Genomic DNA, 64,258 nt, shown 5'->3' with positions numbered 1-64,258 from the left:
GTTCCCAGTCTTCTGTGCACTGTGAATGTCCATGTCCACCCTGTACAGATGTATGTCCTAACTCCCTTCTCTCCAGGATAGCGCTGGTCAGGGCTACGGTGCTCAGCTTTCTGGGTGAAGTCCTCTAGAAGGAGATGCTGCTCCAGTCCTGCCTCTGTGTGCACCCAAGAGTTTAAAGGCTGTTTGGATGATGGTCTTCTTGGGCTGGTAGGCAGGAGGTGGAGTGGGGACTTACGCTGGTGTCCTTGGGAAGCCTTTCAACACGAAGAGCATCGATGCACGCGGCAGTGGAGCATCCTTCCACACAGAAGGGTCTGGCTGTGTTGGATGTGAGTTGGTGAGCAGCCCGTGAGATTGAACTCTGGGTCCTTTCCCCTTTGGGAAGGATAACTCCTTTCTAGCTACACAGGTCACAGCCCATCCTCCTGGCAGGGCAAGATGGTGGTGGATTGACCGTGGGCAGCACTTGGAGCAATGGCTGCCAAATATTACACCCATCTCCTGGATCTGGCTGCTGCAGGAGGGGACACCTCTGAAGGTGGCCGTGCTCAGCAAGGAGAGGCAGCCTTTGGAACAGCCTCTGGCCATGCTCCTCCCTGGCTGCACAGCTGGTCCCATCCCTTCATCTCCAGGGAGTGGTGCTAGAGGACTGCAGAGCCCTCCAGGTCTCCCCAGGGACAATGCAGAGAGGGTTTTTCAGCCTAGGAGGCTTTCCAATTCCAGCTCCTTCAGAGACTTGAGGCACTTCTTTAGAGCCCCAACATCCACCATGAGACTTTAAGAGCTGCCATTGGCATGTCCTACCTCCAGCTAGAAGAGCTGAACGATTCCTTCCTGCATGATGAGATTAGGGCAGGAGTAGCTGTATGCTCAAGGGCGCCCTGGCAGTCTGTCACCCAAATCTTTGAGGATGATGCTTTTCTGTAGCCTCTTGTAGCTTAGATCCAAACATCATCATCTCCGCTTCCAAAGCCCGTCTCTCCCTTTGCTCCTGAGCAGAGCCTGGAGATGCAGATCAGGGGGCAGCTGCTGCTGGAGCTCCCAGATCGGGGCAAGAAAGGCACATACGCCTCACACAGAGGGGTCTGCAGGCTGCAGCGAGGCAGGAATTCAGTGTGTGTGGCATGGCACAGCCATTGGACCCTGTCGCATGTCCTGCTGCATTCCCTCTGTGCCACGTTCTACTCTGCTTGTGGGGCTGGAGGACGGAGAGATCTGGGAGAAAGGCGTGAGTGCATGCAAGCCACGCTGGTTTGCATGAACCAGGCCCTGTGGTCACCAGCCCAGGGCAGCACTATGCAGTGGGGCAGGATGGGGGCTATGGCTTCACCTAGGTCCAGCTCAATGTCCTGCTTGAGGTGGAAGAACTAGAAGTTGAACTGCTCTGGTCTGCTTTCAGTCTCCCATGGCTCCCTTCCTTTTCTCAGTCTCAGGTAAGACTTCTTTTTTTACTTTTATACTCTCTCCCATTCCCCATGGAAGTCGGTCAGCCAGGCAGGAAGCCTGCTATGAATTGGCAAGCAGAGTGGCGCGTGGAAGGATGTTAGCCGTCCCCAGCCTGCCTATCCTACTCTGTGCAACTGCACCCGGAGTCTTGGGAGAGCACCTCACCCACGGGAGAGCGATGAACTTGATGCTGATCATAACATTGCCCGTTTTTGAAGAAGGTAATCTCAACTCCAGACCGTCCTGTAACACCTGCACCAGGACACTCTGGCCAGGGAAGGATGCTTTGTGCTGGAGGATGCTGATTTGGGTAGTGGCCCTCCTGGGGAGGGCGAATGGGAACCCAACAAGATGTTGGGTGGCTCCATGGCTTGCTGGAGGCAGGGGTATGGAGGACCTGCTCTGCAGGGGCAGCTTTGCTTGACTTGTTCAAGGGAAGTAAAAGGAACTGGATCTCTTCATCCACCATGTCTGTCGGGGGAAGGACAGACACAGGGCTAGATGTAGGACACCTGCTTTCTGATTCTGTTGGTCCTGGATCTGCACTGGTTGCAACTTCCCTCCCTGGAGTACCGGGCTACTCTATGTGCAGGGATGATGCTCCCGAGGAGGGAAGCTCTACTTCTACCGGGTTCCGAGTCCTTACCTGTTGTCCTGGCAGGTTTGGGCTGCCATGGGTGCGTGGGTGCCTTCAGCAGGTCTCCTTGGCCCTGGAGGTCCCTTTCATGCTCTGTCAGTGTTTTTTAAGCTGTAATCTCTTTTCTGCATTAGCACAGGCAGTCTGTTGGTGAGTTAGAGGGGTGCAGGCACTGAAAGCTAATATTGTCTGGGTTAGTCACCCTCAAATGCTCTGCAATGCCTGGCTGAAACTCTGCTGCAATGGGCAATGCAAAGAAGTAAAACTGGACAAGTCTGAAGTATTTCTAAACCCTCTGCAGCATGTCTCAGCCGTGATTCAGCATCTGACGGGAGTCCGGCAGTTGCCCATCTCAGCAGAACCTCTCATGTGATTTAGGCAGTCGGTGCCAAGCTGCAGCTCGCAGGGCAGTTCCCAGCCCCGCTGCCCGATGGTCGTCCAAGGCAGGTTTCCTACAGGGCAGCACACCAAAGTGCACGAGCTTCTCGAGCTTCTCAACCCAAACGGACCTGTCAGTAACGCTGGCAGTGCAAAGCTGGATGGAGGTGTTGACTGGACCGTAATTCCCTGCCTAATCTTACTTCTGGCCACGGTAACATGAAAGACAAACCAAAACTACTGCAGCAAGGATGTCGTTAACTCTTCACTGCTGAAGTCAGGGGAGGTGAATACTGTGTGGACTGGCTCTCCATCTGTCCTACCACTGACCATGGTCTGTGGGCCATAGGTGTGTGATTAAACTAAGCCCTGCTGCGTCTGGTGGAGCTCACTGTTATCAGAAGGAGTTTTATTTTAAGCCAGGACGCAGCAGGCAACACCAGTTCAGTACCAGGTGATGCCGTGTGCGCTTGGTTACCCTCACGGCAGCCTCGGGAGGCACCTCGATTCGCAGAAAGGATTCTGTTAAGCCACAAGGAGCTGGGGCGTTCGCACAAAGATAGGAAAATTATTGGAACATCTGTGCAGCTCATTCTTGCTGTAAAAAGGGACTTTTGAGGCCTTCAGCTTCACTCCTTTCTCTCTGCCCAGCCCTGGCACCACCAGAAGGACTGAGGGTCCCACAGGCTGTGGTCCTCCAAGGGGTCAGAGCCATCTGAGAACTCAACCAAAAAATATCATGCTGAAATGAAACCCAATTAGAATCACCCAGAGCAGCAAACCATGATGTGCTCGTACTGGCTGATGCCTGTTTCCCTTAGCCTCGCCGGTGCCACTGGCTCCTCCTCGCCCTCGGCAGGTGCAGTCTTCTCCAGCGGATGCAGATTTGCATGACAGACCCAGAGGCACTGACCTATGAAGTTCTGTTACTCTGCAAATGACATTTCCTCCGTGCGAGCAAAGCCACTCTGTGACCTGTCCCAAACCGCTGGTCTGGGCAACGCTATTCCCTCTAGGGTGGCCTTGGAGTCGGTGGATTTCGAGAGGTGTTGGCTTGTGCAGTGCCATTTGCTGTGCCCAGAGCTCTGCCTTTCTCCCCTGCCTTGCCTGTGCACAGCTGCCTGTGTCCCACATGGCCCCTTTAACAGAATCCCAGACTGGTCAGGGTTGGAAAGGACCTCTGGAGCTCCCCCAGTGCCACCCCCCGCCAGAGCAGGGGCACCTCCAGCATTGGCACAGGACACATCCAGGTGGGTTTGGAATAGCTCCAGAGTGGGAGACTCCCCCCCCTCTCTGGGCAGCTGTGCCAGTGCTCTGCCACCTGCACAGGAGAGAAGTCCCTCCTCAGGTTGACATGGAACTTCCTATGCTCAAGTTTGTGCCCATTCCCTCCTGTCCTGTCACTGGGCACCACTGAAAAAAGACCATTCCCACCCCCTGGCACCCGCCCTTGAAGGATTGATAAGTGTTGATAAGATCCCCCCTCAGTCTTCTCTTCTCCAGACTGAAAGGCCCCACGTCCCTCAGCCTTTCCTCGTAAGAAAGATGCTCCAGTCCCCTCATCATCTCTGTAGCCTTTTGCTGGACCCTCTCCAGCAGTTCCCTGTCCGTCTTGACCCGGGGAGTCCCGAACTGGACACAGAGCTCCAGATGTGGCCCCGGGGCAGAGCAGAGCAGGGGGATGACCTCCCTCCACCTGCTGGCCACACTCTTCTTGATGCCCCCCAGGATGCCATTGGCCTTCTTGGCCACCAGGGCACACTGCTGGCTCATGGTCCTCCTGTTGGCCACCAGGACTCCCAGGTCCCTTTCCACAGAGCTGCTCTCCAGCAGGTCAGCCCCCAACCTGTACTGGTGCAGGGGGTTATTGCTCTCCAGGTGCAGTACCCTACACTTGCCCGTGTTGAACTTCATTATGTTTGCTGGTGCGATGGTTGCGCCCCGCATTGTTTGCTGCTGCTTTTGCTGCTGTGACTGCTCGGGGCCGTGCAGGCAAAACCAGATTTCTCTGCCTTCTCCCCCCTCCTCTCCCTCACCCCAGCTCCTTTGCTGGCAGCAGCAGCCACCCCGGCTTTCCACATCTCTGATGTAACGCTGGCAGCGGGCTGAGGTTGTTTTGCTTCCTCCAGCAGACTGCCGCCTGCCTTGCCTGTGCCTACACCCGGCTCTTGGCTCTTCTGCCTTGGTGTGGCACGTAGTGGCCTTTGTTCTCGCCCGTTGCATGGCGAGCAGATGAAAGCCGACCGTGAAGCATAATTTATAGCTAGCTTGAAACACAGCTTTGGCAGAGCAAAGCACGCCAAAAGATGTAGCAATGCCTGAGGAGCTGCGTTCATACTGCTTATCAAATGATGCTTGAAAGGCTCGGTAATGCAAGAGGAGGGCTGAGTTGCTCAATTCCAGCAGAGGATAAACTGCCTCTATTACAGGGACACGTGTTTGGGAGCAAGGAGCTGATAGCTGGCTTTTGAAAACTTGTCCGGCAAGGCAAATCACAGCTTCGGGAGCCCTGGTCCAAAGGGCAGCCAGGCTGCAGGAGAGTGCCCGTACACATGCCTAAACAGGGCTAAACCACCTCTCCTTTCCACCCTCCTAGAAAACTGGCCCAGAAAGGAGCTCGTTGCCTTTAGTACAGCCAAACACGTGAGTAAGCTTCACGCCAATGAGCTTGAAATCTCTGGGCAGCAGGAATTTGGCACGGGCACACCCCGCAGGGATGTGGGCTGGCTGCGCAGTTACCTCCGGCCACCAGGTAAGCCTGGCCGTGAGTCAGGTGCGTGGCAGCCTTCCCTCCATGGGGCAGACAGCAGTGACCTGCCGCCTTCTGCTGAGCAAGCAATGCACTGCTCCAGAGCACAAGGACTGCGTGCCAGTGTGGACCACACACCCTGGGAGTGTGGCTTGCCTCTTCCAAGCTGGTTGTGTGGCAGATGCCCAGAGCATCCCTGTCACTGCTGGTCTCTGCTGTGAGATGCCACTGTCCTGGCTGCTGTCCCTCTGCGGTGGAGGGAGTCTCGTGGTGCTCAAGGAATGGCAGGACTGTAATGTTGCAGGGTGCGAAGAAAGCTCAAAAAGTCACCTGGTCCTTCCCCGGCTCCAGTGCAGGACCCAGAGCAACCAACCCTTGCTCAAGAGGCATCTGCCTTCTTAAAGACTTCCAGTGCTGTAGGGCCCATGTGTTACTGGGGTACAAGGAACTTGCCCCAAATCACCAGCAGTTTCTTTTTTTTTTTTTTCCCCTCAAGACCCCTTTTTCAGTCTGCTTTTTGGAAGAGCCCAGGAACTCTCCTCCCCATTAACCATCCCCAGCAGCCAAGATAGGTCAGAGTTTGGGTGCAGCCTCCTGTCCCCTGGAGCAACATCAGCTGTGAAACCCTGGGACAACGCTGAGCCTTTAGGACACACACGTTTCCAGTGTGGGAAAGACCAGGCACTGCGGGAAGATGCTGCGACACTGCAGAGGCTGTTCCAGCAGCTGTGTTGGGGCTATTGAGGTTTTCGGGTTGCTAGGATAGCTGTCAGGGGCCTTAGAGAAATCTGGACCACACATGGATCATCTGCTGGTGTTTCATGTGTGTGTCCCGACATGGAAACACAGTGACCTACCTGTCTAGATATATGTGTGATGATGAGGATGGGAGGGAGGGGAGTCCAGGCAGCAGCTCCAGTCCTGACCCAGGCTCCTCCATCGTTATCTCATTCTTCAGCTTTGCTTTGAGTTATCCCACCCAACTCTCTCCAGGACAAAGCCTAGGTTTCATGCTATAAAAAACCCACCCCACTGCTGCCCTCAAATTATTTCTGACATTTGAGACAGGCAACCCCCACCCCCCAGGAATAATAATGATGTTGGGGGCCACCATGTGGGTCTGAAGAGCGTGATCCATAGATGCAGCCTGCTCTGAAGAGGTACGTCCCAAAGCAGGGTGACCAGGAGGCTGTCCATGCTACCTGCCTCGGGACCAGGGATTAGTCTCTGTCCCTCTTGCATTAGCTGTGATGACACTGCCACTGTCGCCGAGCAGCGAAGACCCCTGGGACATCCCCGGCCCGGGTGGGAGTCCCCTTGGTCAACACTTCTGTGTCCTAGCTACTGGGACAGAACTTTTTGTACTGCCCAAAGCCAAAAAAAAAAAAAAAAGTTGTCCTAGTTGCAAATTTGTCCTCTTTTCCTTCCCACAGCCAGTGTAAATGCTTTGAATGCCATGTGCTCTGCCAAGGACAAATAGTTTCCCTTCCCAAGGAGATCCCGCTCCCTCAAAAGCTCCTGCTGGGCTGCAGCAAGGTGCCCTTTCCACTCCCACTCAGTTGCCCATGAGGGCAGGAAATTTCCAGGAGATGAGGCCTGAAGTAGAATATGGAGTAGACGTGTCTAGAAAATTTGTATTAAAACTCATTTCCGCACAGAAGGCTCTTTATTTTATTTCATTTTGCCAAATCAACTTAAATCGGAGGTTAAAAATTATTCAGGGCAGCTGGTACTTAATAACTACTGGAACATCCTTTCTGGTTTTCTAGATCAAACATTTGTATAAAATTTCAGGCTGTTTTTATTACAAGAGGAAGACGAAGCACTTTGATCTACAGAAGCAAGGTAAGGTTTTTTTTTTTTTTAGTCGTTCCTAAGCAGTAGAGCAGTCCTTAATGATTTAATTTTAATGAAATTATATGTGTATTTCAACCTCAGCAGTTACCGTGTCTTTAAAGAGAAATTGCTTTCTGGTGTCACAGAAGTGGTGAACCTACTCTGCAACCTTGATGTCTTCACACTGCAGATCGTTAGCCTTTTGCAGAAAGTGGAAAACAAAGACTGTAGACCTCAGTGTTGGCCACGTTTTAGCTGCCAGACTACTCATTCCTACCCTTTCACAGGGATCTTTGCAGTCCCCCAGAGGTTATGAATGACTGTCATTAAAAATGGCTATATTTGGCCAGTTTGGTTGTACTGAAACTCTCTGCAAGTCCATGAGGTTGCTGGTCAACTTGCTTAAAACCCCATATTTCCCTTGTCAGGGAAGGTGGTTGGGGCCAGAGCACACCACTGTAGGGAGGCTGAAGGAGATGGTGTCTTCAGCCTGAAGAAGCAGAAGCTGAAGTGGTCTTATCCGCCTTCCTCCACCATGGGAGGAAGGGCCAGGTCCTTCTCCAAGGTGCACCAGGAAATGACCAGTGACACTGCGCAGAAGCTGCTTTCTCCTGTGAGAGACGTGCAGCCCTGGGACGGCGGCTTCTTTTGAGGATATTCAAAACACAGCTGGGCAAGGACTGGAGCAACCTGAGCTGGTTTGCAGTGAGCTCTTCTTTGAATGTGACTCAGGACCTCTCAAAGTTCCATCCGACCTAAATCTTTCTATGATTTTCCCCCTCAGTGAAGGGCAGCGACACATACATGCACTCGACCGCTTGCATCCTAGAGAGACTTGAAAAAGGGAGGTGGCCCTTGACAATGGCATATCTTGTTTGGGCTTTGGCAGCCTTGAAAATTATAGGAGGAGCTGGTGCAAAAACCACAGCCTGCTTTCTCTGCACCAGGGCATGTCGTGCGTAGGACATTCCTGCGCGGGTGACTTGGTTAGTTGTTTCCATTATAAAACAGGGATGGGGGTGTGCTGTCCTCCAGCAGCACGGCAGGAGGGGAGGGACACGCTCTAGAGGATGAGCCTCCTGGGTTTTGTGTTGTGGTCAAGACATCAAACCCCAGCTGAGGACCAAGTGCTGTTTCTGCTCCTGACTCCACTTTGGACTTGCCAGTTGGCGTCGCCAAGTCCCTCCATGGTGCCTGGGGCCACCGGGATGTGGAGCAGGAGCCCAGCCAACTAGCCGGGAGGCGGGATAAATTGCATCCTTAACCCAAGGCCGAGAGGAGGTGCGTACCTCCTCTGCCCCGAGCTCTCCGAGCAGGGTGTCGGAGCCGGGTCAGGCTGTCCTGGTGGGGGGGCAGTCGTCCCGGAGCAGCCCGGCTTCCCCTCTGCACGTATTAACAGAACTGCAAAAATTTATCCTGGCGCTCCAGCATATTTCCAACAGAGGGGGGATTTTGGAAGAAGAGACCTGGCAAAAAGGTTTTAGAGGCACCCAAGGATCAGCACCAAGCGTGCAGGTACAACTCGAACAGTTGAACATCCCTTTGGATGTCAAGGAAGCTCTTTGCCTCATCTCGAGCACTGTTACCTGAAGATTTTTCATGTGCCCGGCCATGAATTGGCTTTGAAAATCTGTTTTTCTCTGTTTAGTCTGAAGGTGAACATGCAAATACTTGCCCATCTTGAAAACCCACCTCAACATGGACTCTCCCTGGAGTGCAGAAGCAACTGAAACAGATAACCTGTGCGTGACATACACAGATTAGCCTCAAATATTATCTCTAAAAGCTGGTATTAGATTTTACTATTAAAATAAACAATATTCTTAAGGAATTATGTTAGTAGCGCGGCACACAAATCTATCGATTGGCTCATAGTAGTTTTTATTCAACATGGTTAAATAATTTCTTTAGAAAAGATAATGAGCTTCTTGGTTATCTGGTTCATCCTTTAGGACTGGGATTATTATTATTATCATCAAAGTCCCTCCCTGCATCCTGCAGTGGATGCCAGGTGAGTAAATAACGTCCTGCAAGGACTGCCTCTGCCCCACAGTTGATGTCCATGTGCTCTCTTCATTTCCCCCACCCCATTTTGCCTCCTTGTGCTTGACCCTGACACCACAGGACCTCTGAGCGCTTGGGATGGGGTGGGATGTAGGACGAGTCCCCATGGGTCAGCCCTGCTCCACGTGTCTCCCACCTGCTGAGTGTCCCCAGCATGGAGCAGTTATGCTACTACAGTCCATGGCATCCCAGAGCCTTCCCCAATAGGAGCTTAGTGCCACTTGCTTGGTCTTGGGAGTAACTTGGGAGCCTGTGTCCTCTTCTCAATCGTCTGCCCTTGTCCTCCTTGGCCAGGGCTCCTCATAGCAGCCAAGGCTCCTCCAAGGACTGCAGAGGGGACGCCACAGCCCCGATGTGTATGTGGAGGATGGTCTCCATCAGCATGGCCTGATGCATCTCACACCAGGGAGGAACTAGACGCTGTGCAGGCATCAGAGCCTTCCCAAACAGGATGGGAAGGCTTCAAGGAGGATGGGGAGGCAAACTCCCCCAGCAGCAACTTTTCCAGAGAAAGGGATGAGTGTGGCTTCTATGTGACTGACGAAGGACGCTGTCACCCACCACAGATTCCAGTGGGCAGCAGTGCTGAGTGGTGCTGGTGTCAGATACCGATGGGATTAACGCTGCAGGATGCTGTGCACATGGGGTCAGCCCAATGTTTTCATCTGGAGAGGACTCGCCTACGTTGGCAGTTACAGATAAACCCTCCTGGAGTTCAGGTAGGCAAGAGGCCAGGCCTGGAGGACAGGTAGTGAGATGGCATCACCACAAACTGGTGATCCCAATGCTTGGGCTGCTCTGATCCTCCCCATGAGAGGGCAACCGTGCCAATGTCAAACTGTATCTTTGTATTTAAGCTAGGAGGAAACTCTGATGGGACTTCCTATCGCAGGGTGTGTGGAGAAATAAAACGCCATCCCAAAGCCCTGCACTGAAATCGTGCTCTGGAGGGAAGGGAAAAGGTCCCGCTGGTGCCAGGACCATCTGCACCTCCCTGCAGAGGTGATGGAGCAATGGTGCTGCCAGATATGGTGCGGCCACACGGCCGCGCATAACCTGGTGGAACAGCCAGTGTCTGCCACGGTGTGGGTCACGGGCCACCTGGTGCTCACAGCCCTCCTCTGCTCCCGGTCGCACCCTGTGTTCCCCATCTGTCCCAGGGGACTGTGGCGTGATCGCCTCCCTCGGCCCGCTCCCCTCGCCAGAGGCTGCTTTAACGAGTCGGGTCACACTGGGATATGTTGCTAAATCATTACATAAGCTGGTCCACGAGGTTTCCTCCCCCACCAGCCATGCAGGGGATTTCACAACGCCGTGGAATCGAGGGCATCCTCACGCCATTTACACGCTCGGTCCCTTTCTAAATTTGGCCCTGTTGTCGCTGCACCTTCAACAGCAGGAACAAGCTCTGCCTTCCTTGCGGCGTTTCTGAGCTGGTCCAGGTTGCAATGGCCATGGGAAGGTGAGAACAGGTACTATCCTGGCTGAGATGTCCGTCTAGCTACCATTCTCCACCTGGGTCCCCAGCTGCAGGAGACCATTCACACCTATTTGGTTGTAATGAGCTCTTGACCTGTGGTGGGCATGGGCTCAAGTCCTTTCCTTGACTTTCTGAGCAGTGTGTTCATCTGCTCCTGGGCCTGGCAGCATCACCTCTGGAGATGGTGCACCACACCCCAGCCCTCCCTCCAACCGCTCCTGGAAGCAGCAGATGCACCTGGCAGGACCTGACTTGACTGCATTTACAGGGCACCAACCAGGTAATGTTCATGCACTCCATGGGGCCTCTGAAACACACTTAGGTTATCTCTGGGGTTTTTCATGGCAGTGTGGGCTCTTCTCCTACATCTGTGTGATTATTTCAATGCCAGCCATCCTCAACCACTGCCTCCACTGACAGCCAGCTCCCTCTAGACTTGCCAGACATGGCATGGCACAAAGAGGGGGATTCTTCAACCTATTAAACATCTAGAGGCAAGAGAGACACAGGTCAGGTCCTTGGGTGGTCGTCAAGACCTAGAGAAACAGAGCAGGTAGATGAAGCTAGGGAGAACGTCTCTACTACAGAGGGCTGTCAGATCTTCTGGGCATGGTCAAGTGGTCACTGTCACTTGGCAGCTTGTAGTTGGAATACAGCCTTGCTGAGGGGCTGGCATGTCCTCACAGGCAGCCACGAGATCTCAACCCTGACTGCACATGGCTGGATGTGGTGGGCAGTATCATGACGCAGACACGTACACAAACCTCCCATGCTTATCTCAACAGCATTGCCCACTTTCAAGGGAAGCCTCGTGCAGCAACCACAGGTAATCGGTCCCCAAGAACAGGATGCAACAGTACCAAATGTAAGTGCCATGAGCACAAGGAGTTCCTCATTGCACCCGTCCCCTCCCACATGTCCTCTTCTGCAGAGGTAATAACCTGCCACTGAGGTGCACCGGCACCAGGGGAGTCCTTGGGAGAAGGCCAGCCCCAAAGATCCTGAGCTGGGATCTTCATGCGGTCTCCTGGGACTCAGTCTGCAAAGGAGTTCGTTACCCCAGACTCACGCAAACACTGTCGCAAATTTTGCCCTTGGGCAAGGAGGGGCTTTGCCAGCGGGGTCCCACATGGTAAGTCTTGGTGTGAACCATCTCCCCCACAGTGCATCTCCTTCACAGAGATGGGTGAAGGGACAACTACAGGCTGAGCTCACGCTGAACTGGACATTGCCCTGACAGAGAGTACAGGGTAGAGATGGGAGGAGATCAGTAGCTCCTTGACCAATTTTGTAGAGGTTTCTCAAGTGAGATGGGGACACAAGGAGATGAAAACTGGGTGGGTTGCCCAACTTGATGGCCTTCTCCTGGAGAGGAAGCAGAGCTCCTTCATTCTCCGTCACCATTCTTCGCTCCCAGGGCTCCTCCCTGATGCCTGCCCTTCCCTGGCAGCTGCATGGTCACTTCTGGTGTGTGTTTCCAGAATGACCTGCTGACCAAGGCACATCCCTTTTTAGCTGCTGACAAGCCTGCACAGCCCTTTGAACTGTAAGCAGTTCAGAGTCGCAATGTTGTTGCTCATCAAAGGTGGGACATGGGATGTGACTGTTTGGGAGGGGATGTCCAAGTGTAGGGAAGGGCAGAAGGGACAACCTGTATCCTCAGCCTTGATAGCGCTGAGTCTGGACCTGGTGTCCTCTACAGCCCACAGATGTCCTGCCCTGCTTTATGTCCCCTTGTGTGCATTACATGTGCCATCTGCCACAAACAGGGACAGCAAAAGCAGAGAATCAAGGAACGTGAGCCCATGGAGGTCCAACGTGACAAGGGCAAGGGCTTAGCCTGCTCTCCAGCCCCAAGATGTTCAGGAGTGGAGCACAGGACACACAAGAAAAGGCTAGGAGAGCTGGGTTGGTTCAGATTGAAGAAGGGAAAGCTTGGAGGGATCTTACAGCTCTCTGCAGCTAATTCACTGGAGGATGCAGAGAAGATGGAGCCAGATCTTCTGAGGTGCATGGGGAGAGGAAGAGAGGCAACTGGAACAAGCTGGGACATGGGAAATTCCTCTTAGATACCTGGAAAAAAATTCACCATGAGGGTAGTCAAATACTGGGAGAGAGGCCAGAGAGTCTGTGGGATCTCCATCAAACCTCAACTGGACAATGTCTGGAGCAACTGGGTCCCGACCTGATTCAGCAAAGCCGGACCTGCTTTGGGCAGAGGGTCAGTCCCTTCCCATCTAAACTATTCCATGTTTCTGTAAGGGCACACCTTAATGATGTGTGAACACTGTTCCCGGCTACTTTATCTCCATTACGCAAGGCTTTCGTCTTGCTGCATGTAGCCTCGCAGCTGCTCTACATGAGCCATCCTTCCTTTACTTGGAGAAACCAGGGATTTCCTTACTTTCCTCATCTAAGCTACCATCCACAATGAGAGCTCTCTGAGGCTTGGTGAAGTCTACCTGCTTTGCCAAGGGCCAGCCCATGATCTGCACGGCACTGTCGCCTTCTTGTCCTCCCACAGCACCACCCCAAAAACACCTCAGTGCCACATGTGTGCAAGGAGTGGAAGGACGGTTTTGCTCAAGAACAACCTGTCCACATGTCTCAGCAAGCTTCTGAGTGGCTTCTCAACTTGGCAGCTCCATGCCCACTTTCAGCTGGATCCTGGTTACCCTGTTGGATCTGAGCTCTCCATCTGCCCCGTTCCTGTGCCGCTTTCTGACTCCACAGAAGAAAGCAAGCCTTTCAGGAGCGGCTGAAGAGCAGGTTTCCTCCTGGAGAAACATTGCCAGGCTCTAGGAAGTCTCAGCTGTGCTGGGGCGAGGCTGAGTCACTGCTCATAAAATAGCATTTTCCTGGGAAATACAAGAAATTCCCAGCACCCTTACCTCCATCTCTGCTGGTGACCACCCGACTCGAGGAAGAAGGAACCCTAGGTGCTAAAAAAAAACCACAGCAGGACACCCTGCCACCAGTTTTGGGGGCCAACTCTTCCCCTGGTAAATTTTACGGTGATCCGTAGACTCTTCCAGCTCAGGAGAGCCTGACAAGTTTGAACAGCAAACCCTGCACCGCTCTGGGAGCAGTATTGGGCCAGCGAGCCCTTTGATTGCAATCAGCGAGTTGGCAGGAATCCCAGGAACTCGTACAAAAATGCTTTGAAGAGGCCAGATGCACAAGGCGTGTCCCTGTGTGGGGTGCGGAGCGGTGATTCACGGCATCGCCATGCGATGCTCGGTGCGCGCACATGCAGCCCTCGGACCGCAGCAACGGCCCCCCCATCTCCCTCAAATCACCGGTTACCTATTTATTTTATTTGGGGTTTTTTTGTTGGTGTTTTTTTTTTTTTTTAACCCTCCTTCGGTCCGATGGCACCCCGAATTCATCCCAGGTTTTGTTTCCCTTTCAGCCTTCCCCCGCTGCTGCCTTCGAGCTCCAGACAGAGAGGCAGACGGGGAATTTGCTTCAGGCGCTGGCGGATGCGAGCGCTGCTGTTGCTGCTGCTGCTGCTGCTGCGCGGGCGCTGCGCCGGGCTTGCCGGGGATGACACTCACCGTGCCCTGCTAAGTAAGCATCCGCAGCCCGTGATTCAGAGCAGAAACAGCAGTTTTGCATAGAGGTGCAATAAACTCCTTTCTTTAAGTACCTTTTGCTCTTTTTGAGATGGGTTTGGAATCTGTTGCAGAAAGCCGGGAGATTCCCTCCCTTGGGCTAAACCGTGCAAACTTGCCCCAAGAAACTATTGTTTCTTGAAAGCCTCTATAAGCTCCCTGTCCTCAGTGCCGCAGCCCAGCTCAGCATTTTGGGCGAGTTATGAAACAGGGCAGATGCCCGAGCGAAGCATTTGTATTATCCGCCAGCAAATGACGGGATGTGATAAACACTTGGCTCTCCCGTGCGGGGACAGGGTGAGGGCTGTTCCTTGCCGTGGGGGAAATGACATTACAGGTTTGCAAGAGCTGGCCACTTTGTTGTGCAGAAGCCATCCGACGCTTGACAGCCTGTCATTGATTTGCGAAAACATCGCTTGGCATCGATAACAAGCTGTCAGGAGAAACAAGTAGGACGGAGGAAAACAACACCCAGGTATTGCTTCGCTGTTCCCTACCTGGACTGGAAGTGCACAGACTTATCCCCGCTCTGTGAAATGCACAGGAGCAGCAGAAAACCCTCCTCCATCATCTGGCTGGGCATCAGCCATCCAATCTTGGGCAGCACTCCCTCCTCATCCCGCCTGGTCTTGCTTGGGCATGGTCTAAATGTCCAGGCTGGTTGGGTGATGGAGCAGAGTGAAGCCGCTGTGCCCCTTGGGTGAGTTGTCAGGACACATGGGGAGAGGGCACCAGGGGTAATTACCCTCTGGTTTCTCCAATCCTTTGTCTCACTGACAAAGCTTGGGTTTCTGCTGTTGGGTTTTACTGGAGGAGCGTCCTGGAGCATCAGAAGAGGAAGGTACACAACGTTCATCTTCCCCAGGAGCATGCCCTGTGCTTTCTGGTTCTGCTTTTGTTCCTACAAAACATGAAATACGGCACCTGCGCACTCACAAGCCACCAGGGAAACAGGAAACTTGATGAATGGGAATGAAATAAAGTGTTTTCCCGCTGCGTTCAAGGAGGAACCCAGCATCTGTGAGCTGAAAGCACCATGCCTGGGGACAGCCAGACCCTGGGCACTGATGATTCCCACTACAGCACCCTCCACCCGGCAGCACAGAGGAGCCCATTCCTCCTTCCCCTTCTCCGGGCTATGTGCTCATGTAGGCACCCAGGACCCGGTCCTGGGGGGCCCAAGAAGCCTCTGCCCTGGACACCCTCCCCTCGGCTTCCCTCCTGGTGGGGTTTGTGCCTCTCCTCCTGTATCAGCCTCTCGTGGCTTGGCAGGAGCTTTGTCAGCGCTTGCTGTGACCTGAAACTGGTCACACCAGCACCGAGGTGTTCAGTTCTCTGCAGACAAGTTGCTGCAGTGTGGCTTGGCAGAGAGAAAATTCTCTGCTCAAATTCATAACCTGGCGTGTCATTTCTTGTACAGCCATTTTATCTTCTGTTCTGCTCGCTAAAAAGTCCTATTTTTTCTCCGTGCCACCCCAAGTGACTTGCAAAGATCGCCCCAACTCTTTGCCTGGGGGCTGCTCTGATTTCTCCATAAGACTATCCCTACAAAAAGTGGGACCCCCTTTGGGAAGAGGTGCCACCCCCGTGAACCCAGCAGCACGCTGCAGTCAGGAGGACCCTCCATGACCGCTACTTTAGGGGCTCTGCAGGTGACCCTGCAGCCCTGGGCTCAGTGGGGTGGGTTTGCAACCTGTGGAGGCAGAGGAAGATTTTTGTGGACGGGGAGCTGGACACATTGACCCGGGAGCATCTCGGCAGGGGGGCAGCTGGACCCCCAGACAGGAACGGGCACTGCGGGCAGCGTTGCTCCTCTGACCCATGGAGTGTGTGATGCTGCCTCCTACTAGCAGGGGCGTCCCCAGGCTCTCGGCACTGCGACACCGTTTTGATCCAGTTGAGACTAATGGAAATAATAAAACACAAGACGAGCAGGCTGTGTGGGAGATCCTCCAGCCCTCCGGCTGCCAAAGAGCACTGTTTCCTACCCAGATCCACAAAGCCCCACCCGTGAGCCCTCCACGATGAGGGGGATGGCAACATCCATCCCCAACCCTTGCGCCTCCCAGTCTTGCCCGCTGCCCATTGGGACCCTCATGCCCGGCTTGACCCCTCCGTTTCGGCGCAGGCTGGGGGAGGCAGATTTGGGGTGAGGGCAGCGGGGCGCTGCGTGCCCTGCAGCGGCGGCGCGGGGGCTGCGAGCGAGCCGCGGCGGGGAGCGCGTGGGTGTGTGCAGGCAGGGCTGTATATCCAGTCTGGCAGAGGGTGTGCCTGCTCACACGCCGGGGAGCCGAGCCGGGAGCAGGAGCCCTGAGACACCCTCGGCCGGGGGACGTATGGCAAGGAGGGGTTTGGGAGATTAACCCCAGCACGAGACGCATTCGCTGTCGCCTTGCGTCGTGCGCGGTCAGGTGAAGTGCAGCCCCCTTTACCCCCCAGCCCCACCGTCTCCTTGCAGCCATGCTTCACTCTCCGCTGAAAACAGCGTTGGCGTATGAGTGTTTCCAAGACCAGGCCAGCTCCACGCTGGCTCTGCCCTCGGACCACAAGCTGAAAACGAAGGGCACAGGAAAACAGCGGGTCCAAGAGCAAGTGATGATGACGGTGAAGCGGCAGAAGCAAAAGTCGTCCGTGTCGTCAAGCGTGGGCCACTCCAACCGAGGTAAAATCCCACCGCGATCTGGATAGCAAGGGGGTCCCCTCTGGGGACAGAGCAGATGCTACGGGGTGCTTTTGTGGGGTTTTGTTTGTGGGGGACAATTCGGTTCACATCTCTCAGGGGTTACCCCGGGCAGGGGATGCCGAGGTCTCTTGCACTGGATGGAAGAGTTAGGACAAGATGTGGAGCTGGATGCATCGACTCCCTCCCTGGTGGAGCTGATCTCCCGCACTGCTCCACATCCCTGAGGCACCTGGACACTTCAGTGTGTGCTATTAACCATTTGTTCCCTGGCTCTAAAGCCGGAGTAGCTGAGTAACCTTTGCAAATCCTTCCTCTGTGAGTGCCCCCGTGGTTGGAACCCTCCACCAGACCCGTCCCCTCCTGTGGACGGCCAAAGCTGACAGCGTTGCTCTTCCACCGTGTCATGGGGCCAGGAGCTGGCCACCAGACGGGGCTTGGCTGTCTCCTGAACGTTGCGGCCGGTGGAGAGCGGGCAGCTCTGCCCACACACAGGACACAAACCTCAGCTCAGGATTCGCCTCCGAAGCTCCCAACATGTCTCCCATTTGCAGGCTAAATTTGGGAGCCTTCAGGACACCCCAGTGTGAGTGGTAGGAAGGGGGATGAGTTAGGAGGAGAGACATCCTCTTCTTACTGCAGTGGCTTGTGTTGTTTCAGTGGGGATGATTCGCAGCCCCCTCCATTTTGCAGATGGGCAGAAAGGGGTGTTGGGGTCCGGACAGCCGTTCCACCTCCCGCCACTCTGTGCCATAGAAAGCAAGGAATCAGCTGAGTCCTGGAGCCAGGTTTCCTACCGGAACACCTTCACCTTTAAGTTAAGGCTTGGCAAGTGGTTTTCTTCACCGTCCTTATGTCTGGAGAAAGCTGATTTGGAGGTAAACCCCAAATTTCCCCAGCTGGAAGCTGCAAACCCAGAGGGTTGCGACAGCCACAGCACAAAACCTTCTGGCTCTCGAGGTGCTTTCACCAGCAGCTGCAGGGAGCTCACCGGGAAGAGAAAAGCCCAAGGCTTTGGGGGAGAGGGGGGTGCCGGGGCTGGGACTGAACCGTCCAGCCATGTCTGGAGAGAGGTGCATGTGGAGGGATGTTTGGTGGAAAGCTGTGTGAGCTTGGCCAGGCTCTGCCACCTCTTTCAGGGACTATGGCTCGACCAGCATCTTTTCCAAGCTGGATCCTGAGGCTGAATCCAGCACTGGTGAAGTGTCGTGGTCCAGACGCACATTTTGGGCTAGTTTACCAAGAGAAGCCGGGTGGCACTAGGCTGCCAGGCGGCACAAGGAGCAGAGGTGGTGGTCCCATAGGAGCCATCCTGGCTTGTATACATTGCAGTTGCTGCAACAGAGGGAGTAGAGCATCTTCGTGGCGGATGGCAGGTGTGCAGTGACCTTTGATGGGCACTGCCAGGAACAAATCTGTGCTTTCTCTTTTTTTGTGTGTTTGTGGACATAGACTCCAAGGAATGGGTAGGGGACGGGGCGAGGAGAATTTTATTCTGCCACCAAAATGGAAGGTGATGGGAGATGCAAATCTCCTCCTGTCTCAGAAGGGCATTATGTGACAAAATATACAAACCAGGTCGAGAGGGTCTGGATGGGGATGGGACCACTGCCAACCTCCCTTTTCCATGGAGGGGCATTTCATGGGGAAGCGGGCAGAGAGATGTCTCCCATGGCTGCCCATGGGCAGGAAGGAAGGGAGGCAGAGAGGGATTATTCTGCGTGCAGAGGAGCGCAGGTGAAACCTCTGGGAAAGGAAAAAAAAAAAAAAAAAAAGCAAATTCCTAAGCTGCCCGTCTCAGCTTGACAGGCTGAAGCTAAACCCCTCCTCCAGACACTTTTGGGAATGTCTGGGAGTGGGAATTGCGTGGAGATGTGCAGCTTTGGTTTCTGTGTCCCAGGGAAGCTGAGTCACATCCAGCTCCCAGGAGCTGCCTCCAAACATGGGGCCGAGGCCGTCCCATTCCCACCGCGGGGAGGTTGGCCAGCATGAAGGTCCCGATGGCTGATTCACCCCAGCGGCTGCTCTCTCAGTGCATCTCTGGAGGGAATTCCAGAAGGGCGAGAAGTTGCCATTTATTCTTGGGCTTTTCTTCTGGGCTGGAGCCCAAGAGGGTCCAACTAAACTTTCACCGGGGGGGTGTTGTATTGATTTTTACTGCTGTTGGTTCAATGATTAGCTGAGCAGACTGAATGAGAAGCGTTACCGTTTCCTACAAACAGGCTGTCAGGCGTGGATGTCTGCCTGTTTGAATGCTCCTCCAACATCAGCTACCCGCGTCCCCCCATGATTTCTCAGCGATGCTCCTCAAAGGCAGCACAAGCTGGGGCAATCACAAAGCCCCTTGACAAATGTTGGAGTGCTTCGTTCCCTCTGCACTCAGTCTCCTGCGTGTGTCTGCTTAGGTGTTGGTCCAGGTCCAGGTCCTGTCGCTGCATTTTGATCTGTGGTTTGAGCAGGAGCTGAAGCCAGCTTCAGGAACGCATGCGTCTGTGTATGTAGGACAGGGAGCATGGACATGGACCCCTCTTGCTTGTAGCAGGGATGGGCGTTGTTGTATCCCATATTTCTTTAGAGGGTCAAGAGACATTCCCTCAATGTCCTGATAATTGATTGGTACATAAAATTAGTTGGTTATTTGGAGTCCAGCAGATCAAGGCGTTGTGGCCACTGTCTGAAGATTTGGGCCTCTTTTCAGCACAGCAGCTATGGGTGTTTCCAAGGATGGCTGCAGACTTTTGGGTCTGTGGGGTCTGCCCCAGGGCGTACCTGCTCTCTCACCATGGGAATAGCTAACTGGATGGCTCCCTCTGGATTTGCGAGTAATGCAGATTTCCAGGGAAAATGAATTTCAGTGGCATGGCAGGAGAAGAGAAGGCCAGGCCAAGCTGAACCAGCTCCTCATAGCCAACAGCGATAGGCCACAAAGTCCTCTGGCTAAAGAAAAGGTTTTCCAGTGACTTGTCACTGGCTGACAGGGTACAGTAGGGAGCAAAGATCTGAGGAAACCCAACTGAGGAGTATTGTATCCAACTGTCTCATGGCTGAGCTTTAGAGGTTTGCTATGCTGGCTGTGGCTGAGAGAGGAGAAATCCCACCTAGCTCTAATGGGATCCCACCTACCTCTAATGGGGTCATTACTCTGTTGTGAAGGGAAGAGGAGATTTTGTGGCTACTAAGTCCTTTGAAGACTTCTGTAACCTTCTCCTGGCATGAGATGATTCAGTGAAAGCCACCCACTCTTCCACAAACCTTAGATTATTGCTATAGAAAAAGTACCAAACCCCTTTAGCTCATAGGCCAGAAGGCAGAAATGGAGTTTGGTCATTCCTGCAAGAATCTGAACTTCTGGGATTTCACTAACACTTCTCTCCCAGGAGGCACCTGGGCTTTGCTTTGTGCCTCCCACAGGCCCTCTTCTCTTACTACTTTTTTTCTATGTTTAATCATCCTTATTGTTTTAAAGCTGTGCATAGTTTATTATTTAACTTGTCTAGCCTGCGCTACCAGTGACTGGTTCTCGTCTTGCCTTTCCCTGCCACAGATTAATATTTATTAACACGCATCCATTTCCACAATGCACCCTGTTAGCTTTACGTGTCCGGCTGAAGTCTTTCACTGTCGTGCTTGAAAAATGGCGCTTTTAACACAATACTTCTCCTGGCCATCAGTCTCTCAGCTTCCAGGGGTGTAAAGTTGCCTTTGAAGAAAGTAAATAACTCGTCGAGCACGGGCATATTGGTTTAGATGAAAGTCTCAGTTTGCTCCGCAATGATCAATAACGGTGATAGAGAGGAGAACGAGGGCAAGGCGAGCACGTAGTGGGGCTCGCAGTGATTAAGTGCAAGATCTTGCAATCCTTACCTGTTGTAGTTAGTTTTCAGCCCCGTGAACTGTCCCACTGAAATTAAATGAGATTTTAGATTGACCAAGTTTTGAAGGAAATACCTTGGGGGAATGACAATTTGGGGGTGGGAGAGAGGGGTCCCTACAACAGCCCAGCCAGCGCCTGAGCCACCCTCAGGGGTATACTGTGCCCATAACCATGGTCGCTGGGAGGCTGCGCTTCATCTGAGTGATTCTCATCCATATCTTTTCTGCCTCTGTCCCATCTGTTATCTACTACTAATACAGTGGTTCTAGTTGTCTCTGTGTTTGTCCAAGTGCAAGTGGGCACTTTAGAGACTTAAACAGCTGCTTGGATGACAACAAATGGGACACAGACATATGGACACAGCTAGAAAAAGGCACCAGAGAGGCATGTTCCCCAAAGAGCATTTCCACCCTCTGCCAAAATGTGTTTTTCAGGAGATAGTCTGTTTTTATCCCAGATTCTCAGGACTGGTGACCAGATGGTATGGTCTTTACCCTTGGCATGGTTGAAAAGAGGAATATCCTTCCTGTCCCCAAGGGCTGGCGATACACCTCCAAGCCGGCTCTGAAGATGAATCAGGCAGAGAAGCGTTAAAACTTGCAGGACTAAATAAAGATGATGTTTTCTTTAGCTACCTCCATCAGAAAATCCCCAGGTTCTTCCTGGCCTTCAGACTGAGCTCCCCAAGCAATAAATCACAGTTGCGTGGTGGCAGTAGAAGCACCTTCTCCAACCAGCAAGGCGGCTTCAAAATGCCTTGAACATTTGAGGCTATATGTAATTACATATTTATAAGCTCTTATATACAAGTTCTCAGAGGTGAAGGCAACTTCAACAGCTGAAGAACATAAACTTGCATCAACTGCCTGGTCTCTTGAATTTGGCCACGGAGCAATGAATTTATACAAGAAAATTAGACATGTGCCTAAACTGGCTTAGTTTTGGTGTCTCCTTCCTCAACCCCAAAGTCTTTAGTGCAGTGCATAGAAAGAACGGATCCTGAAAGGAAAAGCTTGGTCCCAAGGGAGGACTGGTCAGATTAACCAGTCATGCCCAGAAACACTTTCTTCCCACTGCTCACTCTTGGTGTCAGGGAAACGCTCCCAGGCACAGTTACATGATGTTTGCACAGAACAAGAGGTTGATTGCGAGAACGAATTCCCAGGAAACTGTTATCATGGGGTTGTTTTACGTTTGTGCTCAGAACTACTGTTATTAGTTAACCTTGCACCCTTGGTGAATAACCTGGCCCAAACTTACCATTTCAAGCCATGCCTTGCTTCTGCTGAAGCCCAAAGCTAATGTCCTGATCTGGAGTTTCAGGGAAATGCCAGGGTGGGGAGGGAAGCACAGGGTGAAGGATGCAGTTGAATTGTATCTCCCGTTGCATGTTGATGGCCATTTCCTTGCCTTATCAGCAAGTTCTGTGCAACTTGATATATTAGATATTAATAGGAACAGTGCCCCACAAGTCTATAGACCATGGAAAATGAGATCCTGTGGTTTTCTGCACAAGTGTATGTCAGTGAAACTACTCTGCTGTTGCTTATTCTGCATTCAGTGACGTTCTTCAGATGCTGCCATCCATGCAGTCTTGCTCCTCTCTTGTTGACAATAGAAAGCAAATCTCATTATTTATACCGCATCTAGGGGAATCATCTTCCTGAGAAAATGCAAGAATTTTTAGCCACAAATCAAATCACCATAACAGGTTCTGGATGGATGCCTCAGGCAAGGCAATAAACTAGACTTATTCCAAGGCTCAGTGGCTGTAGAAGACCTGAGTGGCTTCAGGGCCTTTGTGGTCGAGCTTATCCAGTTTATCTGAGAGATGAGTCTTATCAAACAATCAGAGAGATTAGGATATTTCTGACGTTACCCACCAGTTTAGGTGCATAACTTAAGACAGGTAAGTCCTGATTTTGTACTTCGTTAGACATTCAGAGCTTCCCCTGGAAGTTAATTGGAGTGTAGGGTTTGCACTTCCTCATAACGGGACTTGGGATGCCACAATCATTGAGCACTTTTGAAAATGAAACTTAAATGACCTTAAACTCTTTTGGACCGACTGAAGGGGGCAAAGGGAATTCCAGTGGGGAAAGAGAATGGCTTGCTTCATTTTTTCCTGTAGTGATGAATGTAGCATTGAGTAAAATACTTTTAGGAGGGATCCAATGATTGCACTGCCAAAGGCTATGAGTGAGAGGCAGCTGGAAGGGCTTTTAGTAGGGCTGGGATGTGTGTATCCAAACACTCTGAATGAAGCACTGAGAGATGGTAGAAATGGCAGACGGGTTCCTCCAGATGCAAAACATTTACATCTTTATGAAATGTATCTGAGATCTGGTCTCACATATCTCCCCAATGCCCCAATAACAATGATGGAGCTTAATACTTTTTCAGGGAAAGACAGTACAAATATACAGAATGATCTTTTAGAGACTGGAGATTGACATTTAAGGCAGTGCAATTAGGTTTTTAGTGTTTGGCTATTTCAGACCCCCAGGTGTTAAATAGACTTGATCATCATTTACCCATCATGTTTTTTGTACACTATTTATTGAATTTAGCAAGCCTTGCTCAGGCTGCTTGTGGTTGATGTGATATTTAGTATTCAGACCAGGAAAGCCAGACTGGCAAAAGGGTCGGAGGTGGGTTTTGCCTTCAGAGAAGAAGTAAATTTTATTTATCTCCAAGTCAGAATAAGGGAAGTATGTTCCAGGTTCAGACCTTCCGGATGTGTAGCACGAAATATCATCCAGTTCCTCTCATATCGCGAAGACCTCAGACATTGGCCTGGTCTCTGACCCTGTCTGCTCTTGTCCACTGTAGATTTTATGGCACTTGGTCTTTTGTGCTGAAAACCTCAAGCTGTTGCTTGCAGTCTTGGAGTGTCCAAGAGCTTTTCTGAAATGAACATCTTCTATGAGTTGCCTGCAATGGCAAGGGCTCAACTTGCTGTCTGTCCTACGTTCCTGTTAAGGTTTCTAACTCTGTTGTTCTTCAGCCACTAAACTCACCGGCAAAAAAGAGCACTATGCTCTGAAGGGGTGCCTGCGGGGACCACTTTCTCCTGCTGACCATGCTTTTTCCATTTACAGGTTCCATGTATGATGGTTTAGCTGATGGTTATGGCTATGGGACATCCCGGGGCAGCTATTATGCCAAAACCCAAACAGGAAACAGCAGCTGGGCATATCCGGTAAGATACTCTTTTATCTGGGAACTGTGGCATACTCTTGAGGTAACCTGTGCGTAAAGCACCCTCCAGCAGGAGCAGTCATGTAGTGAGGTCATAGCTCTTCAGAAACTTGCCCAAGAGATTATGCATGGCTACGGCTGTCTTAGCAAGTAATTCAATGCGATGGAAGAGGATGACTGAGGATCTATGTTGTATGTGCTTCAGGTTTTTAGTGTGGACAAAATTTAGTCTGGTTTTGTGGATTGATATCCACACAGCACAAGAGGTTTGAAGCTGTCTGAAGGATTAGTCATGGGTTCAGACTCTTACAACTCCATTCAAGTTTGGAGCACATCCATTGCTCACCCGGAACATGTACCAAAACTTCTTTGTGAACAACATTAATGTGGTTGAGTGGTGATGATCAGGGGATTTGCGTTATAACTGTGTAGCTATTCCCAATCTCAGTGATAGTGCAGACCCTTTTCAGATATTGTCTGAGCTTGGAAAAGAGGTGGTCCACTTCTCTCATAGTGATTTCCAAAGAAAATATTACACATTGCCAGAAAATATTACACATTGCCAGAAAAAGCACAGGTGAGATAGTACTTGTCTTTGTGCAATCTGAGCTTATAAATCCCACAGAGGTCCTGGTCTTGTCCTTGGTGACAGACTCTTGGTACATTGGGAATCACTCCAAACCACTACACCATCTACTGGGACAACTTGTGCTCGTGTTGCCCCCTCCACCTCAGACCTGTATTCTGTTCTTCCTTGTTTTTCATTAGCTATAAAGTAGAAAGGTGTAATTCACAGATCTGGGATTTGAATATGGGGAAAAAGAAACAGCTCCTTTCAACAACTCTGGGACTGTAAAGCAGTTCCCTGTCAACCATCAAAGGGTTTAACCAGGAAAGGTGCTTTTGTTGGCTACAAGCACACAGACAGAGGGTTGAAGTTTTTCCTGGTAGTTGCCAGATCCTCTGCCGGTTCATAGCATCAGCATTCCTCAGCTTCAGAAAGATTTATCTGTTGTCTTTCTTGATGGCCTTGGTGTAGCATGCTTGCTCCAAGGCAACGATGTCACTTGCTAGGTTTGCATCATTGAGTTTGCTGCATGTTCAGTAGGAAGGACTGGGAGCACTGGCATGTCTTTGAAATTTTTATTCACAGACTGTCGGTTGCCTTTTATCAATGTTCTTTGCTGAGCTGGTTAAATCCCAGACAGTGATGTTTCTGCCTGGCCTAAGACCAAAAGGGTGACTATGATGGGTCAGAGCAGAGGTCCACCCAGCCAAGTGTCCTGTCTCCATCACTAAGGCAGTGACGGACCTCTGCAGCAGGGTCTAAGCATGGTAAGCAGGCAGTGATGCATCCCAGAGTGTTTTTGTGACCATCAGAAATTTGCAACTGAGGGATGTCCTGAGCCAGAAGTGGAGTCTCTGAGCTTCATAAGTCAAATGATTGTGATGTTTTGTTCAATGATATATTGGTGTTTATCAATTATTATTCCTGAAGGGAGTTTGTTATGTTTTGTCTAAACAAAACTGCTCTGTTCCACCCATTCTAGTGGTTTCTAGCTGGTTTGGGGTTGGTTTTTTTTTTGTTAAAGAGAGAGGAAGCTATGCCCCAGTTCTGCAGTTGCCCCTCCAGCTCGTGCTCACGCTAGCAAGGTGGTACTGCAGTTAACGTTTCTGGTGTGAGGATTGTTGTTTAATTTTGTTCACTCCTGATCTCCTTCTCAATCATTACAACAGCTGGACAAACACTAGGTAGTTAGAAATGCCACTGGTTCCTGGAGATTTCAGTCCAGCAATGTTGGTGTTCTGGTGAACAGCTCACAAGATGATTACGAAGATCAGGGCCTCCATTAGACACCACAGAGTACTGTGGACATAGCAGTTCAGTCACTTCTGGTTCACCATGGACTTACGAAGCTTATGGCTTTTTTCTGAAGGACTCATGCATTTATTGATGAGGGAAGGTCTTTCTCCAAACCAAAGTGTCTTACAAACCTTTCGTTCAAGAAAGCTTTGGTAAAGGTCTTCAGGACCTGGGCAACTTTAGAAAAAGGGACTGGGACTTGTGAAGGATTCACGGTAAAATTTGTCTTACCTAACTGTGTCTATCTGAAAATCAGCCATTTAGTCTTAACAAGTTGTCTAGACTCCTCCCATAGCCAACAAAGAGAGAGGTATGAGGAGGTGATTCATCTTCTCTATCTTGGAGATCTGTCAGGTCAGGATGAATCAGCCCCTCTGGATGCCTATCTCCTTCCACTGGTGGCTGGATTGGAGCAGTCACCTAACAGGTAGATGACTGCAGTTAGGGGCGATGAGTCCCAAGTGCCATTGGCACATTGGAACATATAACCTCAAGCCTAAATCTGCTTAACAAGCTTAACAGACATCATACTCCCCAACCACACTGAGGAACCTCCTCCATTTTGCTGCTTCCAGAAAAGTATTAAAGGTTTACACACATCCATGACCAGCTTCCAGTTTGGGTTGATTTTAACTTTTTAACCTGTTTGAAGTCTGTGCAGGTTCTAGGCATTCTAAAAAAATGTTTCCTACTTGTAATTCCTGGGTTGTAAGACATGAAAACAAAGAAAAAGCAAATCTATTTTTGAAGACAAAATTGCTGGACTTCTTTCCAGCTGGAGCTGGCGCTGTGAATGGTTCTGAGAATTTGCAAAGTCCTTTGAGATGCACAGGCAAATTCAGACGTTTCAGGGAAATGACCCACTATAGTATTCAGGAAAATTACTTACTCTTAATACTTCTGGACTTAAAAAGGCGTAACAGGCAATCCATGTCCATGTTGCTGCTCCACAGCACCTGCAACTTAGACACTCCTCTTAGATTGCCTTAATCTAAGGCATTGCCTTAGATGGTGACTCTAAATGACAGGAGGTATCCTGTCTCACCCACAGCTCTTAAAAACTATTATTCCTGACTTCCTCCTCTTGTCTTGTTTGTATCTTCTTGGAGCTCTCAAGCTTTTTGCTTCTGAGTTTTCTTCCCTACCTTATGATACTGACGTTCAAGCATTAGAGATAGACCTGGAGGAAGACCTCTCTCTGGGCGGTCAACACTTCTGGCCTCTATTCTTTTCCCATTATTTTCCCATATATTTTCTGTTTATTCATTTTGTGGAGTGCCTGGTTTGTAGCATCACTGTAACTAGCATTCCAATGAGTACCTACTCATTATCAGTGTAGGTAACACTGAAATCAGTTGGACCATTCCACAAATGGGCACTCTGAGGGCAGCAGGTTTGCACTTGGCTACAGCATTTCCTTGGCTCTCGTCTCAGGGGTTGGCTCGGCCTCCAGGGAGGAAATCCCCAGACCCATTTGCACAGTAACCACGGTGGGATGCAGAAATGGGTGCATTAGTGACTACAAAACTCTGTGTCAGATGATCTTTCAATCCAAGTGCTGTTGAGCCCAGGAGACCCTTAGAGACATTGGTCACCCTACTGACAATGTGAGTTATGAGTGGCTGCCTGTTCCCAAAGCCAGCCGACCACAGGAGCTGGCTATGCCATGTCCTGATGTAAGGCCTGAGCAGTGCTTGATGTCCCACAGAAGGTACAGCGGTGACCACAATTTAGACAGACAAACCTGAGGGAGGTTTAGTAAGCCAAACAGGGCACTTAGAGCAGTGCAGTCATGGCAGGAGAAGTCTCAGCGTGAGCTCCACCCTTGACTCTGACACCTCAATACCACCCAAAAATGGGATCTGTTTAGCACTGGGCTCAAAGCCAGTGTCACAGTCCAGTGGCCCGTGGGTTGCAGCTTTGGAGATGCGCAGCCAAACCCCGAACACCAAGGGCAGGCAGTATGTGAGGCCAGGATGCGTGCTGTCAGCAAAGACCTTCCAAGGCTTAATTCCCACCTGCAGCAATGCTGTCCTTGCCTGGGTCTACTGGGCTGGCAAGTCCATCCCTGCTTGAGAGTCAGGGGGGTCCCAGGTCCCACATCTGCAGGATCAGGACAAGGTGCAGAAGCACACCCAACCTCCCCGTGCTGCTGCTTCTACAAGAAGGAAATATAGCAGCATGAAGTGGGTGTAAGCCGTAGTGCGTATCTCCCCGCAGTGCCCCGAAAGAGGGGCAAACAAGCCCCTGGTGTGCTGGGTAGGGAAGGAGGTGCATCTCGGATGTTAGGGTGCTCTGCCTCCAACGGGGTGAGCAGATCGTCCCCCCCACAGAGCTGCTCTCAGCCTGGGGCTTGCAGTGAGTGATGTTTCTGAGAGCAGCCCTGCTCCCAGACCAAGGAATATTTGGCATGTTGGATGCTGCTCCGATTAAAGCAGTTGAGTTGGACCCTGGCACACAACAGCTGGGGCTACTGGGCCACCAGTGCTCACCACTGCTTTCCTCAGGTACCACTGTTGGGGTCTCGGCTCTGCGCTGCACTGGCCCATCCATCTTGGTTTCTGTAGCATCGATGTCCGTTATGACTCTAATGAAAAACATGCACTTTGGTGATCCCTCCGCACTAGAGACTGTATGTAGATTCTTAAACAAACGTTCCCTGTGGGAGAAAGTCACAGAGCTTTCTCTCCCCAGTGCATTAGCTGCACGAGAGGTGACCGCCACGAGACAGGAACACTCCCTGCTCTCCCTGGCGGGCTTTGCCTCTGTCAATAAAACTCTCTCATGGACAATAAGAGCTTTGTTCCATAAGGACTTCAGGGCCAAATTTGACATTTGCTGTGATGACACATTCAAGTTTAAAAGAACCTCCAAAATAGTGTGGTTTGGGCAATCTTATCAAAGAAAACAAAGATTTATAGTTGTTGCACGTTATTGCTCGGTCAGACCCTGGTCTCCCTGTGAGGTTTTTGCAAGAGGCTTTTTGCTTTGGAGTAGCAAGTTGGACATTACCTTCCCTGGCCAGAACAAACTGAACCATTGAGACCTAAATCTCAGCTGCATAAAGAACCAGATGTAAAAGCGTATGGAAAGGCAGCACCCAGGAGAGGTGGGAAAGAGCGTTTCAGAAATAGATAAACAATACTTTTGCTGGTTTTGCAATTTTTTCTCCCTGCAATGGAGTACGGAGCAGGCAGCAGCTACGGCATTTCGCAAGTGGCATCAAGAGTTTTCCCCACCCATCACTCAGGGTGGGACGCTGTCAGGTTGCATTGCCTGTGCTTTGCCCTCCAGCCTGGGAGAAACCTGCTCCTGACGTGTTTATACGGAGTCCTTTACTTCTCTCTGTCTGCTGCTCTAGAAACAAACAAATTGCAAAGGAAAAAATGAGAGCTAGGTAATGAACTGATCGCGTCCTTAGATGCAGCAGTCAGAAACACCCAGTTATCTGGGAGGGCCGCCGACGTGGAAAGGCAGCGCTGAGATCGGAGTGCGATTCCCGGGGCTGGCGCGCCTTGCTCTGCGCTTCTCTGGAAAGTGGGAGGAGGAGAGGGACTTTCCCTGTTACACAGAAGGGTTTATGGAAGAAACAGACAGAAAAGGACTCATGGTCAATGACTGGGATAACACCATTTTGACTTTCTCTCTAGCACCAGTTTTATTCCAGTTGAAATAAGAAGTTAAAGATACTTATTTACCTGTCTTGTGCGCCTGTTGGATATTCCAACAGATGTTCCTGGAATGGTCCCACATTGCAGGCTGAGAACAAATGCTTGTTATGTTAAAGGCAGGTCTTTGCTGCTGCCAGTGAAGGAAAGCCCTTACTCCTTGCGCCTGATAAGAGCATCTGCACGCTATCAGTGTTCATCTTCTGCCTTTCCTCCCCGTGCCTCCCCTCCTTGTTTTAATATGAATGAAGGGCTCCCAAGGCTTGGCCTCAAACATACAGGCTCGTTTCGCAGTAGGGAGGAGAAGTTCAGGCTAAAATTCAGGATGTCGGCACTGCCCGGCTGCACGTGAGCATCCTCCTGCATCCTACCAGCGCAGGGAACTACCAGCGCGTGATGGTGTCGGGCAGAAAGGAGGGACCCACCAAGCTGCCCTGACTTCTCAGGTTCCATGGGGAGAAGTCTGTGGTGACAGCCTGTGCTCTTCTAAAATGGTTTCCAGATCTTGCAGTGCAGGGGGAATCACTGCTTTCTGTCTCCACCCCGCTTTGAGGAACTTCCTTGTCTTTTCCAGCATTTCTCTGCACTCCTAAAGGGAGGAGGTGTGGACCCGGTCCACCTCCCCCCATGCAAACACCCACAAGCAGTGGGCAGATGCAATTCAGGGTGTTAGGAAATCTGGGCGGTTTATGAGGTTTGAAGGCGAGAGATTGATTATTTCCTTTCACTAATGCTATTCTGCACAGGGGAGAGCTCACTCTACACACGTAATGGCATCAGCAAAAGTTACAAGATTCCTGTCAGGTGGCTCTTTAAACCACAGACAATGTAATAGCATCACCTTCACCTTCAGAGATGTCATCTCTTCTCCAGACGGCAGAGCGCCTCGCTTCTGCCTTGCCGTGCACCCTATCTCACTGATCGCTGCGCCCAGCGAAGAGATAACAACGTGGGGAACTCCATTCCCTTGGCCACATGTGCTCCAGTGTGAGAAGCGGAGGTGTCTGCCTTAGCTTGGCGAACAACCGAAATGGGGATGTAGGTTTTAGTCTGAGAAAGCTGCTCTGAAGGCACTTTGCCGAGTTGAAGAAGCGATCAGGTCAGCTGCGTCTGTGCAAGGATTCATAGAGACTATTTGGCAAGCAGGTCTGAAATCCGCTGAAGCTGGCAAGAGACTCCTCATCGATTTGGAGGCTTTGGATCAGGCTCCTGCTGCAAAGAGGAATTCTAAGATACCAATTAGGTCCGTGCCACTTGAAAGAGATTAAAATGGGCTCAGCCAAGCATCTGGTAGAATCAGCAATAAAAGTCATGCACTGACTTTGGTAATGAGCTTCACATCACACGGGAACTATTTTCCCATGAGTTTGCAAAAGGCTTCCCCGCCCTGCCAGGACCTGCACTGACTTGCCGCCCAGGGCTCCCTGTGTTGCAGAAAGGTGTCTTTCCAAACAGGCGGTCGCTTTGCTTCACCCATCTCCGGGCTGGCAAGAAAGAGGACAATGCTATGTGCCACTATAAAACGCAGCAGGAAATATAGAATTGATAATTCCATATCTACAAACACAGGCACGCTCACACCTTCCCTCGCCCGCTCTGCTGGCGGAGAGCCCATGTGAGTGCACCGGAGAGCAAACAATAGCTTTAGATAAATAACAAGTTAGCTCTTCCATGGTTAGCTGAATTGGTTTCAGCAAATGCCCAGGGGCTCCACGGCTCTGCCAAACCTCTGACAGCCCTACAAAATAATCCCAGCTTATACTGACTCATAAAGAAAAACGACGGGGCTCACATCTAACGAGCTGCTGCTCTGTCCTCCAGCCAGCCGCTGCCGCCGGCGAGCCCTGGGAGCGGGTTCCCCGCTCCTCCGAGCAGCAAAGTCCACCTTGCACCCTCCTGCCGCGGCCCTGCCCCGACCCTCACTGTCCCGAGGGTTTCTGGAGCCAGGAAAGGGAAAAAAAAAAAAAAAACGAGGATGGTATCACCCTTAGAAAGACATGCTGATCCGCAGTGGGGTGGATCGTGACTCATGAAAGGTCACGTTGCCGTTGCTGCGTGCGTGCTGCATCCAAAGCAAAACCGGGATGGAGGAAACCCCCGTGCACGGCCACCCTGGGAACTTCAGTGGGCTTACCCCACTGCCAGGGGAGCCCCCGAGACTCATTGGACTTACCCATGTGCCTTGTCCTTGCCCTTCTTATCGCATGCAAATTCTTTTTTCCAAACCCCCGGGAGCTCTGCAGTATGCACCAAACCTGTTACCTGCTCTGCTGCAGTACTGACAGGTTTTTTCTGGGTCCTCTGGAGTAAACGCAAAGAGAATTTTCTCCCCTTTTCTCCCCTTTCAGCAATTCACCTGTTTAGATGCGAGCCTGCAGAATAAGTATGAAAACTCCTTCAGACTGGTGCTCAAACGGCAGAGCAATCTGGGTATTGGCATAGCTGGACTAAAGGGTTTCTTCTTATCCAGACGACACATCTGATCCGTAGCCCCTTTTAAATGTTTTCAGCCGTTACCTGTGCAACTCTCTGGGACACAGCAGAGAGGATTCACTGCATTCCTGAAGATCAGTTTGTTAATGGAATTATTCGGCTTAATTAATTAACATAATGACAATTCTGCAGAGTGTTGGAGACAGGAATGATGCTGAGTGTGCTCAGGGCTGGGATGAAGTTGGGGCAGAGCAGCGGGACTCAGGGTGAGCCTGCAGAGGGTACCAATTTCTCTGTCACGTGGTGTTTCTAGGTTAGGAAATATGGATTTTTTTTCAGTGACATGAACTATTGCACCAGGCACAGGCTTTTCACACCTTGGGCCTTGAACCTCCATGGAAATAATAAGGCGTCAGTGTTGACTTTTCTCTCACAGCCCAAGAGATCCTTGGGTGGCTTTTGCAGAAAGAGGCATCCAAGGCAAAGAGGCTTAAAGTTAGGTGAGAAAAAAAAAACCTTGGCCCAACAAGAGACCATGGTTGACCTTTCCTGAGGGGGATGGAGCTGGCAGCTTTGTTCTTTAGTTCTTTTTATGCATCCTCGCTGTATGTCTTGGAGATCTGCTTGCCAACGTGCTGAGGGGGATGCAGTGGAAAAACTCAGAATCATGGGGCAAACAGCACTAAACCAGCTTTATTTATTTTCCTTTTTGGAATACACACCTTAGTGACTTGTCTCTCACTTGGATACAACCCTGCATTCTTCCAGGTGCCAGCTATGACAACCAGAAGGTTTAATATCGCAAAAGAACATTGGGTTCAATCCTGGTGTACTCGGAGCAAACCTGGAGGACTTTTGGTGAAGCAGTGAGGACATTTTGACCTGGCAGCAGGCCAGCTAAAGCCATTTTTTCATTTGATTAACTGCAGTTGGGTTTTTTTTTTTTACCGTCTTTTATTCTTTTTTTCTCCTGCCTTAGTCATCTCAGTCCTTATTGCATATTCCCCATTGTTCTCAGAACATCCCATTATATCAGTTGATACTACACACCTTGCAACTCATAAGCAGATATGCATTGTCTCCACTTGCTTCTTGGCACAATGAGATTCAAGAATCCCTTCTTACTGATTTTTCACTCTCTTTACTCACTTCCTAAGGAGCTTATACAAGGGAGGGGAACAAATAGCATAAAGAAATTAAAAATAAGTGCAAGCAGTGCTGGAAGGCCAGAACAGGGCATCGTTCTCTCTTTTGCAGGTAACACGATGGCAAGAGATGTGATGTGGGCTCCTCTAATTACAGGTTGGGTTAGACCCCATATGTTGGAAATATGGAATTTTCTCTAATGCCAGGGTCACGTTTGAGCTTTCAGTTCTGCTTTCAGGCTCCTGGATGCCATATCCTGATCACTAAATGCCCCCAGATTTCTGGGAGGGTTTGGCACCTTTGTAAGGGCTGCAGGTGGGCTAACCTCCTGTAAGTGTTCATAGAATCACAGCATCATAGAAGGTTTGGGTTGAAAGGGACCTTAAAGACCAACCCCCCTGCCCCAGGCAGGGACACCTCCCACCAGCCCAGGTTGCTCCAAGCCCCGTCCAACCTGGCCTTGAACACATCCAGGGATGGGGCAGCCACAGCTTCTCTGGGCAACCTGCGCCAGGGGCTCACCGCCCTCACAGGAAAGAATTTCTTCCTCATATCTCATCTAAATCTCCCCTCTTCCAGTTTGAAGCCATTACCCCTCATCCTATCACTCCATGCCCTTGTAAAAAGTCCCTCTCCAGCTCCTCCCCCTCCCAAATTTTGGGCCACAAAAATACCTAAAGGGTATGTGGTAGCCATGACACCCATGCAGGTGTGGGCTTGGCAATGTCAATCTGCAGCTCAACCCTTTCCTAATATTTTTGTCTCCTGTTTTCTCGTTGACCAGCTGTACAACGGGACCCTGAAGCGGGACGTGGAGAACCGGCGCTACAGCTCCTACAGCCAGATGGAGGGCTGGGGCAGCAAGCACTACAGCAAGGCTGTCTGCAGCCCCACCAGGGCCGGCAGCGACTACTGCTTTGTGCAGAACATCAAGAGCAGCCGGAGTGAGCCCGACCTCTACTGCGAACCACCCCGGGGCACGCTGAGGAAGAGTCAGGTGGGGGGCCGGGCAGAGCACAAGGCAACCTTGAACCGCCAGAGCATCTACAGCAGCTGTAGCACCCAGCAAGGAACTACCAGGACAAGTAAAAAAATGCCAGCACGGGCCCTCTCCTGCCCCTCAAGCAACAAGCCCGATGTGGTTTATGCCCAGCCCATGATGAGCTGCAAGCAGGACGTGGTTTATGGACAGACTCAGTCCAGCTCCAAGTAAGTCTGCTGCAGTGGGCTGAATCTGAGTAAATGTAGACATCTGCTGTGGAGGTCTGTCCATCAGAGCTAGTCACCCGAGCTGCTTTATAGCCACTGGAGATCTGCTCACCAGTGCACACCGTGCTTAATCGCATCCTGCAGTAGAGTCTAAAGTGGGTCAGATGAGTCACACTCTTTAAGGGCTTATTTCTTTTCATGGGCTATGGAGGGAAACCGATGGCTCAGTCTATATATCTCTGCTGTAGCTGTGTGATGTTGGGCAAGATGATCCCCCAGTCTCTGTGGTGGTATTAGCCAACAGCTCCTTTGCAAGACGAAGGTGGGGAGGTGAAGAGCGGAAAGCCAGGTGTGCAGTCTGGGAGCCTCTGCTGGCTGTCACACTGCTTTGATTTGGCAGAAAACAAACCTAAAAAATCAACTAGCTTTGATGGAGTTGGTTCCTGAGAGTCTGACTCAGAGCAGAGCTGAGAACCTGGTGAGCGGTCATATTTACCCCTCTGTCTTTCCACCCAGCCCTTGATTCATTCATTCAAAAGGTCTGACTTGGGTTCCAGAAAAAAATTGAGTCAGAAATTGTAATAAATAGCTGAACTGGAATAATTTACCTAGCCAGGAAAGAGGAGGGAACGAAGGCGTTCAATTCCTTCCTGTTCAGAGCCTCCAGTCCCATTGGGGTTAAGAATTATGCAAGCATCGAGGACGGTCCTTCGTGTCTCAGTTAGCGTCGAGTCCCTTCTCGTAAACGTTGCCTACAACAATAAGGCATGTAAAATACACCAATGAGCTCAGACACTCCTGAGCGATACAGCTGTGCAATGTAGCAGAGCTCCCGCTGAAAAAAAAAAACTGGTGGGGTTTTGATGGTTTTAGAGGGATGTTGATTCAAAGCTGCCCCTGATGCTGATGGCTACACTGCCTCTGGCTCTGGAGCACCAACTATATTCTGCCATAGTCTGGGAAAAGATTTGGTCTGCACAAGCCATAATCTCGGAAGACTACAGTTTGCATGTTTTGAACGGCAAAAGGTCTCAGTTCAAGGTCGCAATGTTTTATTGGGCTGGAGAAGGAGGGTCAGCATCTTCCCCAGGTGTTCCCAGGGGCTACTGCACTACCATTGCTGCATCACTGTCATACAGGGCCTGCTCTGCACCAACCCAGAAGTTATCGCAACTCCCAGTCAGACGTGGCAGCTTGTCACACAAACCCTAGAAGCTCCCGAGCTCATTTCTGGTGGTCCTTGGTCCCCAAGAGAATTTTCACAGCATAAGTGTGAGACTATTTAACAAGGCTCATGGCCTTTGTTGTAACTCACACCTGAGTTACGCCTGAGATTGTTGAGCCGTTGACCCAAGTCATGATGTAGTTATTGAGAAATTCCCCCTCACAGTCGGCAGTGTGAGCCAGATCATGCCATTTTTCACATATGAATGTCGATTTCCAGATTTCTCTGGCTAATTCTCTGCTCAGCCTCCCTCGTTTTGTATTGAGTAGAAGTGTGTCCCAGAGTGTGTATGCCAAGATGCCCGTTAGCATGTTGTCACAAAACCGTAGCTTCCCATGTGCCCAGCTACTTCATATTTAACACATGCAAAATTAGCCCTGGCCAACCCAGAGCACCAGTGGCACTGTCTTGCTGCTTTCAGAAGCTTTGTAATTCCTCTGGAATAAGAAAGAGAGACGTTACATAAACTGGAATTAAATTGTTCTCGAGAATTTCTGAGTAAAGAGCATAAAAGTGTAGTGGGAGGGATGGCAGAATGCTTGAACATGGGACTGCAGCTGTCTTCTGCCTTGGGAAAATATTGCTTTGGAGCAGTCAGTCCCAGGCAGGCAGGCTCTCTCTCCAAAGCCCGCCCTGCTCTGCACTGCTCAGCTCTCACGGTTGTAGACTTGGTCATTGCTTTGGAAAGGTCACTTGAAGAATAATGGCATTTTCTGAAGGGAAGGAGAACTGCTGTTGTGAGAGGAATACTCTCCAGTGCTGGGCGCCCTTTGGTTAGGGAGCGGCTCCGTTTATACACTTCTCCTGGCTTGGGGCATGGCTCATCTGGCAGAACTGGTTCTGATGTGGAAACGTCAGGCTTCAAGTCGTAGGCTCAGCTGGGGCTGTGTCCCCTGAGTAAATCTGATTTGGCTGGGGCTCACCCCTCTGCTTCGCGCAAAACACTGAGGAGCTGGATTAGTTCGGAGGGCAGTTTGCACAAGCGCTTCTGCTCTTGGCTCAAAGCAGGTGAGGTTGGCAGCAGTTGTCCTTAAAGCATTGGAAACATACTATGGAGTTGTCCTCTTTGAAAAAAAATACTTATTTGGAAGGCCATTAGCCCTTATAAAGTGGCAGGTCACTGTTAGCCTTGGTCTGTAGTGTGCTTTTGTTGGGAAGGGGCCTTCAGAGATGGGTTAGGACCATATCTGGGCTCTCTTTGTTGTGTAGGACTGTTTCTGGCTGGAGGATTCTGCACTTGGAGAGCTTGATCTTCATTTGGGTAGCCTGGTCTTTGAGTAGGGAGAGGTTTGCTTGCAGGAATCCCATTATTAACCTCTGTATGCAGCAAGAGGGCTTAGCTGGGTAATAGCTGCTGCTCCCTGTTTGGGGCTCCGTTCCTCCTATTCTAGTAGTTCTTCAGGTAGAGTTTTTGCCTTTATACCAAGGATAATTTTGCGTTCAGGTTTCAGGCTGCAAGTCTCCCGTGTAGGTGGATATCTTGTCCGCAGGTTAGCAAACCGTCTCTATGAGCAAGGGAAGGGCTAGAGAGTTTCCACGCTTTCAGATGCCGTCCAGTGGGGTGATTTCCACCTCTGTGAGAGGGCTTGCAGAGGGGCCTGTGATACGCTGTGATACAAAACTGCTCTGTAATGCAGTGACTGTGGACAGTGTCAGTACCGGTTCAAGAGTGGTGCTTCTCAGGCGTCCTGTGCTACGGAACTTATCTTCTTGGATGGTGTGAGATGAAAAAGGGGCCATTGGACGTTCTCAGGTAGTGAGAGTGGTGTGTAAATATTAAAATACCGAGTGTGCAAGAACTGTCAAACTACCTGTACTGAACAGTCCCTCTGCATTTGGTCACAAATTGTTTAATTTCTGGAGCTATTCTTGGTTGTGTGATTGCTTCCATTTATTGAACTGGCTTTGGCGGTGTAAGACATGGAAGAGCTGTGTCTTTGATAACTATCAGAAGAGTCCTTCCTCTTACAGAAGCAACTCTGGTTGATGAAAGCACCTTTCCTCTAGCTAGCTGATGAGTAGATTAACACCTAAATGTTTTTGGGGAAAAACCATTCTGTGATAAAGTAAACCATGATGTAGGGTATTACTCACCCCATAGTATTGGTTCTGGTGATGAAATCTGACTTTTGCACTGTTTGTTCAGATTGGAAGGTTAAACAGTACTGACTTGCTTTGAGAAACCTCCTCCTGAAGTATGTTCTCTTCCACCACCCCTGTGGTTATGATCCTGCCACAGTGAGCAGAGAGGGACCTTCTCATGTCCCTTCCAGACATATTTGTCTATTACAGCTCCGGAGCTTAAGCCTTTGTAAGCATTATGTCATATCTGGAACAACATTTCCAAGCTCAGTATATCTGTTCTGGGCTCAGAAGTTCATGGGTTATTCTGGTGGCTCCTGGCCAAAGGCAGTTCTCCGTGAGCAGCGCTCACATTTTGCCATAATACAGCTCTCTGGAGTGAGTCCTTCTAGCTGATAGAGCTGGAGGGAGTCTTATGGGTGTCCAGGGCTCCCTTTTCTCCCTGGAACCCTTCTATTTGGGCTCTTGTGACATCCTGCAGCCTTTCATCCTGGAAACTGGCAGCAACAGCCGTTTCAGCAGCTGGTGCAGACTGTGCATATTTGCCTGCTTTTAACCATTTCCTCTGATGGGTGGTACTTGCAACATGCTCCAAAGTGACAGTGTGTCATCCTGAGCACACCAGCTTTTAGCTAAATAACATGTTGCAATTCAGCCCAGTCAGGAAAAAAGTTTCTACATCCTCCTTGGTCATCAGGTAGCGATAGCGAGAAGAAGTGATAAAGGTTGTGATGTTTAATCCATCAAAACTTTGACTCTTTGTCCGCCTCCAGCTGGAACTTGAGGTACAAGAAAAATGTGGCTACCACCAGCTGGCATTGTATTAGTTCTGCCTGCAGACATGTTGCACATAGCGCTTCAGATACCACCTGCACATGGGACTGACAGCCCAGGGCCAGGCTAGATTGTGATATGTGGTGGTTTTGACTCTGCAACAACCTGTGCAGTAGTCAACTGGTTACGTGCATATTACTTCTTTAGGAGATGGTTGCATCTGAGCTGGGTGGCCCTGTTGTCCTTAGAATCATAGAATGGTTTAGGTTGGAAGGGACCTTAAAGATCATCTAGCTCCAACCCCCCTGCCTTGGGCAGGGACACCTCCCACTAGACCAGGTTGCTCTCCTTGCAGAGATGCAGTCAGTGGCCAACGGAGCTGAAATCTGAGGTAGGTCAGTGAGTTACCCCCTAAAAAAGTCAGTGCCTCTTGGTTGACTTCAGGTGAAACCCAAGTGTCTGAGCTGGAGACATTACTGAGAGGCCAGACTAATCTCAGCCCTTGTGAAGGATTCAGGGTATTCTCATTTGTGAAGATGAAGGTGAGCTGGGGTGTCTGCAGACATTCCCCAGCTGAAGGGTTGCTGATATAGATCAGGAGCCATTAATGGACACCTACAATATGAGTTGTCTTCCATAACACCACACGCACCTTTGGCCTCATTTTAAGATGAGGATGCATTTCCCTTTGGTGCTCTCTGTATATGGCAGGAAGAGGCTAAAACATCTCATTAGAGATCATGTGAAAGCAAGTATCTCTTAAGGCACCTGGAAATATGTAATACCTTGGTGCTATTCTGTTAAAGGCTTTGAATACCCTGGCTGGCAGCTATGGAGGAGGCAGTGAAGGCTGGGGCAACCCCATGGATTTTTCATATTTGTCCCTGGTGATGCTGACTTGGCCCCAGTCGAGCTTGCAGCAGCCTCTGTGAGCTGTGGCTAAAGTTCAGGGACAGTAAGTGTGTGTCCTGTAACCATTCATTCCTAGGCAGGAGCTCAGTCTGGAAATCCTATAAACAGTGAAAACATACAAAAGTTATTGGAAGAGACAGAAAAGGTATTGAGGGTGTTTTCTGGTAGATCTCTCTTTTGGGGTGAATAAAGTTGATCGGTATCAAACCATAAGTTCTCCAGGGCTATGCCACCCAATGAAAGCAGAACCAAGTACGATGATAGGCACCTTCGTTTTGGTTTGTTCTTATTTGGGATAAACTGCCTCTAAAAATGACTTTCACAGTGCTGGCTCCTTGTGAGGTGAACTGGTCTGCACTGTGCCTTTGCACCCGAAGCAGTTGCTGTGCAGCTGTGTGTGACGCTGTCCTGGCAGGGTTCGTATCGTTGCACATGGTGAGGATACCCTCCTCTCTGACTCAGTGTCAGCCCGTGCCCATCTTCCCCAGTATCAACCCACGGAGCGAAGCCCTAAGGGAAGCTCCAGCTGAGCTTTCAGCGGCATCAAAACCTTGGTGCCCTGTCCCAGAGGTGGACGTGGCTGCTTGGCGTGGAACTCACCTGTAGGGTTTGATCCAGCGTGGCCTGACTCTGGAAGGCTTAAGTGTGCCAGACACTCCGTTTTGAGTGTCTTCACTCTGATTTTATTAATGAACAATGGAATTTGTCAGGGTTTTCTGGCTTCCTCCTATCCTGGGACCTGTAGCTCTAACAACCAGGATGGAGACTTAGATCTGATGAACCTGAGCCAATCTGCTAATACAAAGTGAAAAAAAGATATTAGTATCAAATGAGGGAATTTGCCTTTCCGTGATACTGATCCTCAAGTATTTGTTTCCCTTCCACACCTGAATCTGATCATCTAATTTGTCTCCTGTTGAATCATTTCTAATTGAGGTCTCTCCCTATTCTGATTGCTTCTTTCTTGTGGAAGAAGAACAATCTTTGGAGCTCTTCCTACCAGGCACATTGGCCCAGGTTGGAGATGGCCACAGTCCAAGAATTTGTCTTGGAGCAGGCTTTTGTTCTCGTAGTGTAGATCTGGTTAGGAATATCCCTGACTGGCTGATGAACAATCTCCCATTAGCATGGGCTTTGCCAGGGTGATTATATTACCAGCTAGGAGAAATCACTGCTTCTTCATGGGCGGCATGACTGAGCCCGGCTGCTCACCCTCTGTGAACTTCGCCTGTTGGTGAGCCAGCAGGGGAAATGGAACCTTCCCCATCTTTTCCCAGGCAGGACTGGACCTGGATGCCTAGTTTTTCCTTGCTAAAGGAGGGTTTGGCCCTCTTATGGAGTGGATGTGTAGAAAATTGCCTTCCTTGGGTAGCTGGACCAAGGGACATCCTTCTTTCTCATAAAAAGTGCACCTGATTTAGGAATTTTCTCAATTTGGTAAATTAAAAAGAAAAAAAAAAATCACCATGATTACATATGCTGCATGGCCACTGACCAGGTATTTTTATTAATATGCTCCCTCCCCACACTGCCAGCCCAGGTCTGAATTCTCAAAGGAGGAGTCCCTCTGGTGCTACTCATGTTGGATCCATCGGTGTCTCAGGTCTATTGTGTGTCTCAGGAGCATGAAAAAGACTAAGAGAAAATCACAGCGTCTTGGATCCAAACCAAAAATTTCTGAGGGTCCATAGTTTAAACTTTCCCTTTCCAGTTTTGTGTTTCCTTGTTGCAAGCGTGATGAAAGTTTCTTGGAGCCAAGTTTTGATAGAGGTTCAAACTGATGAAAAATAATATGACGAAGTGATGTTTTATTGTTAGTGTAGGAATAAAAGTGGAATGAGGTTCATCTAACCTTAGACGCTGAATGCTTAAGGTCCAATCCAAGACTGTTGTCTGCCATTCCTGTATACCAACAGAGGCAGAGGTATCTCCAGGGGGCAGGTCTTCCTGTCCCAGGAAAAATGTCTAAGACACAAAGGCAAGTCGTTGTTTGGAAGCACCTTTTTCTCTCCATTGACCACACAGGTGCTTAAAATGAGTAATTTCAACTGAGCGGAACTTTATACCAGTGAGGGTAGGGGAGACAAAACAGTTTTTCGTGCTGTCTTCCAGTGTCACAGCATAATTGTTGGCTTTTGATATTCTGTATTAAATTTGCTATAGAATTGTGGATATTAATGTCCTGGTTCGAGGTAGAATAGAACTGGCCCGTGCTGTGTGGAGGTGAAACTTTGGATGCTTAAGGACAAAATATTTGATCGTATTGTAAGCTGGTGGTGGTGGTCACCACATTTGGGTTTCCTTTCTTATTCTTAACATTTATTTGGCACAATCGAAATGAGTCTGCGTATCCCATGCCTAAAGAAGCAACACCCTCACAGTAATATTTAATTCTTCAAAAGTAATATGTTCATTTAAAGTCTACCGGATTGTCTGAAGATGATCTGCCCCTCTACATAGTCACTTGCTATTATGACATGCGGCAAGAGCTTGTATACAAAATAATGTGGTTCAAACAGGAGCTGATCTCCCCCACCTCCAGGTAAAATTCCCCATCAGCTGCAACTGGATCCCGAGCAGGGAATAACAGCAGTCAGGCACAACGGTGACCTAGTCATCCTGGCAAAGCCCCCACAGGTTTTGATTTCATCCACCGTTAACAAAGCGGTTTTGTATCCCGTCGATGTATCCCATTTGTATCCCGTCACCGCTGAAATGGTAATAACCAAACAGGAGTTTGGGGTTTGGCTCTTCTCAGTCCGGAACTTTGTGCGGTCATTTACTCTGACACAAATTAATGCAGACACTGCTGCCGTGAGCGGAGGTCCTGCTGTAGCCAGCTGCAGGCCTAAGGCACAAGGGTGTTAGGAAGAGACGGTAACTTTCATCAGACTAACTGATATAACTGGAAACACAGAGAAGCTTTGCGGTTCCGAGCTCCTTCATCAGTCTGAAAGTTTGTACCCTTTCCTAATTTTACATGGTCAAAACACTACAGATGATGCTAAATAAGTACAAGCCAAAGACAGCGGGACCTTCATATTTCGAAACAAGTGGACAAATCTTCAGGTGTTTGTATTTTTCCCAAGTTTTCAGCCCTGCTCCAAGCCAGAGGTATTCATATCCTTCCTCTGGAGTCTGCAGGCACATTCTTTACCTATAACAGGGGATGATGACAGTGGCCAACTTTTATGAAGAGCTTGGAGACTACCAACGTAAACATACCCTGGGAGCAAGATGTCTCAGTGCTATTATTAGTGTTTCGTAAACTCTATATTTGTCCATCCCATCACTCCAGACATGCCTGTCACCTTTTCCTAAGGGATCTGCTCTGGCTTCCTGAGACCATCAGCTGCTCTCACATTTTTTGCTTCCACCACATCTCACATCAAAGGCTCACATGCTGTGGGAAAAGCATCTGCCTACTTTAGGTTGTCCTAATAACCTGACGGATAATTTTACTCTTGTCCACTAATTCTTTTCTTTGAGGAACAGTGAATACTGGTTCTCTGTTTATTAAACCTTCCACTTTAGACGTGATTAGACATCTAGGACCTCAACCAAGCTTTTATTTTCTGTCTCCTTTGTTTCTCGACAGACTGGATCCATAATTTATTAGCTTTAGTGTCCTCCACTGTGTATTTTCTACTTTTATAATCTCTTTTTTTTGACACAGAGACATGCATTAGGGGTGCACCATGTGGTTTATGCGGCGATGTGATAATATTTTACATTTTGTAATTGATTCCTTCCTAATAATTCCCAGTACTGATGCAGCCCTTTTGGCTGAGCACTCAACCAATGCTGTATTTCTCTTTAATACAGAATATGCGGTGATGAGATAGATGGCGGTACAATGACCATCCAGAAAGCCATACAACTTCTGTGCTCCTCTGATGACAAATACCAGGCCATGGGTGCTTACTACCTCCAGCACACTTGCTTCCAGGATGAGTCTGCCAAGCAAGAGGTGAGCAAACTCCTTCAGATCTCTGCTGTCACACTGGACGTGGTGGTACATGAGATGGTGGTACACTGGTTTTCCTCAGTACCAAGGATCCATAAGTCCACTTGATTTTCAGGATGGAGCCTTATACCTCATCAGCCACACTCGGGAATCAACTAAGTAGATTTTTCAACTATTAGCTGCCATTTTCTCTTAATAGCACTCAGTCAGGATTTTAACACAGGGGAATAGTTCGGAGGCAGCAGAGGAGACTGTGTCCACATTGTCACCATAAGGTGCTGTGACACAGGTTGATGGGTTTTGGCATTACGGGAGCAGCCATCCAGATGCAGTGTCCTCTTCTGGATGCAACTGCGCCCCGTTCCACAGGAATCTTGTGCTATCTCAGAGCTGCAGTGTCAGAGCCAGACCTAAATCCCACTGTGATCTTCATTGTGCATTGCTCAGTGACATTTCAGCCATTGCCAGCCATTTCAGCCGTCTAAGCCAATGGATTAATTAGTAATCATGTACAAAGATAGCCGACCAACCAGAAGTTTTCTTATGGAGAAGCTTATTTTTCTTATGCTCTTACTCTCTGATTGCTAATTTTATGCCAACATGCAGCAAAAGAGGCAGTCTCAAGGATGGATCTGCTGCAACAAGGCTGTCACAGAAGTTTATCCCCAACCCGGCGCGCGTGCAGTCCCGCAAGCATGGGTTTATCAAGGTGCCATCCCTCTAGAGGTGGCTTTCCAGTTGCTGGCACAATAGTGGAGCTGGACATGCTGGCACGGGGTGGGGATGTACCTCCGCACCCTTGCTGCGGCTGAACCGAGTGCAGGTACCCCAGCCCACGTTACAGTCGCTAATTGCGGGGTGGCCACACCCTTCGCTACCGTTGAAAACAGCCTCTTAGCGCTGGGCTGTCCCATCGCTTCCCAGAAAGATATGTCAGAGGAGGTATGTGAGTCATCTGAGCGCCCGCTTGTTTTCTTTCCTTTCTAAAAGGTGCTCATTCATTTCCTATTGTCAGCAAATCTCCAGCCGATGGGTTGGTTTGTGCCAGGAGGGGCTGCATGAGGGATCGTGTCCTCAGGAGACCTGGTACAGAGGACATCCCCCATCATTTTGGAGAGCTCAGCTGGAGGAATTTGCCTTCAAACCTCTCCAGCGTGTGTGTGGTGTCCTGCAGGTCGGGTCCACACCCCTTTCCGATGCTGCCCCTGTTGAGTATGGCCCAGTATTGCTTCTGGCTGACCTTGGGGGTGTTTACACCGCACCATGACCATCCTTCTGAGCTCAGCCTGTGATTTTAGGATGCAGATAAATTACCACATCATATCATTATATTGCTATAAATGGCCTCTACGGATAGGCAGAGCAACATTTTCACCTGATGCAAACTGATGTAGGTAGGTGAAAGTCTGTGGCAGCAAGCACATTTACATCAGCACAGGATTCGGTCCACGGCCATTACTCATAGACACCCACTTCTAGAATTTAAGCTCCGACCTCGAGGCCAGCACCTTTGCGCTCATGACCTATGGCCTGACCCAGACATGCCATCTGCAAGCTCTAGCCATCCTTTACTGCCACATCTGCTTTTCTAGCTCCCCTGAGCATGTGTCATGTTGACTCCTTGCATTGCCATGGCAGTTCTATTGTCCCTGTGCCAGTGATGCTCTGCACACCATGCTGATGGCAGCCTGTCTTTCCTGGTTACAGGTCTATCGGCTGGGGGGAATCGCCAAGCTCGTCGAGCTGCTCCGCAGCACAAACCAGAACGTACAAAGGGCGGCAGCTGGAGCCCTCCGAAATTTGGTCTTCAAGAATCCAACCAACAAGATAGAAACCCGGCGGCAGAATGGGATAAGGGAGTGCGTGAGCCTCCTACGGAGGACAGGGAACACTGAAATTCAGAAACAACTGACAGGTACACAGCAAACTGCTCAGCCCACAACAAGGACCATGCTCCTCCCTGCCTGTGGTCCATGTTGCTCCAGCACACAAAGGCCCAGTAGCCATGGTGCTGCCATACCACAAAGAGGATGCTTTATGCTCCTGTTGCACCAAATTGCAACCTAAAACAGAAAGCAGAGGAGGTCCTAGCCCTTCAATGTCCCATAAGGATTCTTTACATCATAAGTGCCTATTGGGGAAGCACCTGCCCCAGGTTTCCCCCCACCGGGTCACCCTGCCATTCCCATGCCTTCCAGCAGCCCTGGCCCCCATGTTGTTCCTAGGGAAGGAAGGCCAAGGGTCCTGGCAAGCCCGATATGGTTGGCCAGGTTATCCCATTGGTGTTGAAGGGTTGATGTGAGTTTGTTGGTGAGGTCACCCTCAGCTGTGACTGAGGTCTTGTGTCCAAGCCTTTATGAGATTCCAGGAGAGATGCCTTCTCCCTGCAACCTAATGGCAATAAACACCAATTTTGGGAGGAGGGAGGATGCTTAGGTGCCCACCTCCACATGATCACAGTATCACAGTATCACAGTATGCTAGGGATTGGAAGGGACCTCAAAAGATCATCTAGTCCAATCCCCCTGTCGGAGCAGGAACACCTAGATGAGGTTGCACAGGAAGGCGTCCAGGCGAGTTTTGAATGTCTCCAGAGAAGGAGACTCCACAACCTCCCTGGGCAGCCTGTTCCAGTGCTCTGTCACCCTCACTGAGAAGACGTTTCTTCTCAAATTTAAGTGGAACCTCTTGTGTTCCAGCTTGAATCCATTACCCCTTGTCCTATCATTGGTCGCTACTGAGAAGAGCCTGGCTCCATCCTCATGATCATTCCCCCATGATACCATGCTCCTAGTGCCCATCCTGCCTGTCTCCCATAGGGATGGACAGAGAGCAGGGTTTAGGGCAGCCTCTGCACCCTTAGTCCGAGGTGTGGAGTGAAGAAGGACTTTGTTGCTGGAATTCACTCTGACCTAAAGAAAGTTTCTAACGCATGGTGACCCTCTGCTTAAGCTTGTCTCCCACCTCCTTCTTAGGACTGCTCTGGAACCTCTCCTCCACTGATGAATTAAAAGAAGAGTTGATACAGGAGGCCCTCCCCGTCTTGACAGACTGTGTTATCATCCCTTTCTCCGGCTGGTCTGATGGCAACTGCAGTAGGACAAGAGAAATTATTGACCCAGAAGTATTCTTCAACGCTACCGGGTGTTTGAGGTGAGTCATTGATGACTTGAGCAGGGACTTACCGTAGCTTGTGTCTGTTGACAAAAGCTGAAGCTATGTAAATTCCCTTACAATAAGCTAAAGACAAGCTCGCTGCAATCGTATTAGTAAAAAATTCTCCTTGAGAAAGTTTTCCTGACTAAGAGAATGTGCAGAAAAAAGTTACATGTAAAATATTTTTCCTAGTAGCTTTTTTCATTTTTTAAGAAAACAACTTTGTTCTCGCTAAGTTTCTGCTCCAAAAATATAAGTGGCTTTGTCGTGGGAAAGCTGCAATAATGGAACCTGACAGCATTTAGCTCAGGCCAGGAAACTTGACACGTTCTCTTAGATTTTTGAGGCTTCCAGAGAAAATTTTGGTTGCTAGAAAACAAACTGGTTTGGGTTTTAGGTGACAAAAAGAGGATTCCCTATGTGGGGAAAACATAAATTAGCATTTTCCCGCCGATTTAATAACTATTTTAGCACAGAGCAGTCCCATTGCCCTGAACTTTTCCTGGCTCGTTTCATCAGGTGGGTCAGCTACAATACAGGAGGTGCAGATTGAGCCCAGAGTAGTTTATTTTTTTCATGGGTGAGCCAGAGCCCTTTTGTAGAGGATCTTCGCCCTGACTTGCTGTTTCTCCTACCACCCTCCTCCACTTGGACGCGAGCTCCTTGGCTCACTGGGAACAAGTGGAGAAAAAAAAAAAATACCCTGTATAATTAGGTACTTTCATCAACTGAAGCTCTCCCCGAGGGAGCGCAGCGCCGACCGCACCCTTACCAGACATGCAGCTAGTAGGAGCTGTATCTGCTTATGAAACGAAACGGGTGAATACGGTAGGGGCCTTTTGAGACGTGATACTATCGTCTTCTGTGGCTGGGAACCGTGTCTGAAAGATAGCAAGTGCTGCTCCCTTCCCTGTCTTGGAAGGCACCTTCCCCGTGCAGTTGTATGTTGGGATGTATGGTGTATGTTGTATATGAAGTGCTCCATTTTTAAGACCATAGAACCATAGAATGGTTTAGGTTTTAATGATCACACAGTTCCAACCCCCCTGCCCTGGGCGGGGACACCTCCCACCAGCCCAGGTTGCTCCAAGCCCCGTCAAACCCGGCCTTGAACACCTCCAGGGATGGGGCAGCCACAGCTTCTCTGGGCAACTTGCGCCAGTGTCTCACCACCCTCATCTCACCATCTCAACTCACTGATACCACAAAATAGCCCATTAAAATGAGGGAAAGAGTATGATGACAACTTGCAAAAGGAGCTCTCCGTGGAGTTTAACTGAAGGCAGGCTCTGTCTCCTGAGACTTATCCCAGTCTGGGGCAGTAATATCCAACACCCCCAGTGAAGACTGCCAGAGGCAGGTCAGCGAGGGAGCTCAAAAGGCTGAGGGGGAGCAGAGCTGGGGAGCAAGGCGAGAAAGGAAAGCAGGGCGGTTGGGTCCGGAGCTCCTGCTCCAAGGGGTGAGCTGGGATTGCTCTGACTCACTGCCCTGCCACATCATAACGTAGAGATGAGAACAGCCTTGGGTTTGCCCTGGGCTTGAGCCATTGCTGCTCAAGCATTTCTGGATTGCAGATGAATTCATGTTAATGAGGAGGCTGCAAATCACAGTGAACATCAAATCCAGTTCTGGAACGCCTGGAGTGAATATCTCACAACGACTGCCAACCTCTCTTTGTTTTTCATTTGCAAGCTACAAGGCAATAAAACAGGGAAGGAAAAAAACCAACAAAACAACAAAAAAAATATTTCCTGTTACTGGAAAAACTCCCCTGTCCTGGCAGCCGCTGGTGCTCAGGAATACATTACAACACTACAAACTGGTCAATCCCTCTGGTCAGAGCGATTGCTGCTCTTCAGCATCTCTGCCCCCATCTCCCACGCAAATATTGCCGTTGACCCGCATAGCTCCATGCTTACAACCATACGCACCTTCCTGATTTTCACAATAATCCTAGATTGCCTTTGTTCAGTCTTCTCTTTGGAAACGCCTCCAAGGAGGCGATGAGTCTGTGTAATGTCACATGCACAGCCTCTAAGGCAAAATACTGCTGATAGTTACTCTCACTAGGAGGATGTCTTCTTTGCAGAGCTCCTTAACAGGGTATTTTCCTAGATGAAATCAATCCTAAAGAGCAACAAGAGAGCTATACACTCATGCAGTCCTACAGAAGGCCTCCAAAATGAGAGCCTCACTGGATCTACAAAAATATCCTTAAATTCAATTACAGCCATAGCCAGAACAAAGCCCCATAGAGGCTAGTAAGTGAGCCCAACTAATCCTCTCTCCTCCTTCTCTCCTGACATGCTCTGTGATGGCTTTCTTCAGAAACTTGAGTTCTGCAGACATGGGGCGCCAGACCATGAGGAATTACCCTGGCTTGATCGACTCAGTCATGACTTATGCCCAGAACTGTGTGGCTTCTAACCGACCTGATGATAAGGTACCAGATGCTCACCCCGAGCTGTTTGCTAGAGTTCAGCCCCGTAGTTAATAATTGCAACTTTGGGAATATCTCAAAATCGCTTTCAAACAAACACAAGAGGGAATGGGACTCTTTGTGGCTGCGCCTGTCCTTCCAAATCCCAGTGCAATCTGTTGTAGGATTGCAAGTCCTCTGTGCTTGAAGTAGAGTTGTATTTTACAATTTCCCTTTACCAAACACAGAGATATGGCAAAATATTTTGTCTTCTGAGCCCCCAATATGCTTTCCTCCCTTCCTCTCCCACCTTGGGATCCTTCCAGCATCTTAACCTCCATCTCTTGCTCTTTCCACCACCGTATCTCTTCATCCAACAGGACTCAAGTATATAAGCCCTAGATTGGCATCACATTCAGCAAGAAGCCAGGAGATGGCATCTTTCTGCCAGTTCCGTAACCGTGATTCTGATTGTTATGTGTAAACGGCACTTACCTTGGACAAAATAGTGTTTGTAGACACATTTTCAGGAGTTCAACACCTGTGATATGAGCCAGACACAAGTCCTCAATGCCCAGCAAAGTAGCAAACTTATTTCAAATTAAAGCAGGATTGAGCAAATCCTCTTTTGGGGAGGGCTTTTGCAAGACCAGTTTTGGCAGCACACACTGAACACAGCTGTGTGGAGATGTAACCACATCTTGTGGTGTGGGTTACAGGTATCTAGTGGAAATTCTCCCTTGCTCTTTACATTGGGCACTCCGACAACCAGGCAAAGGAGGCTTAAAAGCCTGTTCCTGGTAAAAAGTGTCTCCTAATCTAGAGCTGTGATGTGGATAAAGTTGTCGAAAGTTGACTATGGCAAGAGGAAGACTTTCAAGATTTGGCATTTCACGGTGGGCAGTGTGACGTAACCACCCTCTGCACTCTCGTTTCCTGTTTATCAACTTGTCTGTGGCAGTGGGACCTAACAAGGCTCACCGAGATCCACAATACAGCTTTTGGGCTATGTGGCCTTCATTCATGTCTACTTTCTTCCTCCTTCCTCCTTCCCATCCATTGCTACCATAGGCAAGTTCAGGACCTTACATAGTATAACTGCTAAAAAAAGCTAATTATTGTATGGTATATGTAGCTCTGTAGCTATAGCAGGCACTGCTCCATATTTTTCTGCCTAATGTGATGCTTGCATTTTTATTCTGGCGGTGATTTCAGTCGGTGGAGAATTGCATCTGTATCCTGCACAACCTCTCCTACCGTCTGGATGCCGAAGTTCCCAACAAATACACCCAGCTCAACCACATGGCCCGGAGCGTTTATATGGACAAAACTCTCACAGGCTGTTTCAACAGCAGGAGTGGTAAAATGGAGGTAAGATGTGCCGCAGCGGGCTTGGAAATGTGATATTCAGCCCCAAGCGAAGAGCAGGATCTGAGCTTCCCGTTTCTCATCTCTTTGCAGAATGATGAGTACGGCGTCCCCCTTCCTGAGGAGGATTTTAAACCCAAAGGACCCAGCTGGCTCTACCACTCTGATGCCATCCGCACCTACCTGTGCCTGATGGATCAGAGCAAGAAGGATGCCACCTTGGAAGCTTGTGCTGGAGCGCTGCAGAACCTCACTGCGAGCCGAGGACTGGTAAGCGCTCTGCTCCCCTCTGCGCGTGTGTTCAAAAGTGTCTGTCAACATGATCAGAAAGGAAAATGTCCTCCTTAAACCTCAGGGCACTATTGCAGGTCTTTCCACAGTGGATGCTCCAGCTGAGGTGTTTATTAATGGCAAAAATGGGGTTTCGGGGGGGGGGGGCTATAATCAGCATCCCATCATCACTCTTCTGAGGCACCAAAAATAGTCTACAGTTAAGCTCATGTAGTCATGAAAATAGCAGAAAACAGCATGAGATTGCAGTGGACGGCTCACTCCTCTCTTCCGCTATCAGCAGCTTCTCTGGCCGGAGCAACTGAGCCATCGCCAGTTCACAAGAACTGTGACCTTCCCAGAATATGGAACTAGGGACTCCCAGAGTCTCCATAAGCCAAAATCAACCATTCTGAGCCATTTCCCACTTGGTTCCAGCTGAAAAGTTGAATTTCAATGAAGTTCTGTTGATTTATGGTAGAAAGGGAACTCATTGTTAGGAAGCACCACCACCCACCCTTGGGGTGATGCCCCACGCAGTGAAAACTGTTGAGGGCAGCAACATCCCCATTAAACCACCAGCGCCTTGCAGCGAGGCAAAGGCAATACCCACAGGAAACCTCGTCTCCCTCCAAACGGAGAGCTGCTGTGTCGGCGCATCAGGATTGATTAAAGGGTGACTCTTTCTTCAGGCCAATTCCCAGATCCATACACTTTCCAGGTGCTCCTCTAGGTTGGTCCATCTACATCAGCATCTACTGGTATTGGCGCCTCCCCCCAGGACACCAGTGAGGATGTGCACAGATGTGCACATGTGGGCAGATGTCATTGCAGCAGAGAGGAAGGCTGTGCGTGTGCCACAACCTGTGTGTGTTTTTTAAGTGGGAGGTGGCTCTAATAACAGGGTGGGTTGTGCTGTGGATTGTGGCTTGTCCTCACACCAGAGCTGTTTGTAAAATAGCTCTGGTAGATGTCCTAACCCGTAGGTATGGCAGCGTGGAGGTGACACGGCTGCGTGCCGCCGTGGGTATTGCAGGAGCTGGGGCACGGCGAGGGCCACGTCACGACAGCAGCTCCACCGTGCCCAGTATCGCTACCGTGGGCATGTCCCCACAGGCTGCATCCACGGGGACAAACCTCGACTTGTCTGTTTGTGTCGAACTTCATCAATTCCAATTTAAATAAGATGGCTAGGGAGATAAAGGGGATAATTATTTCATACGTAGGAGAGGCGTGTCACGTGTGCGAAGCGTTCCACCCAGAAACACGGAGTGACTCACGAAAGGAGCCTTCGCTGCTAGGACAGCGTTAACCTGCCAGCTCTAATCTCCTGGGAGCTTTTGTTACAAGGCTTTCAGTGTGAAATACTTTGGGGACCTTTTTTTTTTTTTTTCCCCTTTCTTTTTTGCAGTTTAACTAAACAGTGGCACTAACAAGGTGGAGAGAGGCTGTGGCAGTATGGGTAGAGCTGATCAGAGAAACGGGGCTGGCGCTATGTGCTCCGTGGAAATGAACAGGATTTCAGCAATCAAGATCATTACACAAGAATGTCTTTTGGGCAGGGGGGTGGGGGGTGTAGGGGGGAAGAAAACAAACAAACAAAAACCAGCTCTGACAGTGTTGAAGCAATTTATTTCAGCCTTCTGGAAGGGAATGGTTGGAATTTGTCTGGATGTGCAAAAGTGGCTTCTCCTTTCAAGCATGGTATTCCAGCTCCGAGCTGGAGTTGGGGTGGGTTGCTGGGTTTGCTGTCACGAAGGGAAACTGAGGACAAGCTTACAAAGCTTACTAGAACCCTTTAGCTTATAGAGGAGAAACCTGAATCTCTTCTCAGACTCAGCTTTACACATCCCAGTCCTGCTGGTGTGGATCTGTAACGGGGCACATGTGCCTGCTGGGGCATGGGAGGGAAATTGGGTCTCAGTCCAGTGGAAGAGGGTTGCCTTCCAGCCTGTTCCCTCTGTCTCCATGTCACTGTTGAGGGGCAAATGTCACTGGTGGTACGACAATCTCCAGCAGCCTTTCCAGTGGGGCAGTAGCTGAGAAATTCAGTTTAGACTCTATCAATAAGAGGGCAATTTATTAAGGGTATGTGTTTCAACACCCATGAACGCTCATTCTGCGTTGGCTACGTCCTGAGACCTTCTAGATTTACATAAGCAAACACGAGATCAGGATCCAAGATGAGTATTTTTGGTCTTCAGCTTGTTTTTTAAAGGTATCATTAGCTGTTCCTATTCCAAAGCAGCCCATTACTTGTGGCATGTCAGGGAGCTTCAGGAGCCTTGTGCAAGGGCAAGGGCAACGTGGACGTGAAGGTAAAACTTCTCCAGCTAATGGGAATATCAGTTGGGTGAGCAACTGTTCCCCCTCAGGCTCCAGAGAGAGGACAGAAGTCCTAGCCGTACCACAGAGGATGAGAGGCTGACTTTACAAATGCCTGTGGAGAAGAGGGGTAAATGACAAAGTAAGTGGGATTACGGTAGCAGAAGAAGGTATTATATAGATCCTTTTTTTATAGTGTAGTCATGTTTGTCTGGCCCTGTATATCATTCCAGTTCTATTCCTTCCAGCATTAGAAGTCGCGACACGTCTCTGTTCTGTCTTTTAGATGTCCAATGCAATGAGCCAATTGATTGGTTTGAAGGAAAAAGGTTTGCCTCGCATAGCACGGCTCCTCCAGTCCAACAGCTCTGAAGTGGTCCGGTCTGGGGCTTCTTTGCTGAGCAACATGTCCCGGCATCCTGTTCTCCACAAAACCATGGGTAAGTAATTTCCACTACAGTGGATTCCAGAACAATGTCTTATTTCTGATTCTCTAATATCTGCCCACCTCACTTTGTAAACCCCATAATAGGACTTAACCAAGCTCCAAAATTGGGCAAAGCAGTGTAATTTCTTCTGGCCAGAAGGACAATTACAGGTGATATCCACAGGCTTAATTAACAAAATCTGTGCTATCTCAAAGTCTCCGCAAGCGTGTGGTATGTTTTATAGCTAATGAAAAATCTGCAGGATCCTGAGGCTGATAACGTTTTGGGAAATGAGTTGGACTTGACTACCCATAACCAATGTCATTGCCCTTCCAAAGGCCTGCAGCACTCAGTTTGTCTCTCAAAATCAAAAGATGACTATTATGCCATTACTGTCCAACATTATTAGTGTCTCCTTCCAGAGATAACACTGCATTCTTATATTGAATAGTGCTAACTTAAATAGTACCATTCACTTGTGCTAGGTTTTATTTAATGTTGATTGGAACATTCCACCTCTTTAGCTCACCAGGTCCTCCCAGATGTATCACGTCTCCTGTCATTCCAGTCTGGAAATACCAACAGCTATGGCGAGATCATGACATCAGCTTGTTACACTCTGAGGAACCTCATCATGTCCAACCCACACCTGGGAAAGTCCTACTTGACAAGCAACATGCTAAATAATGTAGTAAGCCTGTGCCGAAACGGGTGAGTTTGGGGCAGAAGGCATGGAGAGGGTTGTGCACAGGCATTTTTGAGCCCATGCACTCTGTGCAAAGCCAGGTTAAGCCCAGAGCCTTCCCAACACCCTTCAGAGCCACAATAAAGCATTATTCTTTCCCTGCGCCTGTAAATTGAGAGAGCCGAAAAAATTCAAGCATTTTGGGAGACACAAATCCTCAGCGCTGGTTTCTTGGAAACAGGCACGAGCCATCCATAGTGGGGTTTGTAAAGGGGCCTCAGGAAATTTGCTGGCTGAATTTTAGGGAATACTAAGAAGAACTGAAGGACCAACGTCTTAAACCCTGTTAAAAATTCCCGCCCTCCAAACAGGGTATGTCAGTACGCAGCCTGGCTCCCTGGCACCCGGGCTTCCCGCTCACAGCTTCCTGCAAACCTCATCGCGAAGGTCAGGTCTGAGGTTCAAGCACCGTTGATATAATGGGATTGTGCTTAGCTTTAATGTTTAGATTTGTTCGTCCTAATGTCGGAATATCCGACATTAAGCGGCTGAATATGAGCCGGCAGTGTGCCCAGGTGGCCAAGAAAGCCAACGGCATCCTGGCTTGTATTAGAAATAGCGTGGCCAGCAGAAGTAGGGAGGTGATTGTGCCCCTGTACTCAGCACTGGTGAGACCACACCTCGAGTATTGCGTCCAGTTTTGGGCACCTCAACACAAGAGAGATATGGAGGTGCTGGAGGGAGTGCAGAGGAGGGCTATGAAGCTGGTGAAGGGCCTAGCAAACAAATCATACGAAGAGCGGTTGAAGCAGCTGGGACTGTTTAGTATGAGGAGGAGGAGGCTGAGAGGAGACCTCATCACTCTCTACAACTATTTGAAAGGACACTGTAGAGAGGTTGGTGCTGGTCTCTTCTCACAGGTAATTAATGACAGAACAAGAGGGAATGGCTTCAAGCTCCAACAGGGCAGATTTAGACTGAACGTTAGGAAAGAATTTTTCACAGAAAGAGTGGTCGGGCATTGGAATAGACTGCCCAGGGAGGTGGTTGAGTCACCATCCCTGGATGTGTTTAAGAGAGGTTTAGATGTGGTGTTGGGGGATATGGTGTAGGGGAGATCTTTGTAGAGTAGGGTAGATGGTTGGACTCAATGATCCCAAGGGTCTCTTCCAACCTAAACAATTCTATAATTCTATGATTCTATATCCATCTCAAGCGGCAAAGGCACAGCTTTGATAAAGTGTGTATACATATATTTATAAGTACCTCCCCATGTCTACTCACATATATTTTACAACTGAGCGATCCCAACATATTTTACGCCTTTTTCTTTTAGGACCTGGTTTGAGTTTTGGTGGTAGTAATTCTGACCTGCTCGTTATCCATACTCCCCACAGACCTGTGCAAAAGCTTGTCACCCCTTGTCAAACTATATGTTCATTTCTGGCCCAGCTGGTGTTAAACTTACATGGTCTTTGACCATGTATTCTCCTTCCTAGGCTTTCATCTCTCCTACCATCTGTCTTCGTTTTAAAATACCTTAGACAAGTAACCCGTTGTTTTCTGTTGTGAAAAGAAATTCACACGCCTTCTCCATCATCCTTTGACAAACCACTTACAATCTGTCGCTTGTTTCACGGCCGCAGAGACTCTCAGTCATTAGAAGAGGTCTCCTTGTTTAGTTTGGACCTCAGCCAATGAACTTCGGTCAGTTTGCTGCTTTTATATGCTTCCACTCTACAAGTCCAATTAACATGAGACTCGGCCTTCTTCTCAGTCTTCATTGTTTTGAATGGTATTAACTTCTGCCTGAAGTTCCGCTTTGGATCGCTGAGACCAGTCGTCAGCTAATTTACTACTTCAGCAAAGTGTTGCATAACTGGGGTTGTGCATACCTTAATTGTCTTGACTGTTTTGTGTGATGAGCTTTGTTTGCAATGACTCACCGAACTCTGAGGAGTTACTAAACTCTAGCCATGTCTTCAGTGTGTTCCTCCTGTCTTTATCATTAATTCCTTCTCAGAAACTCCCCACTTCTTACAACGTCCAAAACTTGAATTGTCCCTTTTCCTCTGTTATTCATCTCTGTCCCCAAAGATTTTTAAGCTGTTCAATTCTTATGAAAAAAAAAAAAAAAGTCAACAATTTACACTCGGGACTAATCTTACTCTCAAGCCATATCATTTCAGACTGTTCCCATAAAGCAGATGTGAAAGAGATCTCCCCTCTAGCGACTCGGACACCTGCTAGTTCACAAGTTAGCTAACTTTTCCCACTTCCCTGTATAGCCTGTGAAGATGAACAAGAAATTTAGGGTGGGACTTGTCCAGTCCTACATCAGAAAGACCCTCATCCACTAGATCCAAAATCTCTCTGGAAAGCTGTTGCCTAGGTTGGATACAGCCCCCATGCACCCCACACTGATGTTGGGTGTGGTGAGTCTCTCCTCCTTCCCAGCACCAGAGCCAGCAGAAATAGAAAGCAGAGGAGGTCTCAATGGTGACCAAATTACCATAGAGAACACCATGCCATGTTGGACCTTGTCAGTAGTATTTTTCAGAGTTTTCTCTGTTAATCTGCCTCAGTTTCCCTGTGGACATACTTCCCTCCAGCCCTGGTGTTGGTTTGGTTGATATGGCTGTGTAGAGCCTCCCTGGCACATGTTTCTTCTGCCACCCAACAAATGTTTATTCACCTATATTTTTGAACTGGTCTCTCATTGCATTTGAAGCTGTAAATCATTAGTTTAATGTGTTCAAACAATGTTGTATTCATATTTTAGAAAGAGCTTCCAGGTTACAGACAAGTAAGTTATGGATTTTTTTCTTTCCCACGTTATTCTCAAATGTCAGCCAGTGCTCCTCAAAGCTGAAGGTTCTTTTCCTGACTGTTTCTTGTAGGTCTTTTCTGAATGAAAGGCATCAAAGGTTCAGCAGTTCATCTGATAGCTGTGGTTTCTTCTCCTTCCTGGTGCATCCCAATTAAATAATTGTCTCTGTCTCCTGCATATATGCTCATCTATGACACGGGCTTCATAGGGATGACGGTGTACATTCACTCTTTTCTATTTTTAATCCAAGTTGCCAAAATATTGACTATTACCTGGCATTTTTTTTGTTGGTGTTTCTGAAAATCAAGCTACTGTTACTGATTTATTGTGATGTCAGATGTCCTTTACATCTTTCTTCTCCAGCTGTCTGAAAAATATTCCTCTGCTCATTTTCAAGCAACGTTATTTCACTCATAAAATTATCATTTTTCTCAATAATTCTACTGACGGCACTAAAAGCTTTTCTCCAAAATCTCTGTCTGTAATTTTAGAACATCAGATTTGCAGTTTGTCTCACGATCCCTTTATCACTGATTTGTTTCATTTTCCCTTTGTTCATTCACTTTTCTATTATGAAATTCAATTTTGCAATTTAATACAACCATAACATTTTACCAAAATTAATCTTTGAAGACACTCAGGTCTCTCCTTGATTAATTTCTGTGGAAGAGTTCTACTCATTCACACATTCCCGATTTCCCATTTCTTTCAAAGATTGCACTTTGATATGAATTTTATAAACTCATGACACCCTGAAGAAGTCCTTCCAAGAACTCCTTGGCATCTCCTGTGACATACATCAGGTTCTTGATATTTTTCTCCTTTGACCAAAGATTATTTCCCCCCATTATTTGATACACATGTACAAACCCCTTATCTTTTGTGCTGCCCTCACACTTGCCCCCAGCCTCACCATCTCCATCTGATTGGGTTCTTGGTTGTGTTTTGTTGAGTCAATAGTTTTTTGGATGACCACTGCCACTGTCACCAGCGGACATCGTCCCTGTTGTCTTGCCAAAAATTCTTACAAATAATTCTATTCGTAAAGAACAGACTATCCTTAAAATCAACTTTGATTTTCAGGTGACTCGTTTTTAAGAAAGTTTTTCACAAAATCATCTGTCCTTGATATTCTGCTCCATGTTCTACACTGCCCCACACACTATTCCCAGAACTTTTGTTTAGGATATATTAATTTAGGTACCGAAATGGTCATCACAGCTCCATCGGTTCATGATCAGTCTTCTTATACCTGGTAGCAGTAGATGCTGCATAAAACAGAACCAGTACCAATCCTTCAAATTAAGAGTGGACAAATTCTTTTGTCTGAATTTAGAAATGGCTCAGACACCAGGTGCTGGTAATTTTGGTTTGAAATGAAAAATTCTTTTGAGGTGTGCTCTAAAGTCACAATGGCAAAAAGTACGTATTTGGCATCGTTAAAAGAAAATTATATATATATATAAAAAAAAAAAAAAGAAAATGCCTCTCTCTAGCTCAGAAAAAGAGAAACATGAAACAACATATCCTTGAAAAACCACGTCCAGGACATGCACTGACCATTTAATCATAGATAGCTCTGGGTTGATTGTTTTTTAATGGCTTGTCAGCCACAAACAATTTTTCGGCCACAATTTTTTTTTTTTAAACACAGTCATTCTGATGACAGGGCATAGAAAGGTTATAACCAGAGAAGCGATTTTGCAATAAAGCCTAGTTCTCCTGACCCAAAACATTGCTCAAGAATTTCTGATTGTCTGCAGCTCCTCCAGCCCTCCGCGCAATACCAATGCGAGCGATCTGCACAATCCCTTTGGAGTTTATGACCAAGCTAAATTTGCTAAATTTTGGTAACAACTGCTGTGTATGTTAGAGAAATGCCCCCAAATTTACTGAATGTGGTTACATTCCTGTCCTTTCGCACTCAGAGTGCGGTGGTTGCGGGCCCCAGGTTGTTCCTGATGTCCACTCTCAGCCCCATTTCTCTGATGAGGACTATTTTGAGGACGCAATGTTTTGTGAAGCTGTGTCATACAGGGAGGGTCCTGAGCCTGGTCTTGGACCTCTCCATCACCCTGGCTGAGACAGGTTGGGGCTGTCGCACTGAACCCAGATCAGCAGTCTCCCACAGGCAGGACGAGGTCCAGCAGATCAGGAGCAGCGATAAGAACCAGCAAGGAGGTTTATATCTAGGTTGTTGTATGAAATGTTCCAAAATTATAAAAGGTACTGCTTATGACTCACGGTTTCGGAGCTGTTACTTGAGCAAGTATCTATTAACTTGTGCTGAGTAAGGACTTATGGTTGCAGATGTTGTTATTGCAAATTCTCCCATCTCCTCTGTCCTCACCAGGCAGCACAGAGCCCGTTCCTCTGCTGCCCTCCCAAGCCATTCGCCCACACTGCTCCTGCAGACTCCAGGGAAGGGTTGGCACCATTTCCCTTCTCTTTCCCAGACTTCACACTCCAGAGACACTCCTTCGGCTCTGTTCAATACCCATTTTTCCACTCAAATCCTCCCCTCGTTTTCATTTGTGTTGTTCCGGTCCCAGAGGTTGTTGTCACGAAACATTGCTGCGAGAGCAAGGAAGGTTTTATTGACAGTCCTCCGTCAAGTCCAGCCACATGGGCTTATTTAAGGGCTGTCGGTAATGTACGTGGGTTGCTGCGCTGTGCCCTGCCATAATTCACCGGGGTTGCTTTCATCTTCCCAGCTCCTGTCCAAAAGCGGCCGAAGCTGCTCGCCTCCTCCTGACAGATCTTTGGTCGAACCGGGAGCTCCAGAGTGTGCTCAAGCAGGTAAGGAAAACGCTTCTGCTTTTTGGCTGACAAGAGTAGCCCCGGTCTTGACTGGCTCGCTGAAATTCGCAAAGGCTGTGATTCAGCAGTGAGTATGGGCTGGGAGGAGCCCAGGGCACTGGGAGGACCACGATGCTCTCAGTTCATGGGCACCCGCCGAAGATCCGAGCGAGGGGCAGCAAGTCGCAACCGTGGCTGCCGGGACTGACTTTAGGGTCCACGTGGATGGCGGCATGTCTGCCTCGGGCAGCTTGCACCCTGGGGATGGTGCTAGCTTAGGTGGACTATTCCATCGATGCTCCCGAAGTCGATGCTGCCCTGTGTGCACGGCACTGTTCTGTGCTGGGAACAGACCGGCCCATTTCATGCTAGCTTGGGAGATTGCCTTCATCGCAGTCCACCATGGAGGATCAGCGTGTCCCAACAGATCCCCAGCAAGGTTCCTCCTCTCTTTCCCCCCCATTTTCTTCTTTGGCCCTACCCCTACCCTGTGGTTACATCACCCCTACAGTCAGGGTAATCTTTTAAACCAAGAAGAGGAGTATTTAGGATTTGTTTTGCTCCCTGCAACAGAAACTGCGAAAGCGCAGAGCCAGACAGGGCGCCGAGCCAGCTTCCAGCTCCCGGTGGCTTGCTTTGAACAAGCTGGGTTTTTCCAACGCAACAGCAGCAGCACCTGCAGAGAGCAAAGGGCCAAATTAAAGAGAAGGAGTAACATCCACAAAGGGGAGTCCCCCGGGGGCAGGAAGGCAGAGAGCACCTAAACATGGTTCTCATGTTAACGGTTAGGGACTTTCTCCATAGGAGCTTGTGTAGCTTTGTGCCAGGCTCTGCTCAGGAGCCTCTGCCAACTCATTTTGACGTGACTGAGTCACTCCTCTGTTCGCACAGATGTTCATTGCATAGGTATACATCAGATGAGAAGGATGGGAGTCTGCAAGGATATATGTATGCATCGTGCATATGTTTGCGCTGTTTTTTCTAGGATGAGGAGTAATATTCAGTGAAGGTTTAAGTAAAGGTTTCCTCCAGTAAATCTGGAGAAGTCCATCCCTTGGTGGATGGAAAGCAATGCGAGGCAGGTGAAGTCCGTCAATAAGGGTGACGGTTCACATGCCGAAGGCACACAGAGGAAGGACAGAGGAGGTTGGTTGAAAATGAAGCACACTTCTTAAGTGGAGGGCAGCTGCTGAAGTGGGGCAGGAGGGTCGCTCTCACAGCAGTAGATAACTGTCCGTTTTGAAACTGATATGCACTCACTGCTCTTCATATACACCTTTCAGCAAGGATTTGATAAGAACATGATGGGATCTTTAGCTGGAACAACCTTCAGGACCCTCTCCTCCAGATTTTAGGAGCCTCTCCATGCACGTTCAGGCTGCAGGTGAGAACGGAACCCTCGTGCGTGGGGAAGGGGTGGTTTTGGGGACAAAGGAGCAGTGTGTGAACCCCATGAGATTTTTGCTATTTTTAATCTCCCCTAACGTGGGTTTGTGAAATTTTCATCACGAATCCTATCAGCCCAAACTGCAAAGTATTTGTTTTGATGACAAGTCAGAAGTTGTGCTGTTCCTGGGTGTAGTGCAGATGTTGCCCGCACTACGCAGCTGTGCATTTTAGACATGCTCAGCGCAGATGCCATAGGACAGCCAGAGCTGCTGGACTTGACTATGCCTCGTGTCTTTCTTACTTACCTTGCCAAGCAATAACTGATTAATTGCATTTTGCCAAATCCTCTCAGGTGGGGCTCTTGATAGGAATCTCTCTGACAGTACCTTCATTCCTGAATTTTGAATAACGTTATCCAGATAGTGTCACTAACATGCAATTAATTCCAGCACATGCTATGGCATTAACAATCACCCTTAGGGATTTTTTGAGCATTTAATAATCCACCTATAAGCCTCATGTCTAGATTTGGAATTACGTGCTGACATTTGAATGATTCCAGTGAGAAATCAGGTCAGAGAAATCATGGGCAGAATTTCCAGGGCATCATTATGATTTTTTGTTCAAAGAATCATAGAATCACAGAATGGTTTGGGTTGGAAGGGACCTTTAAAGGTCATCTAGTTCCAACTCCCCTGCAATGAGCAGGGACATCTTCAACTAGATCAGGTTGCTCAAAGCCCCATCCAACCTGGCCTTGAATGCACCAGGGATGGTGCATCTACCATGTCTCTGGGCAAACTGGGCCAGGGTCTCACCACCCTCAGTGTAAAAAATATCTTTCTAATATCTCATCTAAATCTCCCCTCTTCCAGTTTAAAACCATTCCCCCTTGTCCTATCACTCCCCTCCCTGATCACAAGTCCCTCCCCAGCTCTCCTGGAGCCCCTTTAGGCACTGGAAGGGGCTCTGAGGTCTCCCCGGAGCCTTCTCTTCTCCAGGCTGACCCCCACACCTCTCCCAGCCCATCCTCCCCACAGAGGGGCTCCAGCCCTCCCAGCATCTCCGGGGCCTCCTCTGGCCCCGCTCCAACAGCTCCGGGGCCTTCTGCTGTGGGGACCCCCTGAGCTGGAGGCAGCACTGTGGGGGGGGTCTCCCCAGAGCGCAGCAGAGGGGCACAATCCCCCCCTCGCCCTGCCGGCCACGCTGCTGGGGATGCAGCCCGGGGTGCCGGGGGCTTTCTGGGCTGCCAGCGCACATTGCCGGCTCCTGGGGAGCTTCTCACCCACCAACACCCCCAGGTCCTTCTCCTCAGGGCTGCTCTCCATCCCTTCATCCCCAGCCTGTGCTGATACTGGGGGTTTCCCTGACCCCAGTGCAGGACCCTGCACTTGGCCTTGCTGAACCTCTTGAGGTTCACAGGGGCTCACTTCTCAGCGCGAAAAGAGCTTGAATCTGAGAGGTGCTTTTGATTCATAATTCCCACTGCAGGGAAAAGCATTCTGTACTTTTCAAATATGGTATGTCTCTATGATGGGGGTTGAGATTATCCAGAATGAATTATTTGCTCCCTTCCCCAACATGCTCTTTGCAATCAGACTAAGCACAGTCCTGATGTAAGAGAAAATGGTGCAAAAGCCCATTTTTTTTCCCCTGCCCAGGTACGGATTTCACTTCTTGCTTTGTTGGGGTGTTTCCACCGAGACTCAGAGGAGCATGGCATTCTAGGGGAAAAAGCTATGGGCAGTACATAAACTGGGTGCAGGCCAAGAAAAAAGATGAAGAGTTGGTTTTGAATGTAATGAAAAGATTTCTTGAATGCTTTAATTACCTGGGGTTTGGGTTTTTCTTTGTTTTTCTCCATTTCAGAATTTGGAATTCGTTCATGTCCAGGAAGACAACCCTTTCACAATTACTTAGGATGTTAAAGATGTAGAGTGTTTCTGAGTTTAACTCAACTGTAAAGCAAACTAAACATACGGATTTCATGTGGATGATACTGATATTTTTAAGCATTTTCTTCTTTTTATGGGGGAGAAGGGACTTTTATTGAGGTTATACTTTCTCAATGTCAATAATTATTTTTTTTGCAAAGAGTGTGTCTGTGTCACTATGTACGTGCTGCTGTGTATGTGTGCGTGCAGGCAACATACATGCGCACACATGGCGAGTAGGAGCTTCCTACAGGCTTAGTCCCCTGTCGTCCACCGAAAGTCGGTGTGAGTTGTGGAGTTTATCCCCCTTGCAGAGTTTTGTCCAATTCCACACAAACCATGCACCAAATACTGCCGCACTAAAATCTTGTCACAACACATTTTTACCCACAATTATAAAAAATTGCCAAGTTTAGCTGAGTGCCCCCATTGCATATGGTCGTTATGAACAGATACACACAACGATACTCTTCTTTACAAAGGCTGGTTATTCCTAACAGTTATAAACACAGGCTTCTTTCTGCTTATGAATTTTTCTCCAATACGCTCTTATAGTCATTAGTATTTTCTTTCCTGTTACGTGAACTCTTTATCTCAAGAAGCAAATTGACACCTGCAAATTCTCTCCCGGGTCTCAGTAACCCTTCTCTGAAGACATATGTGAGGGGACAATTGACACACATCTGCAGAGCATGAATATTACCGGGTCCCGAGCCATTTTGAGTGCCAGAACAACTCAATCTCATGACTGTACCTGGACAAATGTGGCATTTGAGAAGCTGAGCTGGAGACAGGCAAAGCGTTTTTTCCCCTGGGATCACCGACTGCCACACAGGACTGAAAAAAGTGAGAGATGTGGCCTTTTTAACCACACTTGGGTTTTGTTGATCAATGTAAACAAATAATATTAATATGTAAAGGAATGTAAGCGCTTGTGTGAAGTCAGGTTTGGAAATATTTTATTTCTTGGTGTCTTTAATTACACGATCGCCCTGTGATGCTAAGGCTGTGATAGGGGACTGCTGAGCTCATTTTAGGGCAACCTGCTCCTTATGACAGTAACCGTGTGGTGAAAGAGGCTGATCTTCCTCTCTCCAGAAGGAAAATATCCTCTGCCCGTCCCGCAAGGGATGCAGCTCAGAGCCACAGGGAAAGGACCAGCTGAGGGTGCATTTGCTGGATGTCCCCCACACGCGGTTATTGCTTCTTCACACCGTGCAGGGCCACCCCACCCCGTTTTGCAAACACCAGGGATGCAGGAGGTGCTTGGGAAGGACGAATTATAGAGCTGAGTCTAGAAAGGGAAAACCAGTCTCATTTGTTGTGAGTGTCAGACTCCTCAGTTGATGGAAATCACCATATATTCGCCATATAAATCACCATATTCACTTCCCAGAAACGGGGCGATTCGTGCCC

The 64,258-nt window shown here is 49.1% G+C and overlaps 1 protein-coding gene across 1 annotated transcript; it reads left to right on the top strand.

Annotated features, from left to right (window-relative positions):
• Positions 1 to 11,666: 11,666 nt before the first annotated feature.
• Positions 11,667 to 60,898, top strand: PKP1 (plakophilin 1). The gene is made up of 14 exons (XM_082494472.1): positions 11,667 to 11,722; positions 16,663 to 16,866; positions 23,860 to 23,960; positions 33,855 to 34,279; positions 43,098 to 43,242; positions 44,947 to 45,154; positions 46,215 to 46,392; positions 48,724 to 48,838; positions 50,030 to 50,185; positions 50,276 to 50,452; positions 53,064 to 53,217; positions 53,730 to 53,916; positions 59,435 to 59,519; positions 60,803 to 60,898. Exons 2-14 carry the CDS (start codon positions 16,665 to 16,667, stop codon positions 60,872 to 60,874), a joined length of 2,205 nt encoding a protein of 734 aa, XP_082350598.1. The 5' UTR covers positions 11,667 to 11,722; positions 16,663 to 16,664; the 3' UTR covers positions 60,875 to 60,898.
• Positions 60,899 to 64,258: the final 3,360 nt, after the last annotated feature.

This window comes from Vanellus vanellus (genome assembly GCF_965231255.1).
Source record: "Vanellus vanellus genome assembly, chromosome: 23".
NCBI classification, from domain to species: domain Eukaryota; kingdom Metazoa; phylum Chordata; class Aves; order Charadriiformes; family Charadriidae; genus Vanellus; species Vanellus vanellus.
Note: the sequence above shows the minus strand (reverse complement) of the source record. Positions and strands in the feature narration are given on the sequence as shown.

Coding starts and splice junctions, on each gene's coding strand:
- PKP1 (XM_082494472.1), top strand. CDS start 16,665: ATGCTTCACTCTCCGCTGAAAACAGCGTTGGCGTATGAGTGTTTCCAA. Junction 53,218..53,729: donor TGTTCTCCACAAAACCATGG/GTAAGTAATTTC, acceptor CCACCTCTTTAG/CTCACCAGGTCCTCCCAGAT. Junction 53,917..59,434: donor GTAAGCCTGTGCCGAAACGG/GTGAGTTTGGGG, acceptor TCATCTTCCCAG/CTCCTGTCCAAAAGCGGCCG.